The 72,089-nt window shown below is 45.5% G+C and overlaps 2 protein-coding genes across 2 annotated transcripts; both read right to left on the reverse strand.

Moving 5' to 3' along the window:
- Positions 1 to 8,282: 8,282 nt before the first annotated feature.
- On the reverse strand, positions 8,283 to 19,550 carry rps15a (ribosomal protein S15a). Its single transcript, XM_084319551.1, has 5 exons — positions 19,502 to 19,550; positions 18,699 to 18,836; positions 17,898 to 17,977; positions 17,456 to 17,541; positions 8,283 to 8,413 (listed from the first exon to the last, which is right to left on the reverse strand). Exons 2-5 carry the CDS (start codon positions 18,829 to 18,831, stop codon positions 8,320 to 8,322), a joined length of 393 nt encoding a protein of 130 aa, XP_084175677.1. The 5' UTR covers positions 18,832 to 18,836; positions 19,502 to 19,550; the 3' UTR covers positions 8,283 to 8,319.
- A 38,805-nt stretch (positions 19,551 to 58,355) lies between these two features.
- Positions 58,356 to 71,839, reverse strand: notum2 (notum pectinacetylesterase 2; the record flags this gene model as incomplete). Its single annotated transcript, XM_084319008.1, has 11 exons — positions 58,356 to 58,662; positions 59,817 to 59,864; positions 61,105 to 61,252; positions 61,622 to 61,722; positions 63,246 to 63,434; positions 64,030 to 64,132; positions 64,716 to 64,819; positions 69,629 to 69,689; positions 69,853 to 69,948; positions 71,080 to 71,132; positions 71,502 to 71,839. The coding sequence occupies 11 exons, from the start codon at positions 71,837 to 71,839 to the stop codon at positions 58,356 to 58,358; spliced, it is 1,548 nt and encodes a 515-aa protein (XP_084175134.1).
- Between the last annotated feature and the right edge of the window lie 250 nt (positions 71,840 to 72,089).

The following is a 72,089-nucleotide window of genomic DNA, read 5'->3' on the forward strand; positions in this document are numbered from 1 at the left end:
GAGCAGGAAGAAGAATAATTCTTATAGTTGGCCATTGCATGTGTTTGGCTATTGTGTCACAAAGTAAATAAACTCCATTTGAAATGGTTAGGTTAGGTTAGGTTAGGTCAGTTAGGTTTAATGTAGACCTTTTTTTATTTGTATGTCAGCTCTTTGACTGCCAGAGTGGAGTGGACTCCCCACCCAACCGTACAATTCAGTGCAATCTTGCTGAACCATCTCTGTTATCACTCTACAAGGTACAGTCATTGGCAGTGGCGGCTCTGCCACTAGGGGCGCAAGGGCGCCGACCCACCTGCTGACTGCTGTTAAATCAGAGAAGAAGAAAATAAAACTTTTTCGTTTTTTGTTTTATAGCCCTATAAATAATATAAACATGTTTAAAATTAATAATATTTACTCATTTTAAGTATGTTTGTATTTCCAATGCACAATATAACGTTATTATCTAAAATAAAAAAACACTCGTTTTCCTGAGCAGGAAGTGACGTTTTTTTTTTTTTTTTTTTTTTTTGTATTTCTCGGCCCGGGCTAGACGCGATATCGCTCTGAGTGCGCGTCACAGTTTGATCGCTGTATCCGTCACAGCCAATCAATGCATAACGCGTTGTGCATTGAAATATGACTATTATGTTGGAATCCGGGCGCGATTTGAAGCGGTCTAGCCAGTAGCGTCAAGAATTTCTGTAGCCGCATTTCGCGGAGACGCTCTCTGATTGGCCGACGCCAGTATTTTTTTCCGTAGCAGAATTTCACAGAGACGCTCTCTGATTGGCCGAATCCAATTTCTAATGTTCCAATTCTAGCTTATTCCGGTCCGTTGGTGAGAGATAGTTGTGTTGTTGTGTTGTTGTGAAATGCAGGCAGCAGAGCGTGCCGTGACTGCAAGTTCTTTAGATGGTTAAGCTTAGGCACTCTTTCAAAGTTGGTTAAGGTTAGAGTTTGTCTTAGAGCATGGCGATAGAACGCCAGGTAGTTTGCAGTCTGTTCGACGCGGAAAAATGGACAAAGAAATGTACTTGTGTTGTGCTAACAAGCTAACACTTGGCTAACAAGCTATATGGCGGATGCAGTCTGGAGACAGTGGACAGTGGTCTGGAATACATCAACAGTGGATTATACACGTTTATCAAGCTCTCCTGCCCTGGACGTTTCAACTAAACAGTGAGTCTCTCTCTCTCTCTCTCTCTCTCTCTCTCTCTCTCTCGCTCTCTCTCTCTCGCTATACACAGCTGTCTCCGCGAAATGCGGCTACGGAAAAAAGTATTGACTGTGCTTGCTGAGACGATAATTAATAGGCTAGCGATTCAAAACGTGCTGCTGTGTTGTGAACTATAACATTAATTTAGCTGCTGCTGATGCATAATGAATGAATGGTGAGTTGTTTAAAATGACAACATACATGTGTTAATTATTTGATTTGATTGATCCGAGAGACAGAGAGAGATTGCTCCAGAGCATCTCAGAGCATTACATTTTCAACTCGACCTATTAACGTGAACTGCGACCTACAAGGCACCAGCGCCAGCGGCCGCCACTGGTCATTGGCTTGTTAGCGCAAACATTCATCCATTTAGGTCTATCACACTGAAAGACAGAGAGGGAATTATGTCCATGATCCTGCTCATTGACCATATTCACAGGGTGGCCATTTTGCTCTTGTGTCATGCTCAGGATGGGCAAGGATGGGAAAGGAATCCCATTCTGAGCATGACATGAGAGCAAAATGACTTGCTAAGAGTAAAATAGCCACCGTGTGAATAGGTCAATGGTAGGAATGAAGGTGATGCTCCTTAGACCTCTGATACATGGCCACGTTTTGTCAGCAGTATTGTCGGTAGCAGTGATATGAGTTGGCAAACGGAGACACAATTAGTGTGGATATAACAATGGATTTGAAGGAACGAAGACCATTGTGGAAATTGATTATTGGTTGCCATAGCTACCTAAATAACCCATCTGCAACATGGCCTTGAAATGCTGCCCAGTGCATCTTGAGCTGAACTGCTCTAATGGCTGCAGACAAAAATAAACCCCTGGCTTTAAACACAGAGTGACTGTTATTTCACTGTCAAATTGGCCCATTTGAATGTTTCGCAACTAATTTTAGATTTAGGGGTTAGGAAAACACACATATTGAAGCTGGATGAAACGCGTTTGAGAGTCTCGTCTTTGTTGAGGAGAATCAAATGCTTTTGGTTTGTCTACCTAAATGTTTACTGTTTACTGTGAGCGATTTGTAGTGCCAAATTTCCCTCGGGATGAATAAATTCTATTCTCTTCCCAGTTTGAAATAGGCTTTGAAATTGCAGTGGGTGAACGTGCCTACGAGGCAGAGCGTAAAAACACGAGGCAGAGCGTAAACACGAGGCAGAGTGTACCTACGAGGCAGAGCGTAAACACGAGGCAGAGCGTAAACACGAGGCAGAGCGTACCTACGAGGCAGAGCGTAAACACGAGGCAGAGCGTAAACACGAGGCAGAGCGTAAACACGAGGCAGAGCGTAAACACGAGGCAGAGCGTAAACACGAGGCAGAGCGTACCTACGAGGCAGAGCGTAAACACGAGGCAGAGCGTAAACACGAGGCAGAGCGTACCTACGAGGCAGAGCGTGCCTACGAGGCAGAGCGTAAACACGAGGTAGAGCGTAAACGCGAGGCAGAGCGTAAACACAAGGCAGAGCGTACCTACGAGGCAGAGCGTAAACGCGAGGCAGAGCGTACCTACGAGGCAGAGCGTAAACACGAGGCAGAGCGTACCTACGAGGCAGAGCGTAAACACGAGGCAGAGCGTACCTACGAGGCAGAGCGTAAAAACGCGAGGCAGAGCGTACCTACGAGGCAGAACGTAAACGCGAGGCAGAGCGTACCTACGAGGCAGAGCGTAAACGCGAGGCAGAGCGTACCTACGAGGCAGAGCGTGCCTAGCTATGCTGCCAGGCTGGTCCGCGACCCTCCGTGCTGCGATCACCAGCGGGGAGAATATTCTCACGCGAGCGGCATCGCTGAGCTCTGGTGACGGTCTTATTGGGGCTTATGCCGAGAAGCAGTAACACAACATTGCAACTGTTGTGTTACTGCTTTCTGACCGAATTAGTCATTCATTTGTAGCTATAAAGACATATTCATAATCCAACATATGTGTAAAGAAACAACATATTCCGATTGGAAGGACTCCCATCTCCTCCTTCCTGTTCGCGTCTCACACAGGGCTGAGCTGTGCACGGCTTTGCTCTCACTCGAGTGAGGAGGAGCGGAAGACCGCTGGTTCTCCAACATACAGCGGTGTGCTCTTCAGAATGTACCGGGAGAAACGTTTACTGTACCCCGCAGACATAAGCATATAAGCAGTGCTTACTAACGTTATTAGTTACGTTATTTCTGACCGAATTAGTCATTCATTTGTCTAGCACAGTCTCTAACAGTGTAACAGTAAGAAGCATTTTGGATAAAAGTATTCTGTACTTCTGTATGACAACAATGTATGCCTTTCAAATGTTAAATGATAAATGATTAAATGATACACAGCGAAATCTACACTCTCTCATCCTGCTTTCGCCAACGGCAGCGATGTGAAAGGCGAAGTGAACTCCAGCAGTAGCGCGCTTGCCGCTGCGGCTGCCGCGTGCCGCGTGCGTCACATGGCCGTCTCGGCCAATCAGGCCAACCCCGGAAATCAAATGCGTTGCGGAAGTGGTACACGCGGCCAGCGTAGCTGTATTGGCTTTGTTTAGTGATTTATTTGGGTTGAAGTATTATTTTAGTCAATCTGAAATGTATTGTCTGATAGAAGAGTGCCAGCGTGTGAGCTTCAATATGTGTAATATTTGTAAACATTTGAGTCAAACATACCTGTATTTTGACTTATCATGGAATAAGAAAGTTCTACGCATATTTTACAGAGTTGGGTTCCACATCAAATATATTACTTATATGGTCAAAAAACTGCTGGGTTGTGGCTTTTTAAACACAAGCTGTACACACACAAAGGAGGACTGATTTTTTATTTCAGTATTAATGTATTCTATTTGTTTTGAGAACTGCACATCTCTCCTCCCCCACCATGGAGTGCTTTGAGGCCATCCGGGACGACGCTCAAATCCCACTGTGGTGAAGACGGGAGGACAGTGGCTGCCAGGACCCACAGCTGTAGGGTGGCATTGTCTCAGGGACACAGGTTCCCAGCCTGGGACGTTGTTACAGTGACTACATCTAGCAGTCCCTATTGCAATCCTTATCTCGGTGTTGTAGTCAAGTCACTAAATCTCGAGTCCGAGTCGAGTCTCGAGTCCCCAGTGTTCGAGTCTGAGTCTAAGTCCGAGTCACCAAAGAAGAGCCAGAGTCGAGTCTCCATTACCCTAGTCCGAGTCAGAGTCCAAGTCATCAAGGTTGAGTCCGCTCCACTCTGGCAGTCAAAGAGCTGACATACAAATAAAAAAAAAATTCTACATTAAACATAAATGACACAGCGGTCACCATTTCAATGGGAATTAATTTACTTTGTGACACAATGCCAAACACATGCAATAGCCATCAATATCGTATGCCAAATGATTAGGGCCTATTACACATTTAAAAAAGATATATATATTTATTAATTAACAAGTCTGAGTCCTCGTCTGCACCTTCCGAGTCCAAATGCAGTCAATGCTTGAGTCCAAGTCCAAGTCATCAGTGCTCAAGTCCAAGTCAAGTCACGAGTCATGAAAATCAGTCCAGGACTCGGACTCGAATACTACAACTGTCTTATCTCATCATCTATATCATTTTGTGGAGCTGTAATAAACACAAGTTACACAACACAAGGATTCAGTGTCCTCTGATGACATCACTGGAGGAAATATTAAAACTAAATGAATGTGTGCAAAACAGTTTAAAGCCTTGGGATGTGTACGATTATTTAGTTTAAGATTGTTAAATAAATCTGCATCGTTTTTCAGTGAAGTGCCCCTTTATGCGCTGTTTTCCAGAGCCAAGTCGTTTTTAAAAGGCCATAGCAAGAGGATCCTATTTTTATACCATTGTATTTTATTTGATCAGAGTTCAGGAACTGTCTTTTTAGCAACCATCTCCCTTTGAAAAAGTTAAATAAGGCTTATACAGAACATTTGTTTTCAAAGCAAAGGCCGACTTTGGACTGACCTTACTGCTGTCAACAGGCTGAGGCTCCTTGTTAAAGAGTGAGAAAACTGCTTTCATCCATCCATTCTCCTTGAAACGTCTACTGGCCAGTATCCTGTGGCTTTGTAACGGAAGCAGAGCGCTGGACAACTTGGTGTTCCTTTCCAATGCCATGCTTTAGTCTATGTTGTCAACCGTTGAGGGAGGCAGACAGGTCTCTGTGCACTTAGCCTACATAGAGCACTTGGACACAACCAGTGCATTAGCTGCCTACTACCTTTCCTGTCTAACGTGAGCTAAAGAGTGGGCAGGGAACTCATTAGGAGGTTGGGGACAAGGCCATGTAGGAAATCAGAGGAGCTTGGCGAGACGGGAGGACCACGGCAGGGACAGACAACAGAGGCTTTTAACAAGTGTGCAGCAGCCGTGTCAAAGAGATGCAGCAGCTCCCCAATAGTCACCAGGGCCACAAGACGGACGTACTTTGTCAAGGGTTGTAGGAGCAGGTGAACTGTCCGTAGTCTACATTATCTTAGGTAGAGTGATGCGTTTGTGGGATTTAGCCCAGGTGTATGAAGACCTGAGACAAGTGTCCTAGTGTCTATTCTGCTTCTCAGTAAAGTAGACACGTATTCCCAATGGGACAGAGCTAATCTCAAATCCTGTATGACTGCCCGTTAGTGGGTTGATGCTGTATTTGAAGAACCAAAAGGCCTCATTATGCTGACTGACAAGGCGTACTTTCTAATCAGTCATCCTCACCACACATCTAAGGTGATGACAGACTAGGCATGCCACCTCCACCTGGTTATTACCAGGGCTTCCTAATAAAGTAATAAAATCCCAGTTCTAGCTTAAAAGATTTTAAATAAACATTGTATGTCAATTGTCTTGATCATGTTTGTTAAAACTACATTAATTTCGGGAAATCAGTAGATACCCAGCGCTAGTCATTACCCTGTTGCTTATAGCAGCGAGCCAGTTCAGTCTTTATGGATAGAGGATATGATGCAGACAGCAAGGAACTACAAATACCTTTTATCCCATCTTCAATTTATAGTCTGCCATTTGGACTCAGCTGTAAAGGAGAATGATCATGGAATATGTACTTCCATTGAAACATCAGGCGATTCCTCAGAAATGTCTAAAGTGGACCTAGTACATTTAATTTAGGCGTTTTGTGCACATCATGTACTGCAATAATCTTAGAATAGTATTTATCCATGGTGGTTCCCAAAGGTCAGTGAATACCACAACCACTACACCAGAGGAAGCTCAACAAATCATGTTAAACCCAGATTCGGCTCAAACAAGGGACTAAACACGTTTCGCAATTATGCCACAACAATGTGGAACGCCCTACCCAAAGCTGTAAAGGAATGTGGGTCCCTGCCCACATTCAAAACCGCCCTTAAAGAGCACCTACGGGAGGCTGCAATTCGAAACTGGCCACCGTAGATGCCCAAAGCCCCCACCACCTCCTGATAGACAGTCTCCTCCCCACCGCATGTATATATTCCCTCCCCGCCGTATGTATATTTCCCTCCCACCCACCCACCCCCTCCTAATGTACAGTCCCCTCCCCATCATATGTATATACTCTGTCAGGATCTAAGGGTAACAGTACTGTATATTTGAATACCGCCTATGTCACAAATGTATCAGTACTAAATGCCTATATGTCCCTATGCCATAAATGTCATGTATGTTGTGTATGTCATAAATGTCTATATGAATTGAAAATGGGGGACCCTGATGGAAACAAGACAAACGTCTTTCTCAGGTCTGCATCCCCTTAACAATTGTATGTATTGAGCCGTACTGTATTGTACCCATTCTGCAATCTGTTAAATAAAGTTTTCATTCATTCATTCCTTCTTAGGGTCACAATAATACAGCTAGCACAGCACGGTTTATAGTACTGAAATTGTACCTTGTAATTTTCAAGGAGTCAAGTCACTAGGTTCTGTAATGGTGCTTCTAGTAATCAAAGCATGGTTCTGCAAAGCATCCTGACCCAAGGTTCTATACAGGCCTAGGTTCTAGAATTGAAAGCCAAAGAACCACATACATTTTGTTACAGTAATGCCAAGCGTTTTTCTTAGCACAAACCTATAGGCAGGGGTTTAAAGGGGAACTATCTTATAAATGGCCTTTTTGAGTGTTTAGCATTGTTTCCTAGCTATGTGAACTTATATTAATATGATCAGTCTCAAAATTCTCATATTGGCGCATTCTTCCAATTCTCCTCTCACAATATTCACCCTCACTGAACTGAGTCGTTTGAAAATGTGCCTATATGTGATGTCATATAGTCACTGCTGCATGTTAATGTTCAGGCGAACACGGCCACACACAGTGGTTCAGGAGCCCAGGCTCAAAACAGCTTGAAATCTTGAGGTAGAAAAATGCTGTTTTTGAGGACTTGATTAGAAATACAAAACAATGAATAAAAAAAATATATATATTACAGAGGTGTTCCATAGACTCACAGGAATTGTGTAAAAGTGCCCAAATAGTGAAAGAAATAGTAAAATAGTTCCCCTTTAAGATGCAAGTGATTTGTATGCATGTACAGCAACGCAGAATATCCATAAAGACACATTTAAAAGACCTTATGCAATCCAACAATTAAGCCACGGCAGTGCTTCATTTTGTGCAGTCTTTTTTTCTGGCCTAACAATTCAGCACTCTAGTGGCAATTTCCACAAAATCCATTCACCTCCACTACTGAAAGCATTCATGTAGGGATGCACAGATGCTTTCCACTGCTGCTGATATGAATACTAAGTGCCATCAACCTTGGCCGTCAGCAGAGAGTACCCAAATAATTCACTTTCCATGGTAAAGATATCAAACACAAGTGGGGGGAAAGTACATTTGCCTCCAGTTTCTGACAGGGAATAAGTAACTAGAACCATAAGAAATGTTGAAGTATTGATAGATCGCCCATCTTTGTCAGACATTAGCCTGATAATTCCCATTCATGGAATTTGGAAATAGTCATGGTATGAACAATCCCACTACGCCAATATCCAAAATATTCAATAAAGTATTCAGAAATTGCCAAAAGCAGACTAATGGCCAAAATACATTTTAAATCTAAGCATCTCAAATTAAGAGACTTCTGGTTATGAAATAATTGACAGCAGACTGGAACCATTCCTCTTCGTTTTTTTTATTTGCAGTTCTTTACATTTTAGAAAAAGAATCCAAGGATTTTGCCTCCTGTGTGTTTCCGTCTGGCCTCTTCGTGGTCCATGATGCCAGCCGAAGTAGTCAGCACGATGTATCTGCAGAGAGATGATACACTTCAGTTACATCCACATCATTCTTTAGTGTGCACAACATCTCTTAAGTGGGACATTTCATTGCAATACTTGAGTCAAGGGGATGGGATAAGAACTGATGCGCGAGAGCAGAACCACTAGACATAGGCCGTATGGTGAAGGCCGTATGGTGAAGGCCGAGAAGTGGCTAGAAAACTATTCTCGTTCCCACCTCGGCAGACTACACAATTTTCACTTCTGTACCTGTCGATGTGTACTGCCTTTCCGTTGCTTCCATTCCTACTGTTTACACAAATCTCGTTGTTAGGCAACAAAGAGAGCTGCTATTGGTCGAGCGCCAGATACATGACCGAACTCACACCAATTGCATAAAATAAAACTGTGGTGACCAAGTATCCGTTCGCAAGGAAAGATCTAGTCCAGACTTTAAAAATGATGATTGTGCAAAACTGTGCAAAACGGTGCAAAACGGCCTAGTTTGTCAATAGAGAACTTTTTGTTCCTAAATCTACACCAATATATCTTTCACCCAGAGTGAAAATTGTGTAGTCCGCCGAGGTGGGAACGGGATGAAATGATACAGCCTTCACCTTACGGCCTAACAGTAGGGAAGGGTTCTCTCATAAGAGATTCACGAACCGATACGACCACAATACTTCACGCGAAAGACAAAGTGCGGCAACACTGATTGCAGTGCAGATGAGAGCATTCAAGATCTCAGGTCTGTGTAACCTGCCACCATTTTTGAAGGAGTTGACGTAAAATTATCAGACAGAATGCCAAGGTAACCGTGTCCTCTGATGTACAAACAGTAATGGCCGATGGACAGTTTGTAAAAGTACAAGTCATCCCATTTGTGATTACTACGGAGACGTAATAAATTTCAGATGATATTGTGATACACGTTTTTGTATCACTAATTATATATATAGGAGAGTTGACGTATATTTTCCCATTCCTACTAGACAAGGGTACAATATTCTCCATGTAAAGAGAACAGGTTATGATTAACCAACCCTAACCCCGCAAAACACCAAGGTGCACAATTTATCACAAGCTGATCAAAACGACAAAGTTAGATTAGGGCTGGGCGATATGACCAAAAACGTTATCGCGATAAAATTATAAAATTATTTTCATATAACTCGATATCGATAATTATCGTCGATATGTCTGTCAAGTTTAATTAACTTTTTATGCCCGGCGCCGATGGACGGGCTATTAATAGACTTATTTTTCTGCTGTGAATGTCTCGAGTTGATGTCGTCATCAGTCCGCGCACGTTAGCCAGAGCGAGCAGTACTGTGTATCCCATGACAATGTACTAGTAAATATCCCTAAAATACTCTGTTCCGCCACAATACATTGCAACGACGTCCACCGTATATCACACACTACTCTAACCGTGGCATCAGAATTCTCGCCACACACATACTCGGCACATAAATATATAAAAACAGCGCCGTGCAAGCTAGTTAACCTAGCCAGCTTCGTTTACAAGCGATGTATCCCATGACAATGTACTAGTAAATATCGCTAAAATACTCTGTTCCGCCACAATACATTGCAACGACGTCCACCGTATATCACACACTACTCTAACCGTGGCATCAGAATTCTCGCCACACACATACTCGGCACGTAAATATATAAAAACAGCGCCGTGCAAGCTAGTTAACCTAGCCAGCTTCGTTTACAAGCGATGTATTCCATGACAATGTACTAGTAAATATCCCTAAAATACTCTGTTCCGCCACAATACATTGCAACGACGTCCACCGTATATCACACACTACTATAACCGTGGCATCAGAATTCTCGCCACACACATACTCGGCACGTAAATATATTAAATAGCGCCGTGCAAGCTAAGTATCATAGCAGCCTTGAGTCCTGAGCTGTGGTGCGTAAGGACGTCATCACGTAACGTTGGTTGTTAGTGAGTGTGCTGAGCCGAGGCTGAACGGAGCCAAACTTGGAAAATCGATATATCGAAACTTTGCGACCACGTTTCATGTTTATTTCGAGGAAATAATTTATCGCGATATTTATAGTTATCGTTTTATCGCCCAGCCCTAAGTTAGATAATTGAAAATGTTAAGTTCCTGGTTTGTTGCATTCACCAAATTGTTGCATACGTCATTTAAAAGTAAACACAGGTTCACAACTTTATAATAGCCTGTAGGATTTTCTTTATTATTCAAAAGGAAATGTGATACAACTGTTGGGATAACCTTCCATAAACCCTGTGAACCATTTACATTAGGGATGTGCCGATTTCTTTTGTCCCCGAGCCAAGTATTTAAATATTGAAATATCTGCAGATACAGAATTCAGATTTCCCTAGATAATACAGCTGCACACTTCCAAGTCCTTTCAACTTAGTAAAGCCAATCCAATGTAGGTAGGTATCAGTTTCATTTATCAAATTCCATTTTTTACCACCAAACAGGGATTTTGTCTTAATGTGATCACTGCAGGTAGACAGCGCCTATATCTAGAGTCCAGTCATGTTAATTGCTGATGGAATGACTGTTTCTCATCATATCGATAGCAGCTACAACTACTGGAACGCACCTGTTCCCGCTGCCCAGAGTGAAGCCGTCAGTCTCCATTCACACAAACACAGCCACTTTCAGGGCTTGTCCACTCCATCGTCATTCTACTAATTCTACACTTTATTAACAGACAGCTTGAGCTCTTAAATGCTTCCCCCGTTGATCACGGTTTTCTTCAAAAAAATTTCTTAATCATCTCATAAGAAGCAACATGATTACTGGCAGACAATCCCCTTGTATAACAAGCTAGAACGAACACACGCATGCACAAACAGCCGACTCAGTGCTTCTCCACTCAGTCTCTCCCTTTCAACTCTGTGTTCACGCATAGTGTAACCTCCCCTCCCACTGACTAAACTAAGCCGGCGTCACAGCTTCGCCTTAAGTTCAATTTTCAAGTTTCGTATTATTTCACATAAGGTACATGTACATTACAGTGAAATGCTTGGTTCTGTATGAGCCTCTTGATTGTGCTTCATACAGTAAATAGAAATTCCAGTAATAAATTAGATAAATATGGTGTAGTGTTAAAAAGTGTTTAAAGTGAATGTTAGGAAAACTCCAACATTTTGGGAAATTAGCTTATTTAACATCTTCCCTGGAGTTAAAGAAGATGCATACCTTTTTTGTCTGTGCGTGCATTTAGCTAGGGAACAGTTGCTCCGTTAGCGTAGCTTAGCTTAATCACTGGAAGTGGGGGGGTTTTATAGGCCGACGTTCCCTACAGTCACCAAATACAACTCCAAAACGTTCCTGTAAACATGTTGTGACCCGTGTATTTACCACATGGAGAAATAAAAAATAATTGAATTCGACAATTACGTTTTCTAATCAGATATACTCTGAACTATTTTTTGCCGAACGACTCCTCTCAGCGCAGTCATTGATTTCTACGTGGAAGCCGTGTTTGTTTACATTCTCATTCATTCAAAGGATCCGAACCGATTGAAGTTTATGGATACCATGACTTAAAATCATCTTACCTTGACGATTAAAAGCCTCCCCAATTTAGAGAACAGTAATCCAATGGCTGGTATTGATAATATACTACTAACTACTGCACGCTCGGAGCTAACCGGAGCTAACACAGAACCGGACGGTCACTAAAGCAAATATGACTTCCTTTCTGGGGGGTTTCAAAATAAATGAGCGACGTCTATAGCAGCGGAATACGTTTATTTTGTACATTATCTAACGTTAACACGAACCTAAACTAACGTTACAACTAACCTAAAGTTAGGGGAGAAGGGCGCCGTGAGCGGCTTCGCTGCGCTCATCAGCGACCCTCCGTGCTCCGGCTTTCGACAGCGGGGAGAGTATTATGGGGCTTATGCCGCGAAGCAGTAACACAACAGTGAACACATAGTTAAGTACGACTGACCGATGCATTGCAACTATGTGTTACTGCTTTGCGGCATAAGCCCATACTCTCCCCGCTGGCGAAAGCCTTATCGCAGCACGGCTGAGGGCCGCGCCGCAGCTCATGCTCGGCCAATCGGAGCGCAAAACGGCAACGCGGAAACCGAACAGCGTTGTAGAAGGCATAGCGTCCAGGGTGGGTAGCCCGCAAATACCTCTGCATGTGCCAAGTGCAGCGTCTGAGCGTATTTTCAGCACTGCAGGGAACACGGTGACAACGCGCACAACTAAATCCCCCCCATATAACAATTAAAGCTAAAGTTTGTTCTCTTGGCCAGACTTGGTATTCTCCTCCATAACCGGATAGTAAAAATCATTAACTGAACGTTTTAAAAACTAAAGCATTTACGTTCTAAACATTCATGAGTAATAATGAATCAAATGGAAATAAGGTTAACATGCACAGAATAATATTGCCAAACTAGTTAGTGAATATAGCAAACTTTATTCAATAAGTCAAGTATTTACTCCCGTAAAATCTTTATCAATCGAAACGTTGGACATCTACAGAACGAAAGCATTAACGTTCTAAACATTCACACTGATGAGTCATACCGTATACCGGGGTGTGACGTCAGAAAGGTATGAAAAAAATTACACCGCCCAAGCCTAGTCACGATACGATAGTATTGTGATTGAAAATATATTGCGATATGAGAGTATTGCGATATTAATATTGCGATATATTAACTTTATTAACTTTTTTTCAACTGCAAAGTAAAACTGTCAACATGTTTTATCTAATAAAATAAAGTTCAGTCTGTTCATCTCACTTCAATAATTTGTATAGCAGCAAATGGGATTTTCTCAAGCAGACAGATGTCAACACACTAATCTGTGTTGCATGTACCTGACAAACTGAACTGTTTGTATTACAGTCCTATTCCAACTTAACTGAATACACACGTGTGCGTGGACTACTGTACTATTAGAGGTATTGAAATGAACAATGCAACTTCGTTATACAAAAGAAAAAAGTATCGATATTTTTCACCACCATTTGATATTAATTCCATAAGCGTTTAAAAAACTAAGGTCCAGTACTGAAATGGTTCGTTATGGATAAGTGTACCTTTACAGTACACCCCTACCAGCTACACTAGGCCCTTTCTTGCATATCACTGAATGATTTGATATCCTACCGGTTCCATAATGTTCTGACCCACTGAGCTGACATGCGCTGGTCTGTTCTGACTCCTCCATTTCCTGCCCTGTTCAGGCAGTCGGGCCATGTGCATGGCTGCATGCGAACAAACGCCAATAGAATGATCCAATGGGAATATGAGGCAACCCTTTGTGGAGCCGATGGAAACAATATTTAGTTTTTTAAACGCTTATGGAATTAATATCAGTCAGAACATTATGGAACCGGTAGGATATCAAATCATTCAGTGATATGCAAGAAAGGGCCTAGTGTAGCTGGTAGGGGTGTACTGTAAAGGTACTTATCCGTAACGAACAGGGGAGGAAACTAACTTTTTGGCTTACCAGCCAACTGGCGAGTATCTGATTTTTTTTACCAGACAAACTGATTTTTTACCAGCCAAAAAAAATCGCTAATTGTGATAATTACTTCTTTGTATGTCTTTGTCTAAATTGATTTTCAATCATAGTAAAAATCACACCGTGTCTCTATCTCTACTCTTTAAAATATTTATTAGCATTAAAAACATTAATAACAGTCTCTACTCTTCACAATATTAGCATACAACATGTATTAATCACACTGTCTCTACTCTTCAAAATATTAGGATATCACATATTAACATGAAAGAGGGAACTATTCTGGACTGGGTTGGGCTGAACTAGGCAGTGAAAGATGCTGGGCTGGACTGGAGTAGGTTGGACTGGTCTAGGTTGGACTGAGTTGGGCAGTGAAAGAACCAAGCATTTCACTGTAATGTAATAGCTAAATAAAACAACTTGACTTGTTACATTTGCACTCTGGTTGTATGCCAAATGTATTCTGGTTGTACTGTACTTGTGCTGTAAGATGACAATACATTGGAACCGAATCGACAACGCTAGGGGTTCAGCAGGTGTATTCTGAATGCCAAGTATGACAACATCACCGTTGTGAAGGGCATATGGGCGAGTGGTGATATGGGGGGAAACCCGGTAATAATAAAATGTCACTCGGCTGCATTTAAGCAAAGCCGCTCAGTATAGTCCACTATGTTGAACGCGCGTTATGGTAGCTTGTTACATGCTAGGTAGCTAGCCGGCTAATGCTGGTTGACTTGTCATTCTCATCCGACTCGAAGGAGACGCGTCGCATGCTATTGTTCGCCCCCATGTCAGACCGCACTGATATCCGAAAGCGACGACTCTACATGCAATTATTTTCATCCACTGATGTGTTTTTGTCTAAGTTTGTCTACGTTGTCAAGCCGGTGGCAGGAGTCTGTAGGTCCGCGCGCAGTGATCTGTCCACTTCCCCTAGATGGGCGGCATCTTCTAGAAAATGAGTGTTCATTGGAGGAGCTTAGAGCGCATCTGTACAACGATGATGTTCATTGGTTATGGTTGGATTGAGGCGCAAATGGGAGGAATCAAGGGGGGAGTCAGAGTTCGGCTTGTGCCAGTGAGCGAATCAGCAGATTGCAGAATGATTTTTTTGTTTTGTTTTGTAATTACTAGTACTCGCCAGACTGGCGAGTGCTCTTCATGAATTACTCTCCAAACGTAAAAAATACTCGCATTTGGCGAGTAAAGTGGCCTAATTTCCTCCCCTGGTAACGAACCATTTCAGTACTGGACCTTAGGTTCAGTACATACCGAACAAATACAACGGTATGTTAACCACTAACGACCGCACACCGGGTGCTATTTTTTCCCCACAAATATATTTTTTTTTAAAACAAGTCGATTCATTTCAATATAGAATATACGTTCACAGCCCTACACGTACAATTAGTTACTGCACACTACATCACCCGAGTGGAACATGGAAAGCCAAACATTCCCCCACAGTACCGAAAACCCGTACCGAACTGAGACTTCAAAACCGAGGTACGTACCGAACCGTGACTTCAAAACTGAGGTATGTACCGAACCGTGGTTTGTGTACCACCATTACACCCCTAGTAGCTGGCTAACCTAAAGCATGACAGAAGTAGGACATTTAGGTCTTGCTAGTTCACAAAACAAAGACTTTGCTAAGCAAATTAAATGCAGGTGGATGGAGACACAAGACAATACATTAATAACGCATAATAATTTAGACATGCTTGTGATTGAAGCCTTCTTTTCAACACATTTTCCCTTTACAGTGACCATTACAAGAACAGAATGAATAAAAACAAAGTTGTATACAGTTAGTATGCATTACTTGCATCACTACCACTTTCCAAATCAAACCTACATCTTTGCTTATATCAACAGTTAGCATTTGTAGGTAGCAGGCAGTTAGTTGTTTTAACTACAAGTCCTGCCACAGCAGCATACATGATGCATCACTTTGAAAACAATCTAGTCTCAATTAGAGGCGGGCGTGAGGACAGTTATGCAAGCTGGCAGCCCTTTCTCAATCGCAATTCCATTGGAGTTGACAATTTTCTTTAAAAGTGTTCACCCAAAACACACCCTTACCCAGAGCGCCATACCATCCAGATTAATTTGCAGAGGTTTGACTATACCTGCAGTAGAGATGTCTGCCCTCAGCCCAATACAAGCTCAATTTGTCTTTTTTGTGGCGCTCAAAGAAAAATCACAAAAAAACAGCAATCTCTTTTCAGAAATCATGACCCAGTTAATCAGAATAATCCACAGACCTCAATGTGAACAGTTTCAATAGGAACCATTTCCTATCCAAGTACAGTCAGCCACCATAATAATTCTCAATGAAACTGAAACTGTTCACAATGAGGTCTGTATATTATTCAGAGTAACCGTATTGTGATTTCTGTAAGAGACATTGCTGAGACTGTCCATGTAATTTTTGGGCGCTTTGAGTGCCACAAAAGAAGGTCCATTATAGTATTGTGCTGAGGGAGACGTAGACATCTCTACAGCCGATATCTCCAAATCTAAGCAAATCAAAACGACCTGGAGGGATAGATAGCAATGTTTGGGAGAATTGCCACAAAGTGCTTAAGCATTCCATCATCCCAGACATCTAAAAAAGGGATACTTTACATTTTCAAATTAGCATAGAAGCTTGGCTGACTGACACCAACAGCCAAACCAACCAACTCAACCATAGAGAAGTGCTCCTGCTTGGCACATAATCAGACTAGAAAAACACATGGTTCCTAAAGGGGAACTACATAAGTACATTTTCTGTTTCAGAACAGAGACCACTACTATAGAATCAAGCTCATTTGGATATAAAAAATAAAACATTCTGTGGATCCACAAAAACAGTCTCCCATTCATTCAGTCTGCAGACTTTATGTGTGCCCAGTTTGATTCTTACTTCTGATTTCTGGCTTCAGGAGAAAGTAGATCATGTTCACAAATATTGATCGAACTGTCTTATTAGAATTCTTTATTTGAGCGATGACCTCCTTCAAAAATCAACCAGCTCCTTTTCAACAAATGCCAAACACATTTTGATCAATCTCTTCCATTATGCCACCATGTTCAGACCCTGGTCACTGCACCTAGACCGAATACCGTTTTCAGACCAGAGCAATGGCCTGGTTGGGCCTGGGATGATAGTCAGTGTGAACGGCCTGCTCAGCCCCATCTCTGCTCCACTTGGTGTGAAGGTTCAGTACTATACAATAATCTTTTATAGCACAGGTGACAATTCCAAATAGGGAAACAATGTAAATCCGCCTGGTGTTGAGTTAGTTGAAGAGCCTGTCAACTCTAGTCTCTGCAGTAAGCTTTGTTTTTATTCTAGTGCCGTTTCCTTTCAACGTTTGCCCAGAACTGCCCTGGTTCTGGCGAGAATAGAAGCACCACAAGGCTCTGGTGTGAATATCCTCATGATCCTGGCTGAGCAGACGTGCCTCATTCTGGTGTGAATATCCTCATGACTGGAGGGTCCTGGTTTAGCAGACGTGCCTCATTCGCCGGGTTGTGTGATGGAAAGGGGTATATAAAGGGTAATGGTTCTTACCCAAACTGTCTTGAGGGTAGCAGGTTATTCTGCCACTTCTCCAGATCCTTCAGCTGGAGGTCAAAACGTGGGCTAATCACACCACACTGAAAGACAGGGACAGAGACAGTGGATTATAGTCTGGATTGCAAATAGAGCTGAAAACAAATTAGTAAGCATTTCCTTGAGCCATGTTGTGCAACTGTCCTAATGTAAAATACCTGCTTGAGGCACTTCTAGATGGCTCCGGAAGATGGCTGCTTCCGAATTAGACATGCTACAGACATTTTCAGTATGTGAAATTATTATAATATAATTATTACCTTTGTGGCAGGTCATTTCCAGTTCCTGGTTAGTAAACAAACAACCCCCGCCCCTCCCCTCCAAACAGTATGCAAGATGATTCATACTTGCTGCATGTAGAACATACAAGGAATGGACGCAGCCGCAGCCATCAACTTACTTTGTTCAGCCTGCCTGTGAGATTGACGACAATTTTCCCAGCCCTGTGATCGTCGATGATCTCAAACTCTCCAATGTAACCTGGGGAATCAAAGAAGCGGTATATGAACAAACTAAAATGCGAGGACCAATGTATATGCAACAAAAAACATGATATAAAATGCATTTGACCCAGTTTGTATATGTAGAGAATTCTATGCACAATTCACACAGGTATCGTCTGCTGCTGCAAGCCGTCCCCAGAGGCAGCGTGCACAGGGGGCAGGGTTACAAACAGACGATAAATATCCAGGTAGTAAACTAGCTTCTATAAACTGGTCATTTGAAAAGCCAACCACATGCATCCATTCATTTTTAAACTTAAAAGCACACTCAGTACTAGCAGCAAGCGTTGGTATAGTTATTACAAAATGAAATGAAAGTTACAAGCAGGTTATCTCCCGACTGGTTGTTGCCTGATGTGGCTGCCACTCTCCACTTTGCTGATATGAGTGTATGAGTAGTGAAGTGCTCTAATCGGCGGTATAGGAGCGGCTGCTGGATGGTTCAGGCTCCACACCAGCTTGCTGTTCCCCATGAATTAAATCTCGCCGCTTTGCTGCTGTTCAGGAGAGTAAGCTGCATTAATTACGCATGCCGCTTCCCTCTCAGACAGTAAGCATTACATCCTCGTATTGGACCATGGAAGTGTACCATAGCCATGAGCTAGCTGGGGTCAAGTGCGTACAGATGCCTGCTCCATGGTCTCCCGCTGTCAAACAACCCTCTTCACCCTCACAGAAACACGGCCATATGCACTTACCGTGCTTCATCATGACGGTCAGGAAGCGCACAATAACCTTCGAGCACGGCCTGATGAGGACCTGGCGTTTTCCACGCTTCTCAGCGTTGTTGATGCTTTTGAGCGCATCCGCGAGTACGTTCATGCGCACCATGATGCCTGTGGAGCACAGAGCGAGACCAGACACGACATTAGGACACTATTCAAGTCACACGGAACGAAACCAGCGACTTATTGAATGGAAGATGATGGTAGTCATATAGGATGGTCACCCACTATCAAACATTTGAGCTAGTGTAGCGACAAGCTATTATAAGCCAGGTCGGCGCCGTTTATCCTACTGGTTTAGAGTAAGAATTGAGCAGTGTTTTAACAGTTATGGTAAACTCCATCACTCCACCAGAGCATGGTCCGGCTCAGACAGGTGAGCATTTAAGCTAACGTTGTGTCGTTTGTTGGATTAGCGAGACCGACGACTCGCCTAACCAATATCCAGACACTATTTACAACAATGCTGTCGGCTAACTGCATAAACAAAGGGTCGTTTCCCGGGTTGACTTATTTGTATCGCTACGTGGCTAGCTACTAGTTAGCGGTTGGCAAGGCGCGTTTATCGCCCATTCCAGAGGCCAGTGGAGAGGGGACCGGGATGTGAATTTTTGGACCGAAATATTATTTTAATAGTTTCCATGATCGAGACAATAATCACCCCGTGTCGTTAATAGGTAGTTGTGCTAAATAATAATCCCACAAATGGACCTTTTAACATTTAGATGCTTTAGATACAGAAAAGATTGAAGATGACCGTTTCAGAGAGATCTTACCGGTTCTGCAATATGGCGGAAAGAGGAAGTGGAAGCGAGTTGCAATGCAATATGGGTAAAAATCAAAGATGTTGAAGAGCAGCTAATCAACCAAACATGTCGAAGCAGTTTAATTTAAAAGTAATACGGCTCTCTGCTCCAGCTGTGCAAGTATCTCTAAACACATGGAAAACATGCCATTTACCGCTTTTATGAATTGTTATTGTTAATAATAAACAATGCTGTTTTTAAAACAATAACAAGTATATGTGTAGGTCTTCCAAACAAACATTCATTGGTTCACTCCAAATTCACTAAAATATTTTTCTATGCATTTCTTATAGTGTTGGGATTTTTTATTTAGGGATATTAACTGTACAACTTTATGTCAGCTAACATTAGCCTACTTATAAAAACGACACCCCACTGTCACTAAAGGTGACATCTCTGCAGTCTATAAAATCTTTAGTAGTAACTTGTTGGATCCACAGCAGCGCCTACCAGTGGTGAGAGAGAGAGAGGTGGTCAAGTCAAAGTCAGCTTTATTGTCGCTTCTCATAATGTGCAAGACATACAGAGAAATTAAATTACGTTTCCCCCTTCCCACGGTGTATATACAAAAATATCTAATATAAACATAAAGTAACATAGGACACTATAAACATAAGTAACATATGGAACACGAATCGTGTCACACAATGTACATAATACAGAACTACAGTATAAACAGTGGCTAAAAAAGATAGATAGATAGATAGATAGATAGATAGATAGATAGATAGATAGATAGATAGATAGATAGATAAGTTAGTATGCTAAGAATTCCTCAGAGCAATGGTGTGTGGTATGGATGACTTCTTATTATGTTTTTTGAGTCTCTGGGAACTCTAGAACGCCTTCCAGATGGAAGCCTGTCAAACTCACTATAAAGGGGATGCCACGGATCAACCAGTATAATTTGCTGAGCCTTGTCCCCATTCCGGGGTACATATATCTCAGACAATAGGGAGGTGTAGTGGTTACGTCATTTTCGTTTTTTCCTGTTCCACCCTCTGTTCCACTTAATGTATTTCCCCATTGACCATTTCTAAATCGGCTCGTTTTAGATAAATAAAGCATTAACGTTGGCATGGTGTACCTTTCTGTGCGTATTTATCCACAATCTATATAGCTCAACATGAAAATATTCGCAATTAATCGTAAAGGTAGCAAAATAACAACGTTTATGTTTTCGTTCGCTGGGAAACTACACTGCTATTTGGCGCTGCTGACTGATGTCACCACAGCATAGCCTCCTGCCTGTAGTCACAGACCTAGGATCAGATTTCCCTTACATTCCATAAGCTTAACAATTCGTACAATGGGGAAATAACTGACCCTGAATCTGTGGCTAGTATCTGTTTCACCCAACACTAGTGCAGTGGTTCCCAAAGTGGGGGTCGCAACCCCCCTGAGCCGCCGCGGGGGGGTCGCCAGATGATTTAAAAAAAAAATTATTAAAAAATCCAAAAAAGAATTAACAATTTGTTTTGTACGCAGTCAGGCCACTGAACTTAGAAGCAGGCCAGGCCAGTGTTTCTAGTTGCAGCAGCGCAATAGTTAGATAACCTAGGTGGGGAACAACCAGGAGATCACTGCAACTCACACAAGTTGGAGAACTATCTCTCTCTCTCTCTCTTGCTCACACACACACAAAGGGAGCCGCATGTGATTGGTGGAGGCGGGACCCTTACAAAAAACAAAAAATCCATAAAAATCAGTGTTGTTGCTGATCATTGACACATGCTAACCTGTAATACCCCCCCCCCCCCCCCCCCAGAAAGATCTACTTTGCATTTGATATATTGCAAATATATGCCATCACACACAATGGCATTTAAAGGGTTAGAATTATAAAGATGAATAAAAGATTGTATTTTTTTCTATCTGACATTACCAAAAAAAAATGAAAATCCATCAAAATCAGTGTTGTTGCTAATCATACATATGCTAGCCTGTTTTTTAACAATAATTTGTGATGCCATCACAAACACTGGCATTTAAAGGGTACAAATGAAAAAATTCCTGCACCAGAATGCAGGAAATGAAGTCTTTGTAACAAAAACTTTCCTGGTGGGGGACCCCCAGACCCCCTGCTTAAAAAGTGGCCTGACTGGGGGCTGGGGCTATATTTTGCACTATATTTCCTGGCCTGAATGATTTCCCCAGTCCTGCCCTGGTTAAAAGCCTCCAATGCTTATTAGTGTGTGTGCGTTTGAACGTTTGCATGTTTCAACCATACATTTCCATTTATATATTAAAAAAAAAAAAGTATATATATTTTTTATTTTTATTTTTTCTATAATAGTGGGGGTTGCAGCTCTCTGACACCGTTATTTCGGGGGTCGCGGCCTGAAAACTTTGGGAACCCCTGCACTAGTGCTCCGGTTATCATAACCATTTATCTCTAAAGCTAACCACTATTTGTAAAAGCCACAACCACGTTACCATATTTGTATTTATAATTTAAATCGTATAACGTTATTTCGCTGCATATTAAATCACTGTAATACTAATGCAAATCATTGTTTCGTTGTACATATTGTGTATAGTTTATAACGTTATTGTTTTTTACATGACGTTAGTAGCTAGCTAGCTTGCTAGCCGGCATTCCCGAAACTCTAACATGCCCCGATTTAAAATGGTTCTCTCCTCTTTGTATACGTTTGTCCTCACAAACAAAGTATTCTGCCAGGGAACTTATGGACACGACAGTAGTAGTAATTATAAGGTTTTTGAGCTTGTAACGTTGATGAAGAATGATGATGATGAAGTACGTGACGTGTCGCTAGCTTGCTAGCCGGCATGATGCGTGTGCAGTGCTTGCCCCACAGGTCTGAGAAGAGGACCTGCACATTTTACTCGTTCCCGAAACTCCTCTACATGCCCCGATTTAAAATGGTTCACGACAGTAGACATAATGCTAACGTCTAGTACGTTTAGCGGGGTAACGTTAACGTTAGCTAGCTAGCTATGTATCAGCTTGTCGTGACGTGAGGTAGGCGACAGCTGCCTCCTTTACAACAGGCTGCCTACTGGTAAATGTAGTTCTTTTTTTACGACAAATTAAAAACCTTTTATAACTACCTTTGCAAAAATGGAAAGCTTGCCAATGTTCATGCGGCAGAATTGTTACAATAGCCGATAATCAATTTTCCCAATGATAAATCCCTATACGAGTGAAACAACCAGTGACGTCAGACTACACCTCCCTATAATAATAATAAATAATTCATTTATTTTCAAAGACCCAAAGTCGCTGACTTATAGAGGGCTTGTTGCACGGAATGTTTGAGTAGTTCTCCTTCTTCCAGTATGGCTGCCTGTAACCATTGGTAATCAATTTCAAAATAAAATTCCCAATTTCTGTGCAGTGGTAGAGTGGGTAAAACACTGGGAAAGCATGACATTACTGTTCTACTTGTTTACGATTTAAGATCCAGTAATAATAACACCAAATGTTATTAAAAAGACATTATGTTTTTGTTATTTTTATATATTTCTCATATATCATCACATAGCAACCATTGTCTCTTCCATTGCCATGTACAGAATAATGGTTGCTATGTTACAGGCAGCCATGTTGGAAGACAGAAAACGACACAAACATTCTGTGCAAGGTGGCCATGCTAACAATCCTTGTCAGTTTGTTCTTATTCTTGGCCCCATGGTTACTATACCAGGTTGAAATGTCAACCATCAGGATACTCATTGACTCTAATATGCAACACTAAATGCATTGCACACACATCCACATGCACACATGCACACACAGTCACTTTAAACAAACACTCACCTTTAACATTCACTTTTAACACTACACCATATTTTATCTATTTATTACAAAAAGATTTGCTCTGCATCCATACCTAATTTTTGCATTTTGCATTAAAAAAAGGTTAGCATTTTGTACCTCATTGTTTGCATTTTGTACTTAATTTTGTACTTTAGGTTGTACTTTAGTTTATTATTGTATATTTTGTATATATTGTGATGAACCTGATAGGATACAGGTTTGCCACGGTTCTTCAAATACAAACAAATGTGAATGTCCACACAAGAGCAATATCAATCAATACAAGTATTTATTGAATATACAGTGAATCCAGGGGGAAAAAGCAATAGAATGGTTGTGATCCGTTCCCGGGGGTCAATAACTAAGGTTATCCTATAACCCTAGTTATGTGAATACTGGCTGAGCGCAGGGAACAAAATAAGTACCAGCCAACCGCCAATGGCTGGTAAAAAATCTGCCTGGCTGGTAAGTCAAAAAGTTAAGTTTGTTCCCTGAGAGCAGAGCTACCCAGCAGTGCGCCTATTTTGCGAGCCGAAATAAGTCTGTGGTTTTTTCTTCTTCTCACAACGGGTCAAATGCATCCAACATGCATTGCATCGTCGCCATTCCTTTATGCCCACATCGCCCGAAATGAACGTTATGTTAGCGTAAGCTAACAAGCTAATCCTGATCAGCGGCAGAGCCATAGAGAACAGCAGACAGTGTGGACTGGGGAAATGGAAATGGGGGGGGGGGCACTCTCCCTTTCTCTGTGTGTGTGTGTGCGTGCGTTTGGAAAGACGATGAAGTCACTAGTCAGGACTCAGGAGAGGAGTATATTGTAGTAAACTGAGGATTACTGAGGATGCACAGATAATGTTGATATTCAAATATAAAAAGGTTTCGAGAGGAGTGGAAGTTTGAAGACAGACTAGACTACAATATGATGCGGGGTGGTGAGTTGAAACAGTGTGTGTGTCCCCGACCCCACTTCTATGTTTCAATAAATTATTTGCATTTAAAACTATTAACGCTGACTCATTCCTTCAGTCCACTCAAAATTATGCTAATATTCCTTATGTTGTTTATGATATTAATTGAAAATAGCATATGAGAGTATTATATAGTAATAATAACACATGGCGATATACTAAAAAGCTATTTTTTATTTTTGGCTGGTAAAAAATCTGCTTGGCTGGTAGTTTTTAAAATCTACCAGCCAAATGGCTGGTAAGTCAAAAAGTTAAGTTTGTTCCCTGGCTGAGCGCTTCCGCTCCAGCCTTATTGGGATATATTCGTAATTCGTGCGCCTATTGCACGCGTGTTGAAAAACCTCCATGCACCTGCATTCGCCTGTGGCCACGCCTGCCCTGTGTTTCCTTAAAACACAGGATGTGGTCACCTCCACGCTCTTTCGAGTCTGAATTTCATGTGTGAAAACAGCCAAGGGTCCTCAGGGTGTGAAGAGCGGAAGCGCTCAGCCAGTATTCACATAACTAGGGTTATAGGATAACCTTTGTTATGTTTCATCTGTTTGAGCGCTTCCGCTCCAGCCTTATTGGGAACAAAAAGGGGGAGCGAAACACGCAGCCACTGACAAATGCACCCCCTGAGGGCCCTTACGCCCATCGAAAAGGGGAGGGGGGTCTCGTCCCCGCTCGTCCTAACGAGGAGCAGGGGGATAGCAAACTCCGACCAATATGCGTAATAGGGAACAGCCACCCTAGGACGCACAATGTGAGTGGGACCAAGTGTGAAACACACCCTGTGGTCCACACTCACACACTCCTGCTAGCCCACCTGGTGGCGGGGTGCAGGAGAACCAAAGTGTAGCAGAGGGCAATGCCCTCACACAACCAATGTGACAGGCGTTGCTTGGACAGCGCCTCACCCGTGTTGGGGCCACCGTAACAGATAAGTAGTTGACTGGTATAGCCCTGAGGTCCCATGTGCGTCTAAGGTACACCGCCAGCGCACGGACAGGTCACAACAGGTGAAGGCTCTTCTCCGCCTGGTACGCTGCGAAGACCCTCTGAGGAGAAGGCTCTGTAACTCTCTGAGGAGGCTCTGAAAACCCTCTGAGGAGGAGGCTCTGAAACTCTCTGAGGAGGCTTTCTCACTGAGGGGGAGGCTCTGAAAACTCTGAGGAGGCTCTGAAACTCCCTGAGGAGGAGGCTCTGAAGCTCTCTGAGGAGACTCCCTCATAATCTCGTGGGGTCAGCTGGCATACCGGGGAGACAACCACTCCAAAAGAGGGTTGCTCCTTTAACCCAGGCCGACAGGTTCCTTAGTAAGAGCATGGCTCGACCCATGCCTGGAGGACTGTGTACTACACAGGAGCGCCTAGAGGGGCTGACTGATAAAAACAGTACCTCGATGGCCCGTGACGTCCAGTCCGCCCTGGTATTTCCTCCCGGAAACGCACAGGGCCCTCGGGCTGACAGATACATTGTACGAGCAGAGCTCGACTGTTACCTGGCGGAACACCGGGCTGGACTGATCTGGTCCGGCGCGACACGTTTTGATCAAAAACCACAGGAGGCGCCACCGAGACGGACTGTAAAAAACAGCTCACAGTGGCCCACCCGTTGGGCGTGAAGCCCCCCTGTGACGCTTGATCTGCCCTGTCATTTCCACCCGGAAATGCAGCGAGGCTTCGAGCTGGCAGATTCCTTTTCACGAGCAGAGCTTGCCTGGCACTCGGCAGAGATAAACTCCCTCCTGGCTGACCGCATAAACGCTGTTATGCTGCTCGGACAGACCAGGGCGCACCGGTCCCTAAGATGGCCAGTTCAAATAAAAAATTTAAAGCGCCCAGAACCAGGCGCTGATATCGAAGGACAGCGAACAGACCCTTACATTATGCCCATTCAATGGGCTGTAACTGTCCCGGTTCAAAAAAAGGAAAGAGCGGTCTCTGCTTGGCCGGGGCTCGTAGCCGCAGCCCCGATAACAGCACTAGACTCGTAAAACCCGAGAACGGTGTTGGGTGAATTTCGATAAGAAACAACCCCAACCCATCGTCTCTCCCCCCCACTCGGGTAAAAGGAGGGAGACCGGTCCTTGCAAGGACCCTTGACACAGGATTTATACACAGAGCCTGGGAAGAAACCACCAGTCATTACCTCCGCTCTCTCGAGAGGGGGAAGACGCCAGTTTATCCCGCAGAGACCTCATTTGACAACGTGAGTTGGGATCTGAACTACGCAGGCCCCAATTCACGGGCATACCCCTCGGGCCAATAAAAAACTCGAACCCTGTGATGTCGTTATGGCAGGGGATGGAGGGAAGGGGACCCACAGACGGTTTAGGCTCTGTCCCATGCCCATCACCTCCTGCCGCGGGACACGTCCCATCAAAACACTCTCTGAGGAGGAGGCTCTGAAACTCTCTGAGGAGGCTCTCTCACTGAGGGGGAGGCTCTGAACTCCCTAAGGAGGAGGCTCTGAAACTCTGAGGAGACTCTGAACTCCCTGAGGAGAAGGCTCTGAAACTCTCTGAGGAGGCTCCCCGTGCTAATAATGTCATAATCCCGTCAGGTCATAATCTCGTGGGGTCTGGGTTTCGAATCCTGACTCCGCCAGCGAGCTGACTCTGCCACGAACCCTGACTCTGCCAGCGAGCTTTGTATCTCGTGGGGTCGGGGTTCAGAGGAGGACTTTGACATAATTGACAAATGTCATAACCTCGTGGGGTCATAATCTTGTGGGGTCAGGGTTTCGAACCCTGACTCTGCCAGCGAGTTGACTCTGCCACGAACCCTGACTCTGCCAGCGAGCTTTGCATCTCGTGGGGTCGGGGTTCAGAGGAGGAATCTGACATAATTGACACAAGCAGTGTTAGCCCCATGATGTTTACAACAAGAAAAACATACGCACCACGGCTCCACTTCACAAGATAGACAATCGCCTACTTGTCATGAACGCATATAACTAGGGTTATAGGATAACCCTCATTATATTCCGTTTCGGGTACACGTTTAAACACATTTGAGTGACATTACTGCATGTTTGTTTCAACCAAAAAACTACCTGGGTATCAGCCTCTGTCATGAGAAGTGAAATGTCGGGCCGCTTATGCTTCCCCGCAGGAATAGTAACGCGGCCCAACGCCAGAGGCAGAACAGAGCCCATATTTTCGCATCGCATACGAGGGGGTGAACAGAGAGCTTTGCTAGACACAGTGAGATGATCGTCGGTCTACTGGCCAGGGGGAGCCGCGCACTTCAAATTCGCCTGAACCTACGGCCGCCCGGGTCTGTCGGAACCGTGAGGACCCATGTCTCTGTTTCATTATGCGCTCCAAGCGCCAGGGTGTCTCGGTCGGGGGTCTCGCAGCAGCCGCTGACGAGACAATACTCTCATCTCTGGCTGTGAGGTGTGGGGCGGCATGGGGGCCTGCTATAGGCCGCCGGCGCCTCCGTTGACAAACCAAAAAGTCCATCCTCGGAGAGGGGGGGGGGGGGGGGGCCCTGAGGAGGGGGCTCCAGGGGAGACTGCTCCAACCACAGACGTCTGTGCATAAATGTTGAAAGCGGCATCCCTTGGGGCTTCCGGTTTACGCTCAGATCAGATGGCAGCGTAACTTTTCCGAGCTCCGTGACCCAGCGTTTCCGTTAGCCGGTAATTACCGGTATTTGACCGGCAAAATCTGTTGAAGTCCGACATATTTAATCTCTCCGGTCTTAATGTCCGGTGAAAATAATTCCCTCTAAGCACAATTTGATTATTTGAATTGTATTAAAATAGGCTAAAATTAAATAGCCTATGCGATGAACGAAACAATCATTACATTTGTTTCATTGTTGCTTCTAATAATGACAACGACGTTGTCAGCGAGAGCTTAGTGCTGGGTTTGCGAATGCATGTGCAGCTGCAGAGCCGGAGCAGCAGCGGCACAGTGCAGTACTCCAATTCAGCCATTGGCAATTCAGCTGTTGGGTGGGGGGCGCTGCTGAGCGGTCCCCAGATAGAGCCAGAAAAGAGCCAGAAAACAGCTGAATCTGCTGCTCTGCATCGACATACTCTCGCAAATAAGTCGTGGAGAGAGAGAGAGTCGTCACGCAAACCCACGATAATGTTGCCGTCTCTCTCTGCCAAATTTCTCAGTTCTTCGCTTGATATAATTAATACAAATGTCCAATATAACGGAATTCGTTAGCTCATAAAAATGTGATTATAACAGACTGCTGTTTATTAATGTCGGGCGACTGCCCACAGACACCTATTTGATTTAAAGTCGGCAGCAGCACAGAGTCTCTGGACTTATTTTATTTGGAATATAATGACTATACGCAAAAGTAGCCTAGTTTTAAGTAAAAATATTATAAATCTACATGCCTTGATGATGTCATTCTTTTGTTTTGTTGTCATTCTTTTGCCTATCAATTGTTTTTAAGCTCAATAAACTCTGACCGGAATTTCTCTCATTTGACCGGTAGGGACACTGAGGCCGGCAACAATTTTTTCTAACGGAAACCCTGCCGTGACCACTTCACTTTAATATTGATTACGACGCTAATTTTACGACATACACTCACATTATACCTCGTAGATATGGCTAAACAAATAACGAACAAGATTGGAACATTAAATGAGGTTGACGGTGAATTTATCAGGACTTTGTTCCATGCTGAGCTCGATGCTAGCATGCTGCAGCTAACCAAAAGACTGGACTCGCTCCAGGAGGATGTAGCTAGCGCGACCACGCGGCTCTCTAGGGTGGAAGAAGAGATGGCAGAGGTGGCGGTCGTAGCTGAAACCAACTCCACGAGATCTCGGCGATTGAAGACAAGTTCCTTTTTTATGAAAATAAGATGGCTGACCTAGAGGACCGGAATAGAAGGTGCAACATCAGAATATACGGCTTGCCCGAAAACAATTGAAAACGATGCGCCGATTCAGTACCTTGAAAAGATGATTCCACAGTGGTTTCCGTCCGTCTCTATACCAGAGATTGAGCGCCGGAGGGCACATAGAATATTCAGGAGCGGTCCCCCGGAGAAGGGCAAACGTCCACCCGCCTTTATATTTAGCTTCCTGCGGTTCCCTACACGTCAGGCTATTCTCCAAGAGGCCAGGAAACACCCTCCAAAAGTGGGTAATTATGCCCTCAGATTCGCCCCGGATTTCAGCGACTACACCGCCAGACGTTGCAGGGCCTTCTCTAAGGCTATGGGAGTTGCTCGGGAGAAGGGCATCGAAGTCTACCTATTATACCCTGCGACTCTGAAGATCAATATGGGCCACGGAGTCGTCTCCTGCAACCACCTGTTCACGTCGCCGTCCGAGGCGGAGAGGTTCCTTCGAAGCGGCACGGCGTCCCCCCCGGCCGAGGATTGTGAGCCGGCCGAGGACGGTGAGCCGGCCCCGGCGGAGCAGGCAACGGGCACCGGGGAGTGACAGGCCTCGGAGCCTTGGTATGCTAAGCGAGAGCTATGCTAACTTTCCGGCTCTCCAAGCTAACACTATCGTTACCACTCGCCTACCGCGGCTTTTCGGACCAACAGAACGGTAACACTCAAGGTTTATCTACGCTGTATAATTCCAGAAACGGGTATGCACACTGACTATTTTCAAGTATAATTCAGACGACTTGTGTTTTTTAACGCATTTGCCTTTTTATTGTCTGAACATTGAACTTCGCACTGAACTTCACATAGACTGTTATGCATATTGTCTTTTTTCAAGTTTGCACTTGGACAAACTGTGCTTCACAGGTTTCACTCAAACGAACTATGTTTTAACGTATCTGCCGGTCGAGGGGGATGGTCCTTTCTCGGCAGAGCTACCTACGTGAATCAGGATATAACAGGCCTTGAGCCTGATTAAGCTAAGCTTGGGGCGTGCTGGTTGTCCAGCTCTCCTAGCTAACATTGCCGTTGCCACGTGTCTACTATGACTTTTTTGCTCCAGCTGAATGATAACGCACAAGGTTTGTATCCACTGTGTTATCTCAACGACGGGTACGCATGTTGCCCTTTTCTCAAGTTTAACTCAGACAAGCTGTGTTTTAATGCACCTGTTTTTATCGTCTGCACTTTGAACTTCGCATTGAACTCTGCATAGATGTCTTCTCTCAGTTGAGTGAAGTGGGTTCCTTTTTTTCTAAATTGTTACAATATACCTTACAAGTTATTGGTATGGTTAAGATACATAATGTTGTTGTGGTTGCTGTGCTCGGTCAAGGGTGACCAACTGATGTTTGATCGATACCGGACAAGTATTCTGATGTGGGGGAGGGGGGAGGGAATGGGGGATTGTGTTGTTTTTTGTTTTTCTTTCCAGTCGACTCGCTCTGTTTTATTTTTGTTTTCATGCTCACGCTCGGAACTCAATAGGACCTTAACACATCCTGCGCCAAAAACGTCGTACAACGTGATTCAAGTTCATGCTAATTCTGCCATTCCACGCCGTACGACGTTATTGAGATCATATTTCATTTTTTCGCCATGGTATTCAGAATGCCCTCACAGAGCCTGGTCTGATACAGTGGGAGCCTGCACAACTCTGCAACGCTTCAATACTGCGAGATCACGTCAAATAAGTGGGATCTTTTTTCTCCAGTCTCATCGGCGAACAGTAAGAGGACGCTGACGTAATTTTCAGCGTGAGTGTTTATTATTATTCATGCAAACTGCTCTGATCAATATATCACCCATACTACATAAATCATTTACTGACGATCACAGAATTATAAACGACCCCCCCCCCGTTCATCCGCGCATGATCAGTCATAACGTTTAGGATCATGTACAGTTGAAAATTTTTATATAGCGTGTATCGCCAACAAACGGCAGTTGATAATCTATATATGCGTTTATGCCTATAACTAGCATTCTAGGAATTACTGCAGAAAACGATAAAAACATATTTATATTCTAGACGGTATTTTCATATGAATCTATGAATGAAAAAGTGAAACGTTCCTACATCCTGAACGATAGATAATCAATGTTGAATGGGCCATAGTAATGTCAATTTAGCAATACAATTTAAAAAGTTATAGCCCTGCAAAGAAGGTAAACATCTCCATAGGCTTAGACTGGTGGCAGTGATCATACATTGATGGATATAAGCATGGCAGTTAATGTGTTAACAAGTGGATATGTATCTATTATGGTGTTCTACCCCAAACGAATTACATTCAGTTATACTGCAGCCTTTTTAGACTATGGCAAATTTGAACATATTGATCTGGAATACAGGGGGTCTCAATATACCACATAAACGCACAAGTGTACTAACGTGGCTAAAAAGGAAGGAAGTGGACCTTGCTTTACTGAGTGAAACGCACCTTTTATTGGCGGATAACGCAAGACTGGCAAATACATTTGATCATAACAAGTTCTTCTTCGTTTAGCACCAAGGCCTGTGGGGTAGCCATAAGAGCGAAGCGAAATTTGAATATTAAACAGTTAGATGTGTGGTCCGATGCAGATGGTCGAATTACTATTGCTAAAATAGAATGTTCTAACCGGAAAATTGCGCTGATTTCTGCATACGCCCCTAACTTGTATGACGCTAACTTTTATGCTGTACTCACTGCAGCTATGTTGAAACTACCTGATTACTCATTAATAGTAGGAGCTGATTTGGGATCCATTGATTGATAGGTCCAATCACGCTGAAACCTCTGATCAGAAGCAAGCTACCACAGCCCTACAGGCCTGGTCTAAGGACACGGGGTAATCGATATGTGGCGATCGCTCAACCCATCCGCAAGAGATTACTCCTTCTTCTCGTCGAGACATAAGACCTTTTCCAGGATTGATTATGTTTTTTCTTCCCCACGTCTCTTTGATAGCTTTGATGTTGACTTATTGCCCATAGCACTTTCAGACCACAAAGGTATCCTCCTCAAGGGTTCACTTAGATGGCATGTCCCTAGATGGCGCTTTAACTCAACACTACTGAAAAATGGAGAGTTTAACTTGCAATTTAAAGAGAAGCTCACTGAATTCCTGCAATTTAATGCTGGCTCGGTACAGGACCCCAGAATTCTATGGGATTCGGTTACGGGTTTTATCAGAAGTAACACTACTCTCTTTGCATCTAATCTTCGCAAGGGACGTCTCTCTAAGCTGGTGGAATTAGAAAAGCTTCATGCCACGTTGATCTCTTCACTGCAGCACAACTACTCTAGTCGACTGGAGCTTCATATTAAGGTAGTGAATAAAGAGATCAACTCCATTTTAAGACAACAATCTGAATTTCAGATGCACAGAACAAGACAGCACTACTACTTTCACGGCTCCAGGCCTAGTCACCTACTAACTATGAAGATATGAGCAATTTGCGGATATCCCTTCCATCAAGAACCAACAGGGGGAGGTAACCACCAACCCCAAAAAGATTAATGATACATTTCGCTCTTTTTATTCCGACCTGTACAAGTCAGAGGTGGTCTTTGATCATACCAAGCTGGAGGATTTTCTTGATAAAATCAACCTACCACAGATCTCGGAAGATAGTGCTAAGCTGTTAGCTGCACCTATCAAGCTAGTTGAACTGTGAGGTTCGCCTCTTCCCTGGACCTTTAATTCCTGTTCCCTGGACCTTTTATTCCCTGTCTCCTCACCTCACCAGCCCCCACCCTCGCGTTGTCGTTGTTTATGTATTGCATTCCCTGCCTCGCTCCGTTCCTTTAGGGTACTGTGAGGTTCGCCTCTTCCCTGGACCTTTAATTCCTGTTCCCTGGACCTTTAATTCCCTGTCTCCTCACCTCACCAGCCCCCACCCTCGCGTTGTCGTTGTTTATTTATTGCATTCCCTGCCTCGCTCCGTTCCTTTAAGGTACTGTGAGGATTATGTGTTTGATTGGTCCTTGCCGAACACACACTTCTAAGTCAAGTATCAATTACCATCTCGCACCTGATGTGTGTTCTAATTAGCGCCCCAGTGGGCTTTAAATACCTCGATCTCCCCCCCAGTCCTCGTCGGGTCGTTCTCTATCCGTAAGCTCCTACGGGAGATTCTCTATCTGTATCTGTTTCTGTAATCTGTATGCTGGTTCATCTCCGGCGTGAGACGAGGTGCCAGCCATCGCCACCTGTCGCCGTTTGCCTGGAGTGGGACACAGCCTGCGCTCTCTAATTCTCTACGGGAGGTATTCCAGTGTTCCACTCCAGACCCCGCGCAGACGCGCTCCTACAGCAGACGCGCTCCACTCCAGACCCCGCGCAGACGCGCTCCTACAGCAGACGCGCTCCTACAGCAGACGCACTCCACTCCAGACCCCGCGCAGACGCGCTCCTACAGCAGACGCGCTCCACTCCAGACCCCGCGCAGACGCGCTCCTACAGCAGACGCGCTCCACTCCAGACCCCGCGCAGACGCGCTCCTACAGCAGACGCGCTCCACTCCAGACCCCGCGCAGACGCGCTCCTACAGCAGACGCGCTCCTACAGCAGACGCACTCCACTCCAGACCCCGCGCAGACGCGCTCCTACAGCAGACGCGCTCCACTCCAGACCCCGCGCAGACGCGCTCCTACAGCAGACGCGCTCCACTCCAGACCCCGCGCAGACGCGCTCCTACAGCAGACGCGCTACTACTCCAGACGCACACCGCTCTCTAATTCTCTACGGGAGGATGTGTCTCTCCGAGCCAGCGCGCTCTCCGAGGATGCGCGCTCTTCAAGCCGACGCGCACCACTCCAGACTTCTAGCCGGCGCGCTACTACTCCAGACGCGCATCGCTCTCTAATTCTCTACGGGAGGATGTGTCTCTCCGAGCCGGCGCGCTCTCCGAGGATGCGCGCTCTTCAAGCCGACGCGCACCACTCCAGACTTCTAGCCGGCGCGCTACTACTCCAGACGCGCATCGCTCTCTAATTCTCTACGGGAGGATGCGTCTCTCCGAGCCGGCGCGCTCTTCAAGCCGACGCGCACCACTCCAGACTTCTAGCCGGCGCGCTACTACTCCAGACGCGCATCGCTCTCTAAGTCTCTACGGGAGGATGCGTCTCTCCGAGCCGGCGCACTCTCCGAGCCGGCGCGCTCTTCAAGCCGACGCGCACCACTCCAGACTTCTAGCCGGCGCGCTACTACTCCAGACGCGCATCGCTCTCTAATTCTCTACGGGAGGATGCGTCTCTCCGAGCCGGCGCGCTCTCCGAGCCGGCGCGCTCTTCAAGCCGACGCACACCACTCCAGACTTCTAGCCGGCGCGCTACTACTCCAGACGCGCATCGCTCTCTAATTCTCTACGGGAGGATGTGTCTCTCCGAGCCGGCGCGCTCTCCGAGGATGCGCGCTCTTCAAGCCGACGCGCTCCTCTCCAGACGTCTAGCCTGCGCGCTCCTACTCCATCCCTGTAAGCAGCTCTAGCCCTCGCCCTGTCCAAGGCCTTAACCCTGTTTTCTCTGTCCCTGTCTCCAGCCCGCCTCCCCGGGCCTCTGTCCCTGTTCCCCTCTCCAGTGCCCCTGTTCCTGCCCTGTCCTTTGCCCTGGCCCTGTCCTTAGCCTTAGCCCCTTAGCCTGCTCGCCTCTTAAAGGCACAATGCCTTTTCCTTGTTCCAGTATTTTGTGTTCTCCCTTAGCCTTCCCCTTAGCCTGCTCGCCTCTTAAAGGCACAATGCCCTTTTTCCTTGTTCCAGTATTTTTGTGTTCTCCCTTAGCCTTCCCCTTAGCCTGCTCGCCTCTTAAAGGCACAATGCCCTTTTTCCTTGTTCCAGTATTTTTGTGTTCTCCCTTAAAGGGACAGTGCCGCTTTTTTGTTTGTATTTAATAAATGCCCTGTCTTGGCTTACTCTCATACCTGTCTTGTGTTGTGCGATTGGGGTCGGTTACAAACCACAACAGTACGACCCGACCAGTCGACGACCCCAGCCAGCGCAGACAGTGTATGTTGAGTTTGTCCTTTGTTAGCTCCCCTGTTAGCCTGTTAGCTCCCCTGTTAGCCTTTGTTAGTTCCCCTGTTTGTTCCCCTGTTGACTCCCCTGTTAGCTTCCCTATTAGCTCCCCTGTTTAGCCTGTTAGTCTCCCCTGTTAGCTTCCCTGTTAGCCTCGTTAGCTCCCCTGCAGCTTGCCAGGCCTCTACTACCAGCTTGGCCCCAGTCTGCTAGCTTAGCCCCGGCTGCTAGCACAGCCTCTATGTTAATGCAGCCCTTGCAGCTAGCATAGGCCCTGTAGCTAGCCATGCCCAGGCAGCTAACCTGGTCCCTCTGCATGGCCTCCACTTTTTGTGTAGCTTTCCCACTGCTAGGACTGCCCCTTCAGCTAGCAAGGTCAGTTTCCCCACTGCTAGGACTGCCCTTTCAGCTAGCAAGGTCAGTTTTCCCCACTGCTAGGACTGCCCCTTCAGCTAGCAAGGTCAGTTTCTCCCACTGCTAGGACTGCCCCTTCAGCTAGCAAGGTCAGTTTTCCCCACTGCTAGGACTGCCCCTTCAGCTAGCAAGGTCAGTTTCTCCCACTGCTAGGACTGCCCCTTCAGCTAGCAAGGTCAGTTTCCCCACTGCTAGGACTGCCCCTTCAGCTAGCATGGTCAGTTTCCCCGCTGCTAGGACTGCCCTTTCAGCTAGCAAGGTCAGTTTCCCCACTGCTAGGACTGTCCTTTCAGCTAGCAAGGTCAGTTTTCCCCACTGCTAGGACTGCCCCTTCAGCTAGCAAGGTCAGTTTTCCCCACTGCTAGGACTGCCCCTTCAGCTAGCAAGGTCAGTTTTCTCCCACTGCTAGGACTGCCCCTTCAGCTAGCAAGGTCAGTTTTCCCCACTGCTAGGACTGCCCCTTCAGCTAGCAAGGTCAGTTTTCTCCCACTGCTAGGACTGCCCCTTCAGCTAGCAAGGTCAGTTTCCCCGCTGCTAGGACTGCCCTTTCAGCTAGCAAGGTCAGTTTTCCCCACTGCTAGGACTGCCCCTTCAGCTAGCAAGGTCAGTTTCTCCCTCTGCTAGGACTGCCCCTTCAGCTAGCAAGGTCAGATCCCCACAGCTAGGACTGTCCTTCCAGCTAGCTTGTTCTCTCATGCTGGTCCAGCCCTGTCTGCTAGCCTAGCTCCGGCAGCTAGCGCAGCCTCTATGTTAATGTAGCAGTACAGCTAGCATAGACCCTGTAGCTAGCAGTGCCCTGGCAGCTACCCTGTCCCTCTGCTAGCCCCACTTTTGGTTTAGCTTCCCCGCTAGCATGGCCCAATTTTTTGTTTGTTGCCTTGTCTTGTCCCCTGCCCCTCTGTCTGTATTTTTGGGTCGCCCGGTGGCTCCCGTGGAGGGGGGGGGGTACTGTGAGGTTCGCCTCTTCCCTGGACCTTTAATTCCTGTTCCCTGGACCTTTTATTCCCTGTCTCCTCACCTCACCAGCCCCCACCCTCGCGTTGTCGTTGTTTATGTATTGCATTCCCTGCCTCGCTCCGTTCCTTTAGGGTACTGTGAGGTTCGCCTCTTCCCTGGACCTTTAATTCCTGTTCCCTGGACCTTTAATTCCCTGTCTCCTCACCTCACCAGCCCCCACCCTCGCGTTGTTGTTGTTTATTTATTGCATTCCCTGCCTCGCTCCGTTCCTTTAAGGTACTGTGAGGATTATGTGTTTGATTGGTCCTTGCCGAACACACACTTCTAAGTCAAGTATCAATTACCATCTCGCACCTGATGTGTGTTCTAATTAGCGCCCCAGTGGGCTTTAAATACCTCGATCTCCCCCCCAGTCCTCGTCGGGTCGTTCTCTATCCGTAAGCTCCTACGGGAGATTCTCTATCTGTATCTGTTTCTGTAATCTGTATGCTGGTTCATCTCCGGCGTGAGACGAGGTGCCAGCCATCGCCACCTGTCGCCGTTTGCCTGCAGTGGGACACAGCCTGCGCTCTCTAATTCTCTACGGGAGGTATTCCAGTGTTCCACTCCAGACCCCGCGCAGACGCGCTCCTACAGCAGACGCGCTCCACTCCAGACCCCGCGCAGATGCGCTCCTACAGCAGACGCGCTCCACTCCAGTCCCCGCGCAGACGCGCTCCTACAGCAGACGCGCTCCACTCCAGACCCCGCGCAGACGCGCTCCTACAGCAGACGCGCTCCTACAGCAGACGCGCTCCTACAGCAGACGCGCTCCACTCCAGACCCCGCGCAGACGCGCTCCTACAGCAGACGCGCTACTACTCCAGACGCACATCGCTCTCTAATTCTCTACGGGAGGATGTGTCTCTCCGAGCCGGCACGCTCTCTGAGGATGCGCGCTCTTCAAGCCGACGCGCACCACTCCAGACTTCTAGCCGGCGCGCTACTACTCCAGACGCGCATCGCTCTCTAATTCTCTACGGGAGGATGTGTCTCTCCGAGCCGGCGCGCTCTCCGAGGATGCGCGCTCTTCAAGCCGACGCGCACCACTCCAGACTTCTAGCCGGCGCGCTACTACTCCAGACGCGCATCGCTCTCTAATTCTCTACGGGAGGATGCGTCTCTCCGAGCCGGCGCGCTCTCCGAGCCGGCGCGCTCTTCAAGCCGACGCGCACCACTCCAGACTTCTAGCCGGCGCGCTACTACTCCAGACGCGCATCGCTCTCTAATTCTCTACAGGAGGATGCGTCTCTCCGAGCCGGCGCGCTCTCCGAGCCGGCGCGCTCTTCAAGCCGACGCGCACCACTCCAGACTTCTAGCCGGCGCGCTACTACTCCAGACGCGCATCGCTCTCTAATTCTCTACGGGAGGATGCGTCTCTCCGAGCCGGCGCGCTCTCCGAGCCGGCGCGCTCTTCAAGCCGACGCACACCACTCCAGACTTCTAGCCGGCGCGCTACTACTCCAGATGCGCATCGCTCTCTAATTCTCTACGGGAGGATGTGTCTCTCCGAGCCGGCGCGCTCTCCGAGGATGCGCGCTCTTCAAGCCGACGCGCTCCTCTCCAGACGTCTAGCCTGCGCGCTCCTACTCCATCCCTGTAAGCAGCTCTAGCCCTCGCCCTGTCCAAGGCCTTAACCCTGTTTTCTCTGTCCCTGTCTCCAGCCCGCCTCCCCGGGCCTCTGTCCCTGTTCCCCTCTCCAGTGCCCCTATTCCTGCCCTGTCCTTTGCCCTGGCCCTGTCCTTAGCCTTAGCCCCTTAGCCTGCTCGCCTCTTAAAGGCACAATGCCTTTTCCTTTTTCCAGTATTTTGTGTTCTCCCTTAGCCTTCCCCTTAGCCTGCTCGCCTCTTAAAGGCACAATGCCCTTTTTCCTTGTTCCAGTATTTTTGTGTTCTCCCTTAGCCTTCCCCTTAGCCTGCTCGCCTCTTAAAGGCACAATGCCCTTTTTCCTTGTTCCAGTATTTTTGTGTTCTCCCTTAAAGGGACAGTGCCGCTTTTTTGTTTGTATTCAATAAATGCCCTCTCTTGGCTTACTCTCATACCTGTCTTGTGTTGTGCGATTGGGGTCGGTTACAAACCACAACATGAACTTAGAGAGGCGATTGCGGATATGCAACAGGGCAAGGCTCCTGGATGGGATGGCATTCCACCGGAACTCTATCTTGCATTCTGGGATGTACTTGGTCCCTTATTACTCTCAATGATTTTACACTCAATCAAAGAGGGCAATTTTTCCAGAGACGTCAATATGGCGCTTATATCTGTTTTACTCAAGAAGGATAAGGACCCCACCGAATGTGGCAGCTACAGGCCCCTAAGTCTCCTCAGAGCCGACCTTAAGCTATATGCCAAGGTTCTAGCCACCCGACTTCAAAAGCATATGACATCTCTAGTTCACCCTGATCAGATCGGCTTCATAAGAGGCCCCCTGGTTACTGACAACATCAGACGGTTACTGCACGTGATTGATGCCAGCAAGGATGTTGCAGTCCCTACAGCGGTCATGTCCTTGGACGCAATGAAGGCATTTGACAGATTGGAGTGGTCTTACTTGTGGGCAGTTCTTAGAAGGATGGGGTTGGGTGAGGGTTTCATTCATATGATCAAAGTTCTCTACACAGGGCCTTCGGCCATGATCTTAACGGAGAAGTTCTGCTCGCCACTCTTCTCTGTCTCACTCTTCTAGACAGGGTTGTCCTCTTATTCCCGGACTTTTCGCCTTATCCCTCGAACCTCTAGCTCAAGACAATCCCAAATTATATCTCCTGTTTCAATTCAGGGCACACATCACCATATCAGCTTATACGCAGATGATGTACTCCTGTTTATGCAGAATCCCTCCATCTCTCTACCTCATCTGCTCAGTGTGATAGATGAATTTGGCAGCCTGTCCGGCCTTAAGATCAATTGGCCAAAATCTGCTTTTCTTCCACTTAATGAGCCTGCGATATCCTACCTGCAAACATACTTATGGTGGAGCACTTTAAATGTCTCGGGATTGAAATATTCCCCACTACTAGCCAGACGGTAAGGTATAATTACTCCAGCTTGGGTGACAGGATTACGAATGACTTCAACAGATGGTCCAAATAAAAAAATGCATTACAGTCCCATGCGTCAATAATTTAAATTAATATTTTACCCAGAATTAACTTTATCAGCTCCATGCTCCCGTTACCTCCTCCTGTTGGTTACTGGCAGAAATTGCACTCTGCCTCATATAAATTCGTTTGGAACAATAAACGCCCGCGCTTGAAGAGATCCACTGCCCAAAGGAGTAAACTCGATGGGGGCTTAGCATTTCCAGACTTTTTTTAAAGATTTCTTTTTTGGCGTTTTATCGCTTTATTGCTACTGGGAAGTCCAGTAGAGAGAGACAGAGGAGGAATGGGAGACAGAGTGGGGGGAAGACATTTGGCAAATAACGACGGGTTCGGGAGTCGAACCCGGGTCGGCCGTGTCGCGGCTGAGCGCGCTATGTGGTTCGCCACTGGGGCGCCCCAGCATTTCCAGACTTTAAATATTATTTTCAAGCTTTCTCTCCGAGACCTCTGATCACTTGGTTTGACGCTCAAGCAGCCGTGTCTTGGCGACCATTGGAGGAGAAGATGGTGTCCCCATATAGACTTCAGGATATTGTGTATACCAACATATCAATTAAGCAATGCAAATTATGATTTGGCCCTCTTATCACACATGTGATCCCGACTTGGCGTGACACCCAGAAAGTGTGTACTAACCGCCATCAATGGCACACACATTCCCCTCTATTTAATAACAATTTACTCCTTATTGGACAACAACCTATTAGGTACTAGGGGTGGGACGGTACGCATCCGAACCATGTACCGTACGGTACGACCCCCACGGTTCGGGGCGTCTGTGTATCGTACGGTTCAGATGACGTGCAAATAAAAAAAATTATTTGGCGGAGCCGGGCTGGGAGAGGTGAGCACTGGCTGCAGGCAGCAGCAGCACTGCAGCCAGGTGCTAGTCAGTTTGTGTAAAAATGGCAAGCACAATATAAATCAATCTTCATTACGACTTAGCCATTAACATTACATAGGCCTACACACATCTTGCCATAGCGTTAGCAGTTTGTACAACACAACGCACGTTTTAACTATAGTAGCCCGCTAGCTAATAGAGTCAATGAAATGTTACCGTAGCTACTAGCTAGCAGAGGAGGAAATGGGAGTCTGAGAGGCGGAGTGTTTAAAGACAATGATAGGCGTTTATTCAACATCCAAGAAGGCTAATATACAACTGTGTTTTACTAACTCCAACCGGGACTATTTCCCACTGCATGCCATCACCTCCTAACGTTGGCGGAGCGCGTTGATAACATTGCCTGAGCTGGCGGTCCGTGACACTAAAATGTCCGTGGAGACCCGGCACCAACCCATAGAATAGATAGTTCCAACTCACCGAATTACGTAATCCACCACAGTTGCACTCAATATTTAAATAATGTTAGTCTAAATAAATTTAGACAGATACATAATCATTTCAAGCAGAAAACTAATCTCTCCATTAACCCATTCTCCGCCAATGACGGATTACGCCGTCATCGAGATCAATATTTCAAATTTCTGTCATGATAATCATATTTAACCGACGGATCCTTGACGGGTGCTGTGGATCTCCACTCAACTCTCCAACGGTTCAATATCGCCACCTGGTGGCCGATCGGCCAACCGGAAGTGGGGCCGGAAGTGCTTGGTGTCCCCCCTATTCCGTCTGCCACTCGCTATCGCTCCCGGGGCTCCATCTCGACACACTGGATAATCGATCGGTTGCCATAACTCAATAAACAACGTTATTTGGACGTATATAGTATTATACAACCCGGAAATGGTTCATCTAGATCAACATCCCATAATAGCGAACTTTTTGCTCCACGCTGATCACCCAACGGTAAGAGGAAGCTGCGGTGAGTTTCAGCGTTTTTGATTATTATTATCCATACAAACTGCTATGATCAATATATCACCCATACTACATGATTCATTTAACGTCGGTCATTGCATTATAAACGCCCCCCCCCCCCCCCCCCCCCCCCCCCCCCTCCGGTCACCAGCAGATGATGAGTCATGACGTTTAGGACCTTGTACAATTGAAATTTTTAATCTGACGTCAATCGCTAGCAAACTGCATTTGATGATGTAATATATGCATAAATGGCTATAACTCACGTTCTATGAATTACTGCAGAAAACGATAAAAACATATTTATACTCTGGACGGTATTTTAGTATGAATGTGTGAATGAAAAAGTAAAACGTTCCTACACCCTGAACAATAGCTAATCGATGTTGAATGGGCCATAGTAATGTCAATTTAGCAATACAATTTAAAAAGTTATAGCCCTGCAAAGTAGGTGAACATCTCCATAGACAAATAGAGCTGGCAGAGGATGGTATACGAAGGGTACCATGCCTGGCGAAGAATGGGTTAAGAACTGACAATCAGGGAATTTAAACATGGTGACATTGTTTTTTTGTGTTTATATTAAAGAAAGGAAAGTCTAGTGCTGGCTGAGCATATTGTTTGTTTGCACTATGTTAATACTTTGACAAATGTAGCCTATATTTTTCAGTCAGTTCGGTCTTTGTGTGCCAAACATTATTTAAGGCTGTAAACACTGTAACACTGTAAACCTTTTTTCTTTTTTTTATAAATGAGAAGAATGTTTAGATTTGAGTGTTAAATTCTTTTTTTATAAAAAACAATATATCGAACCGAACCGAAAACCGTGACCACAAAACCGAGGTACGTACCGAACCGTGGGTTTTGTGAACCGTCCCACCCCTATTAGGTACCCTAGATGGGAAAAGAAAGGCATCCACACGTTGGGGGATATCTTCGATAACTCTGGTCTCCGCTCTTTCCAGGATCTATCCAACGGATATGATCTCCCCGGAACCTCCTTTTTCTTTTATTTACAAATAAGAGTAGCTCTGAAGGCTCATGGCGTTCCATGGGATGTTCCACTAGTGCATCACCATTTTCACAAATTCTTTTATGACAAAGAGACATCGAGAGGCTTCGTTTCTGACTTTTATCGCCATTTACTTATGTCCTCCTATAAAGACCTCCCCCTGGATACGATTTGGAGAAAGGATGTCCCGGAGTTGGATGTAGATTTTGATTGGGATGCAGTCTGGGAAAATGTTCGGCTATCCTCACGCAACCCAGATCACCAACAGATTCATCTAAATTTTGTTCACAGGACTTATTTGACCCCTAGACGATTGAATCTAATGGGTCTCAAACCTGACTCTCGATGTACCTTGTGTCCAAACGGTACCACTGGAACATTTATGCATATGTACTGGGAATGTCCTCCTGTTGAGCTCTTTTGGGAAAATGTTACCTCTCAGGTCTCAGATATTTTCTCTCTGACCATACCCGTTCTTCCTTCTGTATTGTTATTGAATGATGTCTCTCAATTACCGACCTCTACACATGTGAAAAGTCTCATTTTAGCCGGTCTCACTGAGGCCAAAAAGCTGATTGCCTCACGTTGGATTCACCCAGACAAATTCTGCCCGAAGGTATGGATTCTCACCTATCTTGATGTGATATATCTGGAGATATCCACTGCACGTGTTATAGGTGTTAATGAATCCAATATTGCAATTTGGTTGGCTGCGGTGGCAAAGTTAAAAGAATGCATATAAATTTGGAAATTTTGATTACTGAATAATATATTATGTATGTAACTCACGTTGAGGTCCTGGGGTGGGGTCCTGTTTTTCTTTTATAATTATCTCTCATTTTAAAGGTGACATGCATTATAAATGTCATTTTTCAGTCTCTAGCATTGTATTATAGTAATAGGAGTTAGTATCAATGTGTTTTAGTGTCTAAATACCATATTGGCGGATTGCTCTGATTCAGCTCAGATCATTTCCTGCTCCAGTAAATTAGGCCATCCTGATTTGAAGGCCTGAGTGACGTTACTCAGGCTCTGGGTAGCAGACAGTGATGTGATTGGCTCTGTGGTTGTAGCTAATGCCCGCCCACAATCTACCTAGACTGACTACACAGCAGTGGAAACCACTTCCTCATACTGTGGCAGAGAAACCCACCTCTCTGCATGCACTCTGGAGGGAGAGAGAGATAGAGAGCATTCGGGAGCACTTGGGGGGGGGGGGGGGGACCTGCCGCGCGGCACATGGGAGAGTGAAAGAAAGAAAAAAAGGAAGAGAGAGGGAGGAAGGGAGGGCCCCCCCCCCCACAAGTTGCCGCGCGGCAGACCCGAGAGGGACAGAAAAAAAGAAAGGAAGAGAGAGGGGGCCTTATCAATAACGGCCTGTATTTTTCTCTCTCTCTCTCTCTCTCTCCCCCCCCCCTCTTTCTCTCTCTCTCTATCTCTCTCTGTCTACCAGTCGCAGACTGTGTGGACTGACTGTCACTCAAAGTGCTTATGGGCGGAGCCAGGCCATAACAGCCTGAAATCTTGAAGCTGAAAAATGATGGTTTTGAGTACTTGATTAGAAATATAAAACAATGCATTTTTTGGGAAAAAAAAAAACTTACAGATGTCTTCAATAGACTCACAGGAATTGTGTAAAGTTGCCCAAATAGTGCTAGGAATCAGACCCGGCGCCATGGGCGGGCATTAGGGGGCCGGGCCCGCCCACTGAGTCAGCTGTGCCCACCCTGGTAAATATTTTTATTTTTATTTTTTGGTCAATTAAAGTCAACTATCCAAATCCTTAGTCGGGGACAGCCCTAGTGGGCACTGATGTCAACAACAACAACACTACTGAAGCTAGCACGGCACTCTGTGAGAATTCGTTTTCTACCCTCAAGAACGTCTTTACAGAACATCGCCTTAGTATGCTTCATCGACGCAAGGCCAATTTAATTCAGTTGGCATTTGAGAAGGACTTAAAGGGGAACTATTTTACTATTTTTTTCACTATTTGGGCAATTTTACACAATTCCTGTGAGTCTATGAAACACCTCTGTAAGTTTAAAAAAAATTATTCATTGTTTTGTATTTCTAATCAAGTACTCAAAAACAGCATTTTTCTACCTCAAGATCTTAAGCCGTTTTGAGGCTGGGCTCCAACCACTGTGTGGCCTGGTGCCAACTGCCACATCAACTGCCACATTATTATGCAGCTGAGAAATCTCTGACATCACAGATATGCACATTTTCAGATGACTCAGTTCAGTGAGGGTGAATATTGTGAGAGGAGAATTGGAAGAATGCGCCAATATGAGAATTAGAGACATAGATCCTATTAATATAAGTCCACATAGCTAGGAAACAATGCTAAACACTGAAAAAGGCCATTATAAGATAAGATAAGATAAGATATTCCTTTATTGATCCCCTTGGGGAAATTCAGGCATCATAGCAGCATGGGGGGGAGGGGTACAGGTAGTAAAACAACACAGTATACAGGTAGTAAAAGACAACACAGGCAGTGTAAACAATTTGATCAATATGGTCAATATAATTTACTATCTGACTAGCTGAGGAATATTCACATTATTCACAGTGTCACATGAGGTGCAGTATGCATGAGGTAGTGTTATAATTTACTATCTACTGAGTATACATTAATCAAAGTACCAGGGTAGTCTACTTTGTCCCCCTTGGGTTCCTATAAGTCCCAGGTCAATGTCTGGTAGCAGTCGCTGTCGCTGCCCCCTGTTGTGGGGCCTGGAGGCTGCTAGTCGCTGCCCACTGTTGTGGAGCCTGATGGCCGCTGGTATGAAGGACTGTCCGAGGCGGTTAGTTGAGTGTCGGGGGGGGATGAGTCTGTGGCTGAACGAGCTTCTCATCTTGACTAGCTCGTCGTAGAGGGGGTGGTAGGGGTTCTCCATGATGGCATCCAGCTTCCTTATCATCCCCCTCTCTACCATCACCTCAAGTCTAGGTAGCTCGACTCCCACCACGGAGCTAGCCTTCCTCACCAGCTTGTTGAGCTTGTTGGTGTCCCTTGAGTTGATGTAGCCTCCCCAGCATGCCACAGCATAGAAGAGGATGCTGGCCACAACAGACTGGTAAAAAGACTGCAGCAGTTTGTTGCACACATTGAAGGACCTGAGTCTCCTCAGGAAGAACAGCCTGCTCTGTCCCTTCCTGTAGAGGGCCTCTGTGTTGTCCGACCAGTCCAGTTTATTGTTCAGGTGTACCCCAAGGAACTTGTATGAGTCCACCATCTCCACATCCACCCCTCGGATGGAGATGGGAATCGGGGGGGGCCTCTTCTTGCCCCTCCGGAAGTCCACCACCAGCTCCTTGGTCTTACTGGTGTTGAGTTGGAGGTGGTTGCTGTTGCTCCACCCCACAAAGCTCTCCACCAGGGCTCTGTACTCCTCCTCATCATCGTCGGTGATGTAGCTTACGATGGAGGAGTCTATCTTATACTATTATAAGATAGTTCCCCTTTAACAAAAAAGTTCAGGAATGAGTGGAGGGGCAGTGTTTTAAGAAGATGTCACTCTGTCCCCAAACGCCGCTTGTCGCTCTACTAATGATGGTGAGTAGCCTGTGGAGGAATTTTGTTTGCTTTTTTATGCACCTTATTTTTGTCAGTTCAGTTCAGTTTGTCAGTGAATTCAGACGTGTTGAATAAATGGAGACTTTTCAAAGATATAGAATAGAATAGAATAGAAATGTATTATCCTGAGGGAAATTTGACACTGCAAATCACTCAACATTAAACATTTAGACAGAACAAGTCACGAATAAGAATAACAAAACAAATGGCCTAAGAATAGAATAAAATGAAATAGAATAAAAATAGAATAAAAGATACAGTAAATAAATACAGTAAAAATATACTGAAGTCTACAGTAGGTGTATTATTGCACAGTGCTGTTTAAAAAGTAAGAGTCCAGGAAGATGGTAACTGTCACTCTGTGCTCAGTGATGCAGTGAGGCACAGTTATGCGTTGTAAAGTCTGATGGCTGTCGGAATGAAGGACTTCCTGTGCCGTTCAGTGCTGCATTTAGGTAGTGTGAGCCTATAACATGCTCCTCCTGTCAGCCAAGTCTGTGTATAGTGGGTGGGAGGGGTTTTCCCTGATGGCCTGGAGCTTAGCAAGGTTCCTCCTCTCCGCCACCCTCGCTAGAGTCCAGCTCCACCCCAACCACGCTACTGGCCTTCCTGACCATCTTATCCAGCCTGTTTGTGTCCCCTGCTCTCAGTCCGCTGCCCCAGCAGGTCTGTTATATATATCCGTTCAGTCTGTTTTTGTATAAGTGAATGTTCTTAAGATGGAGAGAAATTAGATTTTTCAATTGCCTCTCTGCTGTTTAGTTCAGCACTGTGGGCAGCGCCAAGCAAGCCACAGCGCCGTTGTCCCAGCTGAAACGTATAAAAGGGAACCGGTGTTGAAAAACCATTGTGCCCCCCCGAGAACATTTTATGCCCCCCCACTAATTTGTTTCTGCAGCCTGGTCTGCTAGGAATAGCAACGCATGTCCCCTTTAAGTCTGTTGGAAATGTTTTATTTTTATGTTCTATGTCTTGTCATTATTATTATTATTATTATTATTGTTGATGTCATGTGATTTGTGTTATGTCATAAAAAAGAAATTAAATAAAAATTTTATTAAAAAAAAAGAAAGCGGCATCCCTTTCCCTGAGGCTATAGCTTGCAGCTGTGTTAGATGCCGCATAACCTCGAAACCCTGCGCGAGGGTCTTGGCGTCGTCCGGCCCCATGACCCCACCGCCTGAGACCATTTTTGACAGAAAAACAGCTAACTGAGCAATGTTAGTGGTTGCTGCCAGGTTCTGTACTGCGGCGGTATAGGCCTCGTCGGTCCACTCAGTCATCGGCCGGGCCGACTCGCCCCTCGGCGTCGGCTTCCGGTCGGGGTGCCACTCTACCATATCTGGGCAAAGGACCGAGCCAAGCGTCTTATCTAAGTGCGGCACGTCGGTCCTAAGCCCCCCCACCAGGCTGTCTACCTGTGTAAAGGGTAGATAAGCCTCGGTTAGGCCCTTAACACTAGACACCATCCGTCCTTTCAGCGATATAAGGGTTAATCGGGGGAAACCCCGGACACAGCCGGCCCCGCCCGCTGCTCGGGTCCCCCCCGACACAGGGGAGTGGAACCCCATTAGCTGCGGCCGCGAATGCCATTATACTGGGAAAAAACATGTAATAACATTGCTTGTTGTCTGCGTTCACCCGAGTACAAACCCCACTGCGCCGTGCACATGCCGCCCGGTTGCCTCACAGGGCAATGGGCGACAATGACAGTGGCAACTCTGCATGTTGCCATTGCCGGCCCTACCTGAACATGGCTCGGTTCGACTACCGCCTGCCGTGTGACGTTCTCCAGTCCTCTGCCACGCTGGTGACGGGAATCTGAAGAAAGTCCAGCGTCGGGCACCCAGCGATACTCCATCTGGACACGCTGGGGAAGTCCTGGCAGTAGTCCGATGTTCTTAATCTTCTCTTTTCTCTTCATAACGTCTGTAACAATCCACTGTTTGATGGCGCATGTAGCTACCTAGCTACCTTTCACGCATGGAAATAACGAGGAAGGGCGTGGAGGTGACCACATCCTGTGTTTTAAGGAAACACGGGGCAGGCGTGGCCACAGGCGAATGCAGGTGCATGGACGTTTTTAAACGTGCACACAATAGGCGCACAAATTATGAATATATCCCAATAAGGCTCTGGAGCGGAAGCGCTCAGACAGATGAAACATAACACAAAACAGGCTTGCCGACAGAAAGAGGGATTGTTCACAGTTCAGGGTCGTCGTCCAGTCCAAAAGGTCAGTATCCAGGGGGGTACCTCAGCCAGTCCAGGGTTCGGTACACAAAGAACACCTATCTCGCTTTCTCCTCTCCTCTACTTCCTCTCACTGTCGCAACTCTGAACAATAATCTCTCTTCTACACCAACACCATACTCCGCTCAACTCAACTCTCTTCCTCTCAGGGTTAATGTAATGTGTGGGATGCTTGTGAGTGCACGTGGGGTGTGTGTCTACTAATTATGTGCAGGTGTACTATATCAGTACTAATCAGCTAGTGTGTGTGTGCATGTGAGGTGGATGTGCCTAAATGCTGTGCAGGTGTTTTACATCAGTACTAATCAGCTACCTAAGTGACGGATATATCTCCCTACCTTCACGTATCCCAAGGAGGGGGGAGGAGATCTGTCACAATATATATATTAATAATATATATATATTATTCTTTTGACTTTTTTACTGTATGAAGCACATTCTCAGGGGGCTCATTCAGAACCAAGCATTTCACTGTAATGTACATGTACTTTATACGTGACAAATAAAACAACTTGAAACTTGAGACTTTCAATAAGACTTTTGTATACCATCTCTAGAATATCCCTACTTTAAGGCTGTCCCCGAAGCCTGTTTTTGGGATTCGAACTTCGTCAGGTTTTTTCGAACGAACGTTTGAACCTTCGTTTTTAATAAATAAATAAAAAAAATAAAGAAAATATATTTTTTATTTTTTATAAATATCCTCAAACTAAATCCTCAATTTGAATAAAGTGATTAATCTGATTAAATTAGTATTTTTTTATTTTATTAAATCAACTTTCCAGACCCAGCCCAGGTAGAAGCCTCACCCCAACTAAATCAATTTTCTAATGAATATAAGTTATATAACTCATCAGTTTATTTTAATACTATAATATTAGTGTAGCCTAGTCTTTATCTGCAACTGTGAAGAAAAACCCCATTGGTTTAAACGGAATGAAAAAAATAAATAATAATAATAATATATTGTGGCGATAAGAAAGTAGTGAGCCAGAGACGTAGGTCGAGTTGAGTACTTTACTTATCCTGCACATAGCATTTACAATAACAACCACCTGTCACCCGGAACCGGAAGTGGCATTTAACCTTTCCCCTAACCAGTACAACCCACACTCTTAAAGGCACAAGCCCACCTTGGTGAATGTCTCTTAATATAGGTCACCACACAGGCCCCCCCAGAATTCACCAAAACAAAAACTGCAACTAATTAATAGCCAGTGATCAGTCCATCAATGAACAGATTACCGCATGAAATAGTCAACGTGGAGGGGACGGATCAAGCGGCCGAACCGACTGCGCTTAACCAGAGGGGGATTAAGGGAGAGAAGTGGGACCAGCGGCCGGGCCACGGGAGAGGCCAAGGCCGGAACAGAGGACGGGGCAGGGGTCTGAGCCGAAATCGGGGGTCTGCCCCCCATGTCCACAACAAAGTTTTTAGTGCCTGCCTCCAGGACACGGAAAGGCCCGTCATAAGGGGGCTGCAGCGGGGTCCGATGGCTGTCGTGCCGGATGAACACATATTTGGCCAATGGCAGGTCCCTGGGGATGTAGGACTAGGGAAGGCAGTGGCGGGATGTTGGAATGGGAATAAGGGCATCGGCAACACCCTGGGACACTGTTCGATGGGAGGCGACGGACCAGGAAGCTGTGGCTTCCGGAAGAAACTCCCCAGGGACCTGCATCGGCTGGCCGTACACCAGCTCGGCGGACGAGGCCTGGAGGTCCTCTTTGGGGGCAGAACGAAGACCAAGCAAAACCCACGGGAGGCGGTCAACCCAGTTGCCATCCGTAAGGGCAGCCCAAAGAGCGGCCTTCATGTCCCTATGGAACCGCTCGCAAAGCCCGTTGCCCTGCGGGTTGTACACCGTAGTGCGGTGGATCTTCACCCCCAGGTGCTCTGCAACTGCAGTCCAAAGCTCCGAAGTGAACTGGGGGCCCCTGTCGCTTGTGATGTCCCCCGGTGTGCCAAAACGGGCCACCCAGCAGCCGATGAAAGCCCGGGCCACCTCCGCTGCCGTAGTGGAGGACAGTGGAACAGCCTCCGGCCACCTGGTGGTCCTGTCCACCATGGTGAGGAGGTGAGTATATCCGCGGGAGGGGGGCAGGGGGCCCACCAGGTCCACATTCACGTGATCGAACCGCCTCTCCGGCACTATAAACGGTGCCAAAGGGGCTTTGGTATGGCGGTGCACCTTGGCGCGCTGGCACGCCACACCTGAGCCAGCCCAGGTCCTAACATCCTTCCGGAGGCCAGGCCACACAAACTTGACCCCCACCAGCTTAGTCGAGGCCTTCACACCTGGGTGGGAAAGGCCGTGGATCATGTTAAAAACCTGGCGCCGCCAGGCCGTAGGCACCATAGGGCGTGGTTGGCCAGTGGAGATGTCGCAGAGGAGAGTGGCATTAGCTGTGTCAAACACCACATCCTCCAGCTGCAGTGCAGTAGGGCCCGTCCGGTAGGCCTGAATGTCTGAGTCTGTGGCTTGGTCTGCCGCCATGGCAGCATAATCGAGTCCCAAGTGGACGGACCCGATGACCGCCCTAGAGAGGCAGTCGGCGACAAAGTTGTTCTTGCCCGCCACGTGCTGAATGTCCGTGGTTAACTCGGAGATCGCCGATAGCTGCCGCTGCTGACGTCCCGACCACGGCTCCGAGGTCTTGGCCATGGAGAACGTCAGCGGCTTATGGTCCACAAAGGCAGTGAACTGGCGGCCTTCCAACAGGAATCTAAAGTGCCTAGTGGCGAGGAACAGACCCAGCAGTTCCCTATCGAAAGTACTGTACTTACGCTCGTTGTCGCGGAGCTGTTTGCTAAAAAAGGCCAGTGGCTGCCAGGCCCCGCCCACCCACTGCTCGCACACCGCCCCCACTGCATAGTCAGAGGCGTCTGTCGTGAGGGCGACCGGGGCAGTGGGAGAGGGGTGCGCCAGCAGAGCAGCGTTGGCTAGCGCAGTCTTGGCAGCCCCAAAAGCGCTGTCCATCCCTGAGGACCAGTCTAACTCGTCCTTGGGCACCTTGCCCCGCAGGGCCTCGTACAAGGGGCGCATGAGGTGGGCAGCATGGGGAAGGAACCGGTTGTAAAAGTTCACCATGCCCAGGAACTCCTGTAAAGACCGTACGGTGCGGGGGCGAGGAAAACTGGCAACGGCCTCCACCCTGGCGGGGAGTGGGGTGGCTCCCTGTGGAGCGACGTGGTGTCCGAGGAAGGTGATGGAGGACTGCCCGAACTGGCACTTGGTCGGGTTGACGATGAGGCCGTGTTTACTGAGCCGCTCAAACAGCTGCTGGAGGTGTGTCATGTGCTCCTCTATGGATGCACTGGCTACAAGAATGTCATCCAAATACACAAACAAAAACGGCATGTCCTGGAGCACAGAGTCCATCAGCCGCTGAAACGTCTGCGCCGCCCCCATGAGTCCGAAAGGCATTCTTAGGAACTCAAAAAGTCCAAAGGGTGTAATGACAGCTGTTTTGGGCACGTCCCGTGGATGGACCGGCACCTGGTGGTACCCGCGCACCAGGTCCACCTTGGAGAAGATGACGGCCCCCGCCAGGTGGGTAGAGAAGTCCTGTATGTGCGGGACAGGGTACCGGTCGGGGGTTGTGGCGTTATTAAGGCGACGGAAATCGCCGCAGGGGCGCCAACCCCCGCCAGCTTTTGTAACCATATGTAATGGAGAAGCCCACAGGCTGTTCGAGCGGCGCACAATGCCAAGTCGCTCCATGGTGGAAAACTCCCCCCTGGCGATTGCCAGCTTGGCTGAGTCGAGACGCCGAGCCCGGGCATAGACTGGGGGGCCTTCGGTGGTAATATGGTGTTCCACCCCGTGTTTGGCCACTGCAGATGAGAACGTGGGTGTGGTGAGGTCAGGGAACCCGGCGAGCAGGCGTTCATACGGGTCCCCGGTGGCAAGTGTGTTCAACAGGCAGAGAGCTCCGCCCCCCCCCAACCGCCCCAAGTGTGCAGGGGTAAGAGGAAAAAGAGAGGGCATCGATCAAGCGACAGTTTTTCACATCTACCAACAGACTGAAGACACAGAGGAAGTCTGCTCCCAGGAGCGGCGTGGACACCGCAGCCATCACAAAACCCCAGCCGAAACGGCACCCCCCAAAACACACCTCCACATACCTGGTGCCGTAAGTACGTATGGGCGTACCGTTCGCTGCGTCCATCTGGGGCCCGTGTCTGCCGTCCATGGTGTCCATGCCCTGTGCTGGCAGGATGCTGCGTTGTGCGCCCGAGTCCACCAGCAGCCGCCGGCCGGACAAAGAGTCAGTGATGAACAACAGCTTGCAGTCATGGCCGGCACCCACAGCCACTAATGAGCGCCGGCCCTGGCGTTTCCCTGCCCCTTGAAACTGCATGGCTTGCGACACTGCTTGGCCCTGTCCCCAAACCTGGCATGGTAATAACGGAGCCTGTCGTCGGGTTGGCGTCGGGCTGTCACCGCAGCCGCGGTGTCTGTATAAGCATCCAGTGGTGGGGCTGAGGTGCCCTGGTGGGGCAGCAGTGCATGGACAAACTGCTGCTGCCTGTTGGCCAGGAAAACCCTGTCTGCTTCTGCAGCCAGGCCGCGATAGTCTTTGGTGGAGGAGAGGAGGGAACTGGCCAGTGCCGTGCGCACAGACACTGGAAGCTGCCGTAGGAAAATGTGCGTGAACAGAAAGGAGGGATCTGCTGATCCCAGCACAGCCAGCATCTTCTCCATCAACTCTGATGGTTTGCCGTCACCGAGGCCGTTGAGGGACAGCAGGCGGTCCGCTTTCTCCAACTCTGACAGTTCATACAGCTTCAGAAGGAATGTCTTTAGCGCATTGTACTTGTCAGCTGCCGGCGGATCCTCCAACAGCATCATCGCCCGTGCCGTCGTCGAAGCATCCAACGCCGCCACCATATGGAAGTATTTGGTCATGTCCTGCGTTATTCCTCTCAGCTGGAATTGGGCTTCGATGTGTTGAAACCACGGCCGGGGATTATGCTGCCAAAAGTCAAGCAACTTGACGGTCGCAGCGTAAATGTTCGCTTGCAACATATTAGCGTCGTTAGCATTCGGCGGGGGTGCTTGCGGTTGCACGACGCCGTTGTCTTGAGACATAATGCTAATGTTGTTTAACGTTAACAAATGTTCTTCACAGGGTCACCAATGTGGCGATAAGAAAGTAGTGAGCCAGAGACGTAGGTCGAGTTGAGTACTTTACTTATCCTGCACATAGCATTTACAATAACAACCACCCGTCACCCGGAACCGGAAGTGGCATTTAACCTTTCCCCTAACCAGTAGAACCCACACTCTTAAAGGCACAAGCCCACCTTGGTGAATGTCTCTTAATATAGGTCACCACAATATATATATTTTCTATTAAAAATAAAAAATTCAAATGTTGATTTAGAATTTGAATGCCAACGTAACGAACGAAGGTTCGAACATTCGAACGTTTGGGCTCAGCCCTACCCTACTTACATAACTGTTCAACCTTCTCATAAGATACTGTTGTGGAATATTTAAATGACCATGACAGTAAGCTGTAGGAATTCTGATCGAGTCAGTTTGTATAAAAATATAGAACATAGTTTAATATCTGCTTCCACAGAGATCAGTTTATCATCAGAGACACACAAGCGTCTGACCAGAAAGTGACAAAGAGCTCTGGTCAGAACTTAGATTTAAATACATAATCGAAATGACGTACATGAGATACCAGATATGACAGAAAAGGTAAACAAAATATGCCCTAGTGAGAGAATGAATAACAAGCCTTGGCTCTAGGGCTTATGTTATGGCTCCACACTAGAACTGAAAAGATAGGCCAAATATCATCTAACCTTGGTCGTTGTTAAAGAGACACTGTCAGACTTTAGCCTAGTTTGAGCTCTAGCTAGTATGCTAGTTGATCATATTAACTAGTCAAAAGCTGTATAACAATTCCCTCACAATACAAACATTGCATAGCGGTTTCTTTAAAGGTCCCATGCATTATAAATGGACTTTTCCAGTGTTTAGCATTGTATCCTAGCAATTGGGGATTATATCAATGTGGTCTGTGTCATTAATTATCATATTGACTCATCAGTCCAGTCTCGAGTTCACGAGATCTTCCCTCACTCAACTAAGCTGTTCTGATTTGACGGTATTGCTGACGTGAATAAGGTACTGATTTGCAGTAACGCCCCCTCTATGGTTGTAGCGCATAGTGTAACCCGACACTTCCTCAAACGAGTTTTGACAGAGGCAGAGAACGAGCGAGAGAGAGGGAGAGAGAGAGAGGGACCAACAGGACCGTGCAGAAGTGTGTGTAAATGTGTGTGCGCCATCTCTCTCCCTCGTCGGAGCATTTACACACAAACTTGACTGCGAGTGTGTCTGGGACGCATCTCTCCTCTCTCTCTCCCTCGTCGGAGCATTTACACACAAACTTGACTGTGTGTGTGTCGGGGACGCATCTCTCCTCTCTCTCTCTCTCTCTCTCTCTCTCTCTCTCTCGCTTGCTCGTATGTATCACGCTGTGTGGGTGACTGTCACTGAAAGCGCTTATGGGCGGAGCCCATCCAATAACAGCCTGAAATCCTGAGGCTGAAAAATTATGCTTTTGAGTACTTCATTAGAAATATAAAACAATGGGCGGTTAGGTGGCCGAGCGGAGATTGCGTTCGTCACCAACCCCGGAGCTGTGAGCTGGATTCGCCTGTTCGAGTCCAGCTCACAGCTCCGGGGTTGTCACCAGCTTGGCTGGCCGTCTGCACTAATACAATTGGCTGTATTAGAGGGTGGGAGAAGCTGGCGGGGTGGGTCCGGGTCGTTGTAAACAGCGACTCCTACAGTTCGGTCGGGGCGCCTGCTAAGCGCGGATAGGACTTGAGGGGGATAGTGTGGTCCTCCCACACGCTACGCCCTCTCGATGAGAATCCGCGCTGCCAGGTGAAAAGAAGCGGTGATTGGCTGGACGTGTGTCGGAGGAAGCACGTGGTAGCCTCCACTCTCCCAGATGATCTGAATGTGGGGGGTAAGTGCGCAGCGACCAGGAAGGGACTGGGAATTGGCATACGACTAACATTGGGATGGGAGAAAATCGGAGGAAAATGGAGGGGGAAAAAGACAAAAAAATAAAAAATATATATATAAAACTGAATTAAAAAAAAAAAAAACTTACAGATGTCTTCCATAGACTCATAGGAATTGTGTAAAGTTGCCCAAATAGTGCAAGGAATAGCAATGCATGTCCCCTTTAAGTGGAATCTGTGTTAGCTGAACCTATCTCTTTCACTGCTGCTCATGAATTTGTTTTAGGCAATTTGTCTCAATGTGTTGTATTGTTTTTCCTGACCAAATAGTTTATTATCATTTTATTTTTAAGAATAAATTATCTCATTATCTCTGTGTATCTAATGTTAGTGAGGGCATGTCTACTTTGTACACTAACTGCTTGTGATCGAAAATATTATCATGTCCATATGGCATAGCTCTGTGCAGCTTTGACTTGTTAATATAGTTAACTAGCTACAGCTCAGACATTAGGGCGACAGTCTTAACAGTGTTCTTAAAACAACAGCCAAGGGCCAGCAGATATGACATTTGGCCTCGTCTCCAGTTCTTGTGGGAGACAAAGCCCCTAAACCCATCTTTTGTTTTCATTCTCTCGTCTTTGGTCATGTTTGTTTACCTTTCTTGTCATATCTGTTCATCTTATGTACGTCATTATGTATTTATTGTAAGTCTGACCAGAGCTCGCTCTCACTTTCTAGTCAGACGCTTTGTGTGTACACATTTGTCTCCGATTGTAAAAGGAGCATACTCTTTCTATGGCCATATAAACAGATAATAAACTATGTTCTATTTTTATACAATTTGACTCATTTGAATTTCTAAAAGTAAAGGGACGGGTATTGCAAATTAGCTTTGGCTAGTACAAACACTATGATACAGGCATTATCTATGTATTTGTATCTGTCCCTTTCAAATAAATCTAAATCAAATCATGCAGGACAGTCAGTGAATCAGGAGGGCTGGTCGGTACTGTTTGCCCATCAGCGTTCAGCAATCAGGAAGGATCAGGAGGGCAGTCAATCAAGGTCAAGGTCTATTGTTGTTGTGATGTGTAACAGAAGATAATCTGAAACTGCATATACAAATTCAGATTCTTTATAAACATTTAACAACTTTGAATGTAGCTATCATTTCAAACCTTGGCAGTGTTTTCATTAACCAATTCAGGTGTAGTTTTTTTGCCTTTAAAACTCTAACATTAACTTGCCGTTATTACATCATTAGAATGTTTGTGGAAAATTCCATCTCCCACGTGAGATCATACGCTTAGAAATGCCACATATAGAGGACTGAAACATAAATGACAACGATGAGGGACAATCCAAATCATTTATTTCATGTTTAAACATGTACAACAACTCAATCGGATAGTCATTACTAGTAGGTACGATTAATGTCAAAGTTAGTTTACATAGTAAATACAGTATTTAACAACAGAAAATCATCTGTAAATAACTTGCAGCATGAAAATGTCTATGATTTAAAAAAAAGAAAATGTTTTTTTATGTGGACAACAAAGCAGATAACTCCAACACATAACAGGGTTGTGCTCACATAATTTTCAATTCAAAATGTAAATAGAAACGTCAGTGCATTGGCTAACAATAGAACCCTCACTCTGTTATTTCTTAATAGACATGATGACAACCTTCTCGTAACAAAGGTTTTTCAATATTTAAAATGTAAAGAAAACCCACTTCCCCAATTGATTGATTAATGTATTGAGCACAACCCCGGCCCATACTATTACATTATTGCATAATCATATATCATATAGTGTATCTCTTGATTTAAAAAGGAGATTACATAGCCGAGTGGTGATAACCACAGTGTTTTTACAGAGGAAATATCACTTGTCAAAAGGGTAAATTGGAGCAATGCCCATGGATCCTGTCACATTCAAGAATATCAATAACATTCCATTTAGTCACCCCTTTGAAAGATCAAACATCCTGTGTCTTCCATGCATACAAATATATAGATTTCCAAAGTCAGAAATAAAGGAGTATCTTTTGGAATTGAGTGAGTGTGTGTGTGTGTGTGTGTGTGTGTGTGTGTGTGTGTGTGTGTGTGTGTGTGTGTGTGTGTGTGTGTGTGTGTGTGTGTGTGTGTGTGTGTGTGTGTGTGTGTGTGTGTGTGTGTGTGTGTGTGTGTGTGTGTGTGTGTGTGTGTGTGTGTGTGTGTGTGTGTGTGCGTGCGTGTGTACATTTGTGCATGTGTATCTGCGTCATACTGGCCACCTGTGAGGAGAATAAATGAATGAGTGCATAGGTGAGTCAAGTGAGTCTTTTCCAAGGATTACTGTATTTAAAATCTTGGACAGATCAAATTTGGCATAGCCCTACTGTAAATATACTGGACATTACATTTCTAGCTGCAGACCCAACTATTGTTATCCTTGAAAAAGGTCAAGGAGGCCTATTGGCTACACATGAACTTATATTATGTTTGGGGACTTGTATTTGAAAGTGATGCACAGCCAACCCCCCCCCCCCCCCAAAAGACCTACAGTGTCTTTTGATAAATGTATCCTGTCCGGGCAAGATGGTCGTGTGCCTCTCGACATTCTACAAGGGCCTCTAAGCAGTAACAATATTCAACTCCACTATCATGCTCTGAAGTTGAATTCCCACAAAGAGTGGTTAGGATGAAAGTGTGTTGCAGTGGGTATGATGTCTGGCTATCTACAAGAACTTAACACTCTTCAACCAGAACACGAGGCACAAGAAGAGCTCCTTCCTCAGGTGTCCAGCAGAGGTCACCCAGGATCCAGAGTCTAGACCCAGCCCTAGTGACATACCCACACTAGTCGAGTAACAGAGGCATTGGAGCACAATGAAATGCTGAGCGGCATAAGAAATAGTAACCAGAATGCTGTATCTTTCCTATGGTTACATCCTAAATTCGACACGTTTATTTCTCAGCTACAGCCCTTTGTGTGGCTCTCTCTTCAACCGTTCTCCTCCTCCTCCGATCTTAGCCCCCGTTGCTGACCACGCTGGTCAGGGAGCCTGCGTCTCTCCTGGGCTCCAGGCCCAACCTCTGGAGGTCAAGGCCCATGGCCACCAGCATCTGGACCAGGGTGAGCTCCTGCTTGGTGGCCTGGTCCACCAGGGCGGGGCAGGTGGGGTTGCACTGTGGCCACTGGCACGTGTCCACCAGGTGGAAGGGACAGCCCTTCGGGGGGGTCCTGTTGTTGCGGTTGGCCTCCTGGAGGCTCCTATCCCAACACTGCAGGGCCCGTGGCAGGGACGTACCTTTGACTTGGAAATTCATCCAGTTACTGAAAGGGAGGGGGGGAGAGAGGAGAGAGAAGATAAAGGGAGGGGGGGAGAGAGAGAGGAGAGAGAGAGAGATAAAGAGAGGGGTGGGGGTGATGGAACAGGTGGGAAGACAGGGTTAGTAAACAAGGAGAGGGAGCATCTTCATGTCATGAGCTCTTCTCACAGGATTTGCAGTTTGCCTTGGCAGCCTGTGTCTCAATCTATCCGCCAGCTGCTGCTTGTACTGATCCAGTGACAGCAGCATAACTATCATCATAGACGTGCATTAGATTACACAACTGTGACATTACAGACAACATGGTTTGGCACAGAGCCCTTTCCATAAAAGACCACTATCCCTTAGTAACACAAATGTTAAGAAGCTTATCTCATTTGTCACTATCTGGGAATCCTGTCAGTATCCAAAAAATCACTTGCACCAGTGTTTATTGATATTAAACTAAATTGAATGCTGGAAGTAGAACATAAAAAACAAACACGAAAGCACTGGTGCAACTTCTTTTCCAGTGTGTCACAAAGCAAAGCACTGGTGCAAGTTTGGTTCCAGTATGTCACAAAGCAAAGCACTGGTGCAAGTTTGGTTCCAGTATGTGTCACAAACCAAAGCACTGTTCTTTTTGAACAGACTGAAAATAATCCCAGTTTGTGACAAATGCTGCTTAAAAGTGTGAACTATGCCTTTAAACCTGCCCTTTAAACATAGATACCGACAAGACTCCAACCCCTTGCCCCATCACTGACCCATCCATTTCTATCTGCATGATGTGTGTGTGTGTGTGTGTGTGTGTGTGTGTGTGTGTGTGTGTGTGTGTGTGTGTGTGTGTGTGTGTGTGTGTGTGTGTGTGTGTGTGTGTGTGTGTGTGTGTGTGTGTGTGTGTGTGTGTGTGTGTGTGTGTGTGTGTGTGTGTGTGTGTGTGTGTGTGTGTGTGTGTGTGTGCTTGAGGGGTACTCAGGGGTTAGTGAAAGTGTGAAATGGCACTCTGTGACACACAGAATGCGGCATGATGAACGAGCAAACAGAAAGAGCAGCATGAGCTCACTATGTAGAGATGGGGCTTCTAGGAGAGAGAGACGGGGACAAGATAGAACGAGGCAAGGGGAGTAGGCAGCCAGTGTGCTTTTCAGAGCCATGGAGTCAAATGTCCTTCCTTACCTTTTAGTGATCAATGTGTGGGAGAGGCAGGATGGAGCGAACACGGCCCTGAAATACACACAGCAAACACTCCGTCATCACAAAAAACGGCAGCAGTTGCGTTACGTTCTAATGGATGAAAGCTTTCCCTCACCTTCGACCACGGGGCGCTTCCACAAAACTTCCGCCCCTGGTCCAAATTAATCCTGCTCCCCTGCTCCAGAAGTCTCACAGAAGTATGGGACCACATTGTGATGTAGGCTGAATTATGCATGCAACAACAAATGTGTTTTTTGGATCCTTTTTGGGACGATTACCTAATCGTTTTTTTTAACTGGACAAGCAAATGATTTGCTCACACATTATTGAGGACACTGGATATAATTCAAAATAATCTACGTAGTTAGATAAAAACATGTCTCAGTTTTTGAAAACGTGAAAATTGTAAATATTACAAGCATACCATAAACACATAAATGTTTCAAAGAAATGTGTTTCTAATCTCGACACAAATCCCAAAGAATTATCGTTCGAAACAAAGTAAAACAACATTGCTGCTTAGAAGATGCCTCTTCGTATGGTAAAAGGTAGAGGGAGGGTAGGAAATAGTAAGAACACCACAAGCCAAACAGATAATTTCTAGTTTAAAACACTGCTCCAATGATCCCGTTTGTCTTCTGTGACACCTGGCCTCATTCATTCAATACTAAAGATATATTGTATTTTATTTGAACTTTTCAGAGGTTAACCCCATGCCCCAAAGAAAAAGCTACACAGTGCAATAAACTAGTCTAAATCTAATTTATTCTAAATCTAAATTAATTATCTCCTTCACTGCCTGGCTACCCCACACCCAAGAGAGAGGCAGTATTCATGGCTCAAAAAAAGCACAGCTAATTGATTAATCAAAGCCAATTTGTGTGATTGTGGCAGTTTGTTTAGGCTTGTTCCTCAATTCTACCTCAAACCATGGCCAAACACCAAGGAGTAGGCTACGTATTCCAACATTTCAGAGCCACATCTATACAAAGACTAACCCTAACCCTAAATAACATTTCAGACTGCCACATCCATACAAAGACTAACCCTAAATAACATTTCAGAGCCACATCCATACAAAGACTAACCCTAACCCTAAATAACATTTCAGACTGCTATATCCATACAAAGACTAACCCTAAATAACATTTCAGACTGCTATATCCATACAAAGACTAACCCTAAATAACATTTCAGAGCCACATCCATACAAAGACAAAACCCATTTCCCACAACAGGTCCCTTTTAAAGTAAAGTGGTGTGAACATACGAGACATCTCGCAGGGAGGTCTTCAGCTCTCTGCCCAGGTTCTGCATGTAGGCCCACTGCTGTTCTGACAGGCTCTGTCCCCCCAAGTAGATGTTCTCCACTCTCAGCTGCTCCTCATCAAACAGCCACTGCACCACAAACACAGGGGCTACAGGGAACAGTGCAATATTAGGCTAGCATCAAATGTGGTACAATTCATAACTTATTATGTTGTAAAGTAAGTAAGCACTTTCTGCTAATACGGCACATTAACACTGATCATTGGGTAACGGCTGTAATTTGATTTTAAACATCTGTTGTTTACCTACTTGGCTATTTGATTTTCTTAAATAACATACTCTTGTGCAGTCTGAATATTCAGAATGTTTGGGAGTCAATTATTCACCTTTCAGCTCATGATTTAATGACCTTCAATGATGAGTGACCAATGGCTGTCAATGTTAAGCGCGTGGTGGTGTTGTTGTTGTTGTAAGGGCATTACGTGAAAGACAGTCCATTCAAAGGTGATGTTACTCACAGGTCAAGGTAGGGTACAGCTTGTGGCCAAAGAAACACTGCCACTCCTCTCCTCTTTTGTAAAGCTGTCGACACCTCTCAGGCACAACCCCATTCCATAGCCTTGGAAGAAGACAACGGTGGTCAACCATCATTATTAAATCAAATACAGCTGAAGTTGGGATGCATCCTCAAATAGCTTATTTCAAGGTCAAGGTCAACTTTATTTATATAGCACATTTAAAACCAACCGAAGTTACACCAAAGTGCTTTACAATATAAAAACTGAGAAATACAAAATACAGTATACACAAAATCAAAAGCTACAATACATTGAATGACAATGAATGAATGAATACTTTATTTAACAGATTGCAGAATGGGTACAATACAGTACGGCTCAATACACACAATTGTTAAGGGGATGCAGACCAGAGAAAGACGTTTGTCCCTCATTTTCAATTCATAATGACATTTATGACATACACAACATGCATGACATCATGACATTTATGACATAGGGACATACATGACATACAGGTATATAGTACTGTTACATTTGTGACATACGATATGCAAATATACAGTACTGTTACCCAGAATCCTAACAGAGATAATATATACATATGATGGGGAGGAGACTGTACATTAGGAGGGGGTGGGAGGGGGGGTTTGGAAATTTACGGTGGCCAGTTTCGAATTTCAGCCTCCCGTAGGTGCTCTTTGAGAGCGGTTTTGAATGTGGGTATGGATTCAATTTTTTTTACGGCTGTGGGTAGGGCGTTCCACATTGCTGTGCAGTGTCACTGTGGCATAATTGCGAAACGTGTTTAGTCCCTTGTTTGTGCCGAATCTGGGTTGCACATGATTTGTGGAACTCCCTCTGGTGTTGTGATCGTGGTATTCACTGACCTTTGGGAAGTATTTCAACATGTACATGGGTACCTTGGTCGTGTAGTGTATCTTGTAGACCAGGCCCATTGCAAGTTGCTGTACTCTGTCGTCTACTCTAAGCCATCCTAGGTTGTCAAAGTGGGCAGGTGTGAGGTGGGTTTTAGGAGTAAGGTCAAGCAGTAGTCTGACCAGTTTGTTTTGTGATGTTTGTAATCTTGTTTTTAGCGCCTTTGAGGTGCTTTGGTACCATGAGGTGCAAGCATAGTCGTAGTACCCTTGAATGAGTGCTCCTGCCAGAGTCTTCAGGGTATTCTTGTTTACCAGTGAGGAGATCCGGTACAAGAATCTAGTTCGTTGGTTGACTTTTTTGATTACATTGGATGCCATTTTGTCACATGAAAGATTTGCCTCTATGGAACCCAGGTATGTAATTTCATCTTTCCTTGTGACAATATTGTCACCCACTGTAACTGAGAAGCCGTTGGAGTTTGTCATTTGATCCGAAGAGAATGGACTCTCAATCACGACACAACCAGGGTTGTATGGTTTAAAAAGCCAATGGAAACAAGTGAGTCTTCAGCTGTGCTTTAAAAATCTCTAGGGTCTGGGCAGACCTAATTTGCAGTGGAAGACTTTTGCTCGGTCGACTTTTGTTTTTAACCTGGACCTTGGGACATCTAAAAGTAATTTATTGGATGATTGAAAACTGGTGATACTGTGATGCAAGGAACGTAACGTTTTGTGAGCTTTACCTGAGTCCCTTCTTGATAGCATCCTCGGGTAAGCAGGAGATGGTCTCTGGACAGTCGGGCGCCCTCTGCTGTTTGCTTTCCAGAAACCACCCAGAATCCACCAGGCCTCGGACCTGAGCCTCTGCGCCGAGCTGCTCCAGCTGGGCAGCCACCCTGTCGATGTTGAGCAGAACACCTGTCCCCCCGGCGCTGTGAGGGAGCCAAGAAACCCTGTCAACAATCTGGCTCAGAGCGTGGCATTTTGGCTCTGGGTATCAAAATGGCGGACAGTCAACTAACAGCAGAGCGGTGATAATTACGTAGCTTTGCGGTACGATTTAAAACCGCAATCTGAATGTTTGTTTTACCATACGTATATCCAAAAGTGTCTGATTTACATATCTTATTATCAACATATATTATTATCTTATTCTTGTCTGGTGTTAGTCCTTGTATACAGAGCCCAGTTAATCAAATAGAGAATAATAACATGTCTCTATTCCCTTCAATATTGGTGGAAGCGCTACCCACTTGTTAACGTTTGGATTACGGACTGGGCCTTTAACGGCGTATTCTTTTTTAAGGCCACCAGTCTGTCCCACAAAACATGTTGCTAACCTGTCAAGAATGTTCGCCGAAGGAGGGAGGAAGGCCCTTTAGACATTATGTCATTGTCCATGTTGACAACAGGATATGCCCAAAATAGATAGTGTGTGTACTGTATGTGTGTGTGTGTATGTGTGTGTGGGTGTGTGTGCACGTGTGCGTGTGTGTGCACGTGTGTGCGTGTGTGTGTGTGTGTCACCTTGTCCCAGTCAGCATAACAACCTTGGCCTGCTTGATTCCTTTGGGGATGAGGTCTTTGATGACCTCACGGATGATCAGGGACCCCATGAAGGAGTATACCACTGAGAAAACACACACACACACACACACACACACACACACACACACACACACACACACACACACACACACACACACACACACACACACACATTAATGACAAACGACATTCATCTCTGAATGGAACATTCGATGGAATGTTGAGCCGTGTCTCGTGTGGGTTAAAAGGAACGTGCCAACATTATGGGAAATGCGCTTACAGTCTTCTCCAGAGTCCGACAAGAAGATTAAGATGCCAATTTCCTCTCTGTGTGTTCACTAGTATGCTATCCGGCTGCAAGCTAGCCTAGCTTAGCACAAATTAATAGAGGCGGATGCGCAGTGGCTAGCCTAGTTTAAAACTCCGGGCAAGCCGATACGCATCCGCTTCCGTTGATTTGTGCTAAGCTAGGCTAACTTGCAGCCCGATAGCTTTCTCCTGAAGGCATAAATTGGTATCCATCTTCTTTTCGGACTCTGGAGAAGACGGTAAGCTCATTTCCCATAATGTTGTCATGTTCCTTTAAAAGAGATGCAAGTCTATTACGGTTTACAACGTCGCCAAGCAACCTGAAGAGGTATCACTGTGAGGGGAGTGTGTCTTACTTGCTTCCCTCTCCTTCTCTCTTCCCTGGCGTGCCCGAGGAGGAGGAGGGGCTGCAGCGGGCCCCGTCCCACTCCACACATCACTGGAACAGTATGGGATGAATCTGCAGAAAAAGGAGACATTCACATCACATTACAAGACTTGGTTCAGCACAACTCAAACACACATATAGACACGTACACACATGCACACAGACCGCCTTGTAGGTCTCATGCCGCGAGGTCTTATGCCCCATCTCTCATCCCTGCAGCTCCGTGTCATTTCTTCAGATCAGCTCCGCTTGCAGTTGGCTTCTTCAATCACACCTTCTGGCAACCTGGCACACATCCTCCCATCTGGCACCCCAGGGCCACCGTAGCTCTGTATCCTAACTAGATATAGTGTTGGCTAATTCCTACGATGGGGACCTGTTGAATTCCATGTGCATCTCTGCCCAGAGACTGACCGTGTCAGTCTTTTACACACACACACACACACACACTCTTTGAAGCTGTAATATAGCCCAACTAGGCGACACGTTGGCTATGCCAAAGCAGCTGCTAATTGAGCTGCGATCCACATCACATCACATTAGACAGACAAACAGATGAAAGACAAAAATAGATCACCAAACTAGACTAATGAAACAGAACAAACTAGAAGAGTGCTCTCAGTAGGGCGCACATCTCCGCCAGGTGGCACAATAATATCCTTGTAGTTTCTATGATGAATATCTGTTAGATTGTGACTGTATTTTCAAGGTGTTTCTCTGGTTCCATAGGTTATGGTATTGGCTTACTTTGGTTTGCATCGTAAATTGATTGGTAAATGCCGGCCTTTAGAAATGCCTGCCTGCTATCAGAAATGCAAGCGGAGGCTACAAAGGTCTCAATCAGTAAGTGAACTAGTACTAGAACATGCAGGACAACTTTCTCTGATCAGATATTTGTGATCACGGTTAAATGAACAGCTTTTACTCTTTGCCATATATTGGTCCTCGCAATGAACAGGAATGTGCAACAGACCACACAATGCAATAATAATAATAATTCATTACATTTATATAGCGGTTTTCTAGACACTCAAAGCGCTCCCCACAATGTAGGGTGGAAATGGCCTCCTTCATGATCAGTGGTAGCACCCAACCATGGGCTACGCAGGCTCAATGGCTGCCATGCATTGGCACCAGGGACACATCACACTACACAATGGCTGAACGGCTCAGGAGACAGGGATTGATATCAGCCAATTAAGGGGAAGGGATGATTAGGTGGCCTTGATGTCGAGACCTGATTCAATGCAATGGCAACTCACACGAGTCCAGATGTGCAGAAACTACCAATGCGGATGTGTTCTAAAATAAGTCTCCCGCGGAACATTAACGGAGCACAGCGGGAGAGAGGATTAAAAAAGGGGCGAAACACTGAAATTAGGGAAATGTTTTCCCGTCTATATTTGAAAGCCATCGCAGTAGTGGAAATCATGTTCTCTGTTTGAATTGACAAACTGTTGAGTTCAAGAGAGTTTAGTGGACTGCTAACGTTAAGTCATCGGTCGCACTGTGGAGCCCTGACAGTGATGTGATTTCTGGTCAGAGCAGCCGTCTTGTTTCGCCAATAGTGAACGGTGGAAATACTTCACCTACAATCACAACCCCGCTTAGCTGCACAATGTTGTTGTAACTAAGACAGTTGCACATTTTTTTAAAAGGTTTTCGTGCATAGATAACTTTTCTCAACTTCTAATACGAGTTTCATGCATATAATAAATTTTCACATGGCCTAATTAATAGGCAATAGCGGAGATTAAATACAGCACAATATTGATGTAACTTGTTTTTAATGCATAGATATATCAATGACAATAGGTTCACTATGGCAGTGGTTCCCAAAGTGGGGGTCGCAAAATGATTTCCAGAATGTACAGTATTGATTTCATAATTTTTTTTAAATTATTATTAGACTTGCTTTTTTTTTTTTAATCATGCAGTCAGGCCACTGAACTTAGAAGCAGGCCAGGCCAGTGTTTCTAGTTGCAGCGGCATGATAGTTAGATAACCTAGGTGGGGAACAACCAGGAGATCACTGCAACAGAGGTAACGCAGTCTAAACTCCCACAAGTTGGAGAACTATCTCTCTCACTCTCTCTCTCGCTCACACACACAAAGAAAAAAGAAAAAATCCATCAAAATCAGTGTTGTTGCTAATCATTGACACATGCTAGACTATATATTGCAAATGTTTCACTTTTGGTGTTTTTTTTTACAATAATTTGTGATGCCATCACACACACTGGCATTTAAAGGGTTAGAATTATAAAATATTGAATATGTGGTGGTTATGATCAGGGCTGAAGTTGAATAAAAGATTTATGAAAGAAAAAGTGGTAAATTATTTCAATATATAATATTTGTATGACGTTTTTGAAGAGGACAATGTCCCTTATGGTAAGAGTGTGAGTATATTTTTCAATCTGACATTACAAAAAAAAGAAAAATCCATAAAAATCAGTGTTGTTGCTAATCATTGACATATGCTAGCCTGTTTTTTTTAACAATAATTTGTGATGCCATCACAAACACTGGCATTTAAAGGGTACAAATAAAAAAATTCCTGCACCAGAATGCAGGAAATGAAGTCTTTGTAACAAAGAAATCCTGGTGGGGGACCCCCAGACCCCCTGCTTAAAAAGTGTATTTCCTGGCCTGAATGATTTCCCCAGTCCGGTCCTGGTTAAAAGCCTCCAATGCTTTTTAGTGCGTGTGCGTTTGAACATTTGCATGTTTCAACCATACATGAAAAAAAAGTATTTTTTTACTTTTGAATTTTTTTATACCACCCCTATAATAGTGGGGGTCGCGGCTCTCTGACACCGTTATTTCGGGGGTCACGGCCTGAAAACTTTGGGAACCCCTGCACTATGGCATGTTGTAAACAGGTGCCAGAGAGCTGTGTAGTAACATCCTCTTGTGTTCAAAAGGTGTAACTTTATACTGAGTCTACTTCAATGGACAATGATGAAATTGTCATTGACCGATTTGAAAAATATTTAAAGGGGACATGTCTTGCTATTCCTTTCACTATTTCGGCAACTTTACACAATTCCTGTGAGTCTATGGAACACATCTGTAAAGTCTTGAAAAAAAAGAAAAATTCATTGTTTTGTATTTCTAATCAAGTACTCTAAAGCAGCATTTTTACACTTCAAGATTTCAAGCTGTTTTGGGCTGGGCTCCGCCCATAAGCGCTTTGAGTGACAGTCACCCACAGTCAGACAGAGGCAGACAGAGAGAGATATAGAGAGATTGAGGGGGATACTAATTAATTTAGCCGCGGGGGGTATAATCCCACGGGACAATGCATTGGTAACTTGTTTCAAATGACAATACCCCTGTGAATATTATTGCACGGATCGGAATATGCGCGCGCGTGGGCGTCAAAGATATTTTGACAGTGATATGCGAGTGGAGAAGCAGATGTGGCCCTTTAATTGAATAATTAGGTAATTTGTCTTTGGCCTAGATCATAGGTGTCAAACTCACGTCATTTGATGTGGCCCCCCAAGAGCTCAGGTAAAAAAAAAAAAAAAAATGTTTACATTAATATTGGGTTAAAAAATAGCAGTGTTAAAATAATTGTGGGTTAATGCGTTAATAAAGCTTTAACTTTGACAGCCTTAGTTATTACACATTCTTACACATACATGTATGTTGAACATCTGAGGTAACAAAGGAAAAAAGCCAAAAGCACTTACTCCTCAGACATTCTTTGACAATTTTACAGCCCAAAATACAAAAAAGATCCAGGCGGAATAGGTAACAAAGGGTTGAAGAAATATTGTCTGAACTGTCAGATGCAAACTGGCTGTGTGACATAACCGAGCATCTCGCTCAATTGAATAAGAAGCTGTAGGGACGCAAACAAGTCCCACCCAAAACTTGACCAATATAGTTGTGAACTGAGACAACCCTTATTTTGTTATTTTTGAGTACAGTTACAGTTGTGTGTTCATGCAGACACATAATAGCAATTTCATTACGAATTGAAAATGGTGGACCCTGATGTAAACAAGTCGAAAGTCTTTCTCTGGTCTGCATCCCCTTAACAATTGTGTGTATTGAGCTGTACTGTACTGTACCCATTCTGCAATCTGTTAATTAAAGTTAATTAAACTATCTTCCATTAGTTGGATGTATGGCCTCTGCAAGGTTGTGTGCAGCCATTTGTTTTTGTAACATCTGCTACATCTGTCCCACGTGTTCTTTGCAGCTCACAGTTGTTAGTTCTGCCCCTCTTGACTGTGACAAAAAGGTTTTGAACAAACTTAATGTCATAGCTTGTATTTGATGATATTCTTCTTTGTTATTTACTTGAATGGTTTGATCATTGATTGGTGGAGTAATATGGAGTTCTGATAAACTAAAATAATTTGTTAAAATAACATAAGCTAACATATATTTTTACATTTATGCAAATGAATATGCAATATGTATAACTTGAATAAGTAATAAATACAGAAACACCATGTTTAACAATATGTAAATGTGTAGCTACATTTATTTTACATTACATTAACATTTATACAGTCTTTGGCCCTTTGAGGGCAACCATAATGCTGATGTGGCCCTCTGTGAAAATGAGTTTGACACCCCTGGCCTAGATGGTCGCTAGGGAACAGCTTAGACGGTAGTTTCTTTCCAGTTGCAATATTTGCTAGTATCAACAGCTGACAGGAAATCAAATGTAGCGTTGGTCCATTTAGAATGTTTATGTTGTCAAGTTGAGCCAAATGACCCATACTGACCTGTCTATTTTGATGATCTTAACTCTAAGGGGACGAGGACAGGACCGTCGGTGTGAAGGAGTGTCATCTCCAGCAGTCCCTATGATACATGCGGTTTAAAGATCCAAGCGGACATGCAGGTACTACTTACACAATATTTGTGTTGTGCCAGTGGGGGTTTTCCTCTGCTTGGGGTGACAATATTCCACTTCCTGTAAACCGAGAAATCAGGAGTTGGTCAGATGTCTTTCTCCTTCTCTCACTGGGCAAAAGGACAGCAGGTCACATAACACGTTACCTATGATACTGTCATGCAAGCAGCCTTGAGGGAAACATGTGTGACAGTGCATTCTAAAAGGAGCCGGGCCGACCTACCTCTTTTTGTTTGGGGCCACTCGGATGAGCTCATGAGTCGAGGGATATTTTGGTACCTGGAGTCGCAGGTCTCTTTGTTGTAGCAGCACCAGCCACCTAAAAATAAGAGCCTAATATTATCCCTTCTCATCAGAGAGGGGAGATCCCCTCGTTAGCCCATTGTGGAGGCCTGCGAGGAATGGAGAGCAAATAAGTGGCGGAACGCACCTGCAGCGCCGGCCAGCAGCGCTGAGACTAGAAACTGTACGTTCACCTACTGTAGAAATACTCAAATAAAGGGTAGCTACTACAAAATGCAAACCAAACCGTCTATGTTATATTTGTTAATTGTCAATGACTTCTTCTGAACTAAACCCTGCATTAAAATAACGTTTATAATTTCACATGAATCCACGTTAGCTAACGTTCTGTGTCTACCACACTCGAGTCACTAAATCTCGAGTCCGAGTCGAGTCTTGAGTCCCCAGTGTTTGAGTCCGAGTCACCAAAAAAGAGCCAGAGTCGAGTCGAGTCCCTGTTACCCTAGTCCGAGTCCAAGTCATCAAGGTTGAGTCCACTCCACTCTGGCAGTCAAAGAGCTGACATACAAATAAAAAATGGTCTACATTAAACATAAATGACACAGCGGTCACCAGAGTTTATTTACTTTGTGACACAATAGCCAAACAAATGCACTAGCCATCGATATCTTATGCCGAATGATTAGGGCCTATTACAAAAAATAAAAATAAACAATTGTTTTTGTCAATTAAGAAGTCCGAGTCCTCGTCTGCACCTTCTGAGTCCGAATGCAGTCAATGCTCGAGACCAAGTCCGAGTCATCAGTGCTCAAGTCCAAGTCGAGTCACAAGTCCTGAAAATCAGTCCAGTCCTGGACTCAAGTACTACAACACTGCTACCACATTAGTAATGCTGTCCTGAACTACCTATGATGAATTGAATTCCGTCCGAAAAGATATGACAACCTCAGCCAGCTCCGGTGTCGGTACTACAGATGCTCTAGGAATACACACGCATGATGTCAAAAGGCAATCCATGTACGGTAAATATCCCAAAGTGACGGGAGGGAACGACGACACCCCTTCCGAGTGACTGACTGACAGCATCCGAAAAAGGTGAAAAAAAAGAAATGCGATGACCACCAGTCAAAATGCCGACGGAGGCGTCGCGCCAAAACAACCTGACCTCTGGTGACCAAATGAAGCGGTGCGGTTTTTAAATACACACCTTCCAGAAATAACAGCCATCGCCTGCTCCCTTTGAACTCCTTTAGGTAAAACCTGCGGGAACCACAAATAAACAGGAATGAGGAGACAGCGGATGCACTGAACAGACAGACCGTATAGCCATGAATGGTCATACGCATGACTCTCCATCTACTCACGGTTAAGAATTACTTCCTATGTTCATATCAAGTTGCAAAAACTGACACTGAGAAACTTTTGGGAATTATAAACATCCTCTTAAGACAGAAATAGAAGTCAAACTGTGATGTCTTAATTTAAAAATAATGTTACTCTTTATGAAGACTATGAATGAGTGTCTGGTTGACTAGTAACTAAAACCCCTCAGAGACCATAATGACTCAGTTTGTTGTAGTTTAGGGAAATAAGTGGATGTGTGAGTGTACGACATCCAGAGCATCTCACCCAGCTGCTGTCCCATCGTTGCATGTGACCAACGAGTTCCTGAGAAACTGTAGCTTCATATCGTCAGAGGGCCTGTTATTCTGTGAGCCTGACTGTTGACCGGCCGCCCGACCTCCAGAGTCCCCCGCCCGACCTCCGGAGGTGCCCTCCCTGGCCGTCTCGGCCGCTCCTCCGGGGCCAGGGTTGGGGTCATCCTCGGTGGCGGGCTGGCTAACATCACCGCCTTGGTTCCCAAGTCTCCTGGAGGCCTTGCCACTAGATTTTGCATTGCGGTTGTTCTGCTGACAACAGATCCCACCTAACAAAAGCAGGAAAGCTACCTGGCCCAATATCTTCATATCTCAGCCAGCCTATAGGAGAGACAATGATATCTTTCAAAAAGACAACATTCTCAAAATTGAAGGAACTGTAATGTGACAACTTTACAGACACAACACAAGTAAAAGTCTTATACAGAGAGTTAGGGTTAGAAATAATAGAAATGTTTCATTCTCTTGACTTATTAGTAATTCCATGCCCCCTTATTGTCTCAAAATAAAACATTCATCAATGTTCCCATCAGATTCCAGATTCCCCTTTCAATTCAGA

The sequence above is a fragment of the Notolepis coatsorum genome, assembly GCF_963971535.1.
Source record: "Notolepis coatsorum genome assembly, chromosome: 7".
In the NCBI taxonomy this organism is placed as follows: Eukaryota; Metazoa; Chordata; class Actinopteri; order Aulopiformes; family Paralepididae; genus Notolepis; species Notolepis coatsorum.

Coding starts and splice junctions, on each gene's coding strand:
- rps15a (XM_084319551.1), bottom strand. CDS start 18,831: ATGGTGCGCATGAACGTACTCGCGGATGCGCTCAAAAGCATCAACAAC. Junction 17,542..17,897: donor TCACAGGCAGGCTGAACAAA/GTAAGTTGATGG, acceptor CCTGTCTTTCAG/TGTGGTGTGATTAGCCCACG. Junction 8,414..17,455: donor CTACCCTCAAGACAGTTTGG/GTAAGAACCATT, acceptor ATCTCTCTGCAG/ATACATCGTGCTGACTACTT.